The following is a 72,089-nucleotide window of genomic DNA, read 5'->3' as shown; positions in this document are numbered from 1 at the left end:
GAGTACAGGCAGAGCTGTGTTTTATCATAATTCTTCAGGGCCCTTGGATTTTCAGAATAGTAAATCGTCATTGGTTTCAAGTTAACATCACCAACTGCATTAGGCCTTAACAAAAGAGTCAGCATGTCCTATGAAGCCTTAAAGCCAGGCATCAACTCCTCTCTAGCTGGGAACATCCTGGATGGCATCTCCTTCTAGTAGAAGTCTGTTTTGTCTCCATTGCAAATCTGTTTAGTGTAGCCATCTTAATCAATTATCTTCTAGATAGCTTTCTGCAGCTTTTCCATCAGTACTTGCTGCTTTATCTTGCGCTTTTATGTTATGGAGATGACTTTTTTCCTTAAACCTCAAGAAACAAGCTCTTCTAGCTTCAGACTTTTCTTCTGCAGCTGCCTCACCTCTCTAAGTCTTCATAGAATTGAAGGGAGGCCGGGTGCGGTGGCTGTCACACCTGTAATCCTAGCACTTTGGGGGGCCGAGGTGGGCAGATCACCTGAGGTCGGGAGTTCGACACCAGTCTGACCAACGTGGAGAAACCCCGTGTCTACTAAAAATACAAAAAATTAGCCAGGCGTGGTGGTGCATGCCTGTAATCCCAGCTACTCGGGATGCTGAGGCAGGAGAATGGCTTGAACTTGGGAGGCAGAGGTTGCGATGAGCCAAGATCACACCATTGTACTCCAGCTTGGGCAAGAAGAATGAAACTCTGTCTCAAAAACAAAGAAAAAAAGTAAAAAGAGAGTTAGGCTTAGGCTTAATGGAATTTTTTTTGTTTTTTTTATCTTCTATCTAGACCAATTGAACTTTCTTCATAACAGCAGCAAGATTGTTTAGCTTTTTATCATTCATGTATTCACTGGAGTAGTACTTTCAATTTCTTTCCAGAACACTTCCTTTGCATTCACAACTCGGCTAATGTTTGTTGCATGAGGTCTAGCTACTGGCCTGTCTTGCTTACAGCATGCCTTCCTCACTAAGCTTAATTATTTCTTCCTTTTGGTTTAAAGTGACAGACATGCAACTCTTCTTTCACTTGAACATATAGAGGCTATTGTAGGGTTATTAATTGGCCACATTTTAATATTAATAAAAAGAAGCCTGAGAAAAAGAGAGAGAAAGAGAAATGGCCCATTGGTGGGGCAGTCAGAACAAACGCATTTGTCAATTGTTTGCTGTCTTATCCTGGTGTGATTTGTGGTTCCCAAAACAATGACAACAGTAGCATTAAAGATCACTGATTACAGATCACTATAACAGATTCAATAATAAAAAGCTTAAAATACTATGAGAATGACCAAAATGTGACACAGAGACGTGAAGTGAGCACGTGCTGTAGGAACAATGGTGCCAGTGAGACCTGCTTATTGCAGGGTGGCCACAAACCTTCAATATGTAAAACACATGGTCACAAAACACAATAAAGCAAAGTGCAGTGAAAGAAGATGTGTCTGTCTTTTGATAGACTCTGACAATCTCTATCGTTGAATTGGTACATTCATACCATTAGCATTCAAAGTGATTATTGATATCATTGGATTAATATCTACTATATTTGTTACTGTTTTCTATTCATTCTCCTCAGTCTCCATTCTTTTGTCTACCACTCTTTTTCTGCCTTTTGCAGTTTTCATTGATGATTTTAGATGACTACATTTTCCCTGTCTTTCTTAGCATGTACTTCTCTTTTTAAAACTTTTTTTTAACTAGTTGCCACAGAATTTGCAATATACATTTACAACCAATTCAAGTCCACTTTCAAATAACACTATCCCACTATCCCACAAATAAGAATACCTGCTTAACAAACAAAACACCCAATTCCTCAGTAACATTTACAACAAATTCAAGTCCACTTTCAAATAACACTATCCCACTATCCCACAAATAAGACTACCTGCTTAACAAAGAACACACCTAATTCCTCAATATACATTTACAACCAATTCAAGTCCACTTTCAGATAACACTATCCCACTTCACGGGTGACTACATGCTTAACAAAGAAAACACCTGATTCCTCCCTCCCATCCTTCCATTCCATTCCTTGTATTATTGTTCCTTATTTCACTTGTGTATAAGCATACATAATCTATCTGTGTGTATTTATTATTATCTACAAACTTATTGGTCAGATCAATTATGAATAAATACATGTTTTTATTGTACCACAATTCCTCCCTCCCATCCTTCCATTCCATTCCTTGTGTTAGTGTTACTCATTTCACTTGTGTATACGCATACATAATCTATCTGTGTGTATTTGTTATTGTCTATGAACTTCTTGGTCAGATCAATTAAGAATAAATACATAGGTTTTTATTGTACCACAATTCTTTAATGCTCTTTTTTAAAAAATGTTGATCCAGGTTTCAGTTATATATCTTTTGTTTCCCTCTAAAGAATTTCATTTAACATTTCTTGCAAGACAGGTCTCCTGGTAACAAGTTTCTTGAATTTTTATTTTTCTGAGGAAGGCCTTAATTCTCCTTCACTTTTGAAGGGTGGTTTCAGTGGGTACAGAAACTTAGGCTGGTGGGTTTTTTTCTGTCAACAGTTTGAATTTTTCATTTCACTGTCTTCTTGCTTTCACAGTTTCTGCAATGTTGAATGCAGTTCTTATCTTTGTGTCTCTGTAGGTAAGGTGTTTTCTGCCCCACCTCTGGTTTCTTTCAGAGTTTTCCTTTATCTTTTATTTCATATAGTTTGAAAATTATATGTCCAAGTGTAGGTTGTTGGCATTTATTCTGCCTGGTGTTCTCGGAGCTTCCTGGATCTTTGGTTTGGTGTCTGACATTAATACTGGAAGTTCTCAGACATGGTTGTTGCAGAACTTTCTTCTATTTCTTCTCCTCCTGGTATTCTCATTACTCTGTTTCACCTTTTGTAGTTGTCCCACAGTCTTGGATATCATCTTCTGTTATTTTCAGTGTTTCTTTTCTTTAGTTTTCGAAGTTTCTGATGATAAATCCTCAAGCTCAGAGATTCTTTATTCAGCTGAGTCCAGTCTACTAATAAGCCATCAGAGGTATTCTTCAGTTATTTACCACATTTTTTACCACTACATTATGTTGAAGGTTCTTACGATGTCTGTCTTTCTGATTACATTACCCATCTACACTTGAATGCTGTCTACTTCATTCATTAGGCCCTTAGCATATTCTCCAGAGGTTTAAAAAATATTCCAAAATCATATCTTTGTCTGCTTCTGAAGCTTGCTCTGTTGACACAAATTGTATTTTTTTCTTTTTTTGGATTTTAGTATGCCTTGCAATTTTTTCCCTTTATTCTCATGCATGAAGCACCCATTAAAGGTGACTGCTGTTAGTATAGCTTTAGTAATGTGGTGATGAGGTGACAGGGCAGGTGATGCTCTCTTAGTCTCTTTAGGCTACTATAACAAAATACTTTAGACTGAGTAATTCATATGCAACAGAGATTATTGCTCACAGATCTGGAGGCTGGAAAGTCCAAGACTAAAGGGGCAGGATATTTAGTGTTTGGTGAAGGTCAAACATTCAGACACTCTCAACGACTATAGTGACAGCAGCAGTCTTCAGGAATCATATGTGAGGGAAAAAACATTCAGACCACAGCAGGAGTGCTCAGGAATCCTATGTGAGGGACAAACATTCAGACCCCAGCAGTAGTGTTGTGGAATCCTATGTGAGGGAAAAACTTTCAAACCCTTGTAGCAGTGTTCTGCAATCCTATGTGAGGGACAAAAATTCAGAACCTCATAACAGTGTTCTGGAATCCTATGTGAGGAACAATCACACCACAGCAGGAATGTTCTGGAATCCTATGTGAGGGACAAACATTCAGACCACAGCAGGAGTGCTCTGTAATCCTATGTGAGGGACAAACATTTCAAAACCTCGTAGCAGTGTGCTGGAATGTTATGTCAGGGACAGACATTTAGACCCTTGCAGCAGTGTTCTAGAATCCCATCTGCGGGACAAACATTCAGACACTTGCAGCAGTGTTCTGGAATTCTATGTGAGGGACAGACATTCAAACCCCAACAGCAGTGTTCTAGAATCCTATGTGAGGGACAGACGTTCAGACTCCAGCAGCAGTGTTCTGGAATCCTATGTGAGGTACAAACATTCAGACACCAGCAGAAGTGTTCTGGAATCCTATTTGCGGGACAAACATTCAGACCCTCGTAGCACTGTTCTGGAATCTTATGTGAGGGACAACATTCAAACCACAGCAGCAGTGTTCTGGAATCCTACGTGAAGGACAAACTTTCAGACCACAGCAGGAGAGTTCTGGAATCCTATATGAAGGACAAACATTCAGACCCCAGGAGCACTGTTCTGAAATCCTATGATAAGGGCAAACATTCAGACCCCAACATGAATGTTCTGGAATCCTATGTGAGGGACAAGCATTAAGACCATAGCAGGAGTATTCTGGAATCCTATGTGAGGGACAAACATTCAGACCCTTGTAGAAGTGTTCTGGAATCCTATGTGATTAACAAACATTGAGACCACAGCAGGAGTGCTCTGGAATCCTATGTGAGGGACAAACATTCAGACCCCAGGAGGAGTGTTCTGGAATCCTATGTAAAGGACAAACATTCAGACCCTCGTAGCAGTGTTCTGGAATCCTATGTGAGGGAAAAACATTCAGACCACAGCAGGAGTGCTCGGGAATCCTATGTGAGGGACAAACATTCAGAACCTCGTAGCAGTGTTCTGGAATCCTATGTGAGGGACAAACATTCAGACCCTCCCAGCAGTCTTCTGGAATTCTATGTGAGGGACAGACATTCAAACCCCAGCAGCAGTGTTCTGGAATCCGATGTGAGGGACAAACTTTCAGACCCTCATAGCAGTGTTCTGGAATCCTATGTGAGGTACAAACATTCAGAGCCTCATAGCAGTGTTCTAGAATACTATGTGAGGGACAACCAGTCAGACCATGGCAGTTCTGAAATGCTATGTGAAGGACAAACATTCAGACCCTCGTAGCAGTGTTCTGGAATCCTATGTGAAGGACAGACATTTAGACCCTCGAAGCAGTGTTCTGCAGTCTTAAGTGAGGAACAAAAATTCAGACCCTCGTAACAGTGTTCTGGAATCCTTTTTTGAGGGACAGACATTGAGACCCCAGCAGCAGTGGTCTGGAATCCCATGTGAGGGACAAACATTCACACCCCAGCAACAGTGTTCTGTAATCGTATGTGAGGGACAAGCATTCAGACCCCAGCAGCAGTGTTCTGAAATCTTATATGAGGGACAAACATTGAGACCCTCGTAGCAGTGTTCTGGAATCCTATGTGAGACACAAACATTCGTACCACAGCAGAAGTGTTCCGGAATCTTATGTGAGGGACAACCATTCAGATCACAGCAGGAGTGTTCTGGAATCCTTTGTGAGGGACAACCATTCAGACCACAGCAGGAGTGTTCTGGAATCCTATGTGAGGGACAAATATTCAGACCCTCATAGCAGTGTTCTGGAATCCTTTGTGAGGGACAAACATTCAGACCCCAGCAGGAGGGTTCTGGAATCCTGTGTGAGGGACCAACATTCAGACCCTCGTAGCAGTGTTCTGAAATCCTATGTGAGGGACAAACATTCAGAACCCAGCTGCAGTGTTCTGCAATCCTATGTGCGGTACAAACTTTCAGACCACAGCAGGGGAGTTCTGGAATCCTATGTGAGGGACAAACTTTCAGACCCCAGGAGCAGTGTTCTGAAATCCTATGTTAAGGGCAAGCATTTATATCCCAGCGTGAATGTTCTCGAATCCTAGGTAAGGGACAAATATTCAGACCACAGCAGGAGTGTTCTCGAATCCTATATGAGGAACAAACATTCAGACCACAGAAGGAGTGTTCTGGAATACAATGTGAGGGACATTCAGACCCTCTTAGCACTGTTCTGGAGTCCTATGTGATGAACAAACTTTCAGACCACAGCAGGAGTGTTCTGGAATCCTATGTGAGGGTCAAACATTCAGACCACAGCAGGAGTGTTCTGGAATCCTATGTGAGGGTCAAACATTCAGACCCCAGCAGTAGTGTTCTGGAATCCTATGTGAGGGCAAACATTCAGACCCACGTGGCAGTGTTCTGGAATCCTATGTGAGGGACAAACATTCAGAACCTCGTAGCAGTGTCCTGAAATCTTATGTGAGGGAGAGACATTTAGACCCTCGCAGCAGTGTTCTGGTATCCCATGTGAGGGACAAACATTCAGACCCTCCCAGCTATGTTCTGGAATTCTATGTGAGGGAAAGACATTCAAACCCCAGCAGCAGTGTTCTGGAATCTGATTTGAGGGGCAGACATTCAGACCCCAGCAGCAGTGTTCCGGAATGCTATGTGAAGGACAAACATTCAGACCACGGGAGCAGTGTTCTAGAATCCTATGTGAAGGACAAACATTAAGACTCTCGTAGCAGTGTCCTGGAATCATATGTGAGGAACAACCATTCAGACACCAGCAGAAGTGTTCTGGAATCCTAGGTGTGGGAAAAACATTCCGAACCTAGTAGCAGTGTTCTGGAATCCTATGTGAGGGACAAACATTCAGACCACAGCATCAGTGTTCTGGAATCCTATATGACGGACCAACATTCAGACCCTTGCAACAGTGTTCTGGAATACTAGGTGAGGGAGAAATATTCACACCCTTGTAGCAGTGTTCTGGAATTCTATGTGACTGACAAACATTCAGACTCCAGCAGCAGTGTTCTGTAATCCTATGTGAGTGACAAACATTCAGACCCCAAGAGCAGTGTTCTGAAATCCTATGTTAAGGGAAACATTGAGACCCCAGCATGAATGTTCTGGAATCCTAGGTGAGGGACAAACATTCAGACCACGGCAGGAGTATTCTGGAATCCTATGTGAGGAACAAACATTCAGAACACAGCAGGAGTGTTCTGGAATCCTATATGAGGGATAAGCATTCAGACCCTTGTAGCAGTGTTCTGGAATCCTATGTGAGGGAGAAGCATTCAGAGCACAGCAGGAGTGCTCTGGAATCCTATGTTAGGGACAAACATTCAGAACCTCGTAACATTGTTCGGGAAACCTATGTGAGGGACAGACATTTAGACCCTCGCAGCAGTGTTCTGGAATCCCATGTGAGGGTCAAACATTCAGATCCTCACAGCAGTGTTCTGGAATTCTATGTGAGTGACAAACTTTCAGATTCCAGCAGCAGTGTTCTGTATTCCTATGTGAAGGACAAACATTCAGAATCCAGGAGCAGTGTTTTGAAATCATATGTTAAGGGCAAACATACAGACCCTAGCATCAATGTTCTAGAATCATATGTGAGGGACATACATTCAGACCCTCGCAGCAGTGTTCTGGAATCCTAGATGAGGGACAAACATTCAGACCCCAGCAGCAGGCTTCTGGAATCCTATGTGGGGGACAAACATTCAGACAATGGCAGCAGTGTTCTGGAATCCTACATGAGGGACAAACACTCAGAGCCTTGTAGCAGTGTTCTGGAATCCTATGTGAGTGAGAGTGCCTGGAGCCTACCCAACCTGACGCCCCCAAAGCCCTCACAGGGTCTGACCTCCCAGCATGCACCTGCCTCTCCCTGAACCCCAACTGCCCACCCTGCCTGTTCCCTGGCCTCCTTTATCCTGTGCAGCCCATAGACTGTGACCATCTCTGCAGCCACTCTGGCCCTTCCTTTACCTTTGTCCTGTCAGAATCTCTGAGCAGGATCTCCCAGGTCCATCCAAACACGTGCTTTGTCCACTTTTGACTAGGCCCTTGGGCATCACTGGGCTATCCCAGCTGTCCACAGGGCCTTCAATAATGCACATTGCACCTGGCCTATCCAAGCAGTGCTCAGCAGCCCACATTGACCAGGTCCCTGCTGACCAGACCCCGCACATCAGGTCCTCCCTGATGACACCCTCACTGATTAGACCCTCATGACCAGGCCCCACTAACAAGGCCCCCACTGCCAGGCACACAATGACAAGGACCCCACTGACCACGACCTTACTGACAAGGCCTCACTGACAAGGCCTCACGGACCAAGTCCTTACTGACAAGTCCTCACTGACTAGGTCATTATTGACAAGGCCTCACTGATCAGGTTCCACTGATCATGACCTCATTCCCTGGCCCCCAAGATGAGGCCCCACTGACCAGGCCTCCAGGGAACAGGTTGCCAATGATCAGGCCCCTAATAACCAGGCCTAAGGTCACCAGATGCCCCTGACTGGGACCCTAGTGAGTAGACCCCACTGAACTGGCACCAAATGCTGAGATCCCCGCTGACCAGGTCACCCTGTAGACCAGTGCTACAAAAGTCACCACTGACCAAGTCCTCTCTGACAAGGACACTACAGATTAGGTCCCGCTGACAAGGTGCCCTGACCAGGGCCCCACTGACAAGGGCCTCACTGATGAGGACACGCCCACCAGGGTCTGCTGACTAGGTCCCATGTGCCCAGTCCTCCACTGAATAGCACCCCTTGACCTGGTCACCAGTGCCCCAGCCCATGCTGACCAGGCCAGCATTAAGCCCCAGCTGACCAGGTCTCCACTGATCAAGCCCCACAACCCAGGTTTGCACTGACCAGACACCAAACAACTGGCAGCCAATAGGTCCCCACTCACCAAAACCCCCACTACTAGACCCCACTAATGAGACCCTCTCTAAGCAGACCCCTGCTGACCACGATCCCACTAAATAGTCCTCACTGACCTAGGTCCACTGACCAGGCCCACACTGATCAGGCCCCTCCTAACCACACCGGAAATCCAAGCAGCAATGACATGTTTCATATGCCAGAAGTTGGAACAAGACAGAGAGAGGAAAGAGGTTCCACAGCCTTTTAAACTACTAGATCTCATGAGAACTCACTCACTATCAGGAGGATGGCATTAAGGGCTTGGTGCTTTGCCATTTGTGAAGGATCCACTCCCACCCCTTTAAGATTAAAGCTTTTTCCACCTAGGCCCCGACTCTAACATTAGGGAGTGTACTTTCACATGAGTTTTGGAAGGAGCATAGAGAAAAACCGTATTATTCTGTCCCTGACCTCACACATCTCATGTCCTTCTCACATTGCAAAATACAGTCATGCCTTGCCAGCAGTCTCCCAAAGTCTTAACTCATTTCAGCATTAACTCAAAGATACAAAGTCCAAAGTCTCATCTGGGTCAAGGCTACATTCTCTTTTGCCTACGAGTCTCTGAAATAAAAAAGCAAGTTTACTGCGTCTAAGGTACAATGATGGTACAGGCATTGTGTAAGCTTTCCATATCCAAAAGGGAGACATTTTCCAGAAAGCTTCTTATTTTTATCTGAGGCCCCCTCAGCCTGGCCTTCACTGTCCATGTTTTTGTCAGCATTCTTGTCACAGCCATTTAACCAGTCTCTAAAATGGTCCAAAAATGTTCTCATCTGTCTGTCTTCTTTGGAGCCCTCCAAACTCTTCCAACCTCTACCCATTACCCAGTTCCGAAGTTGCTTCCACATTTTCAGGTATCTTTATAGCAATGCTCCAGTCCTCATTTGCCATTTTTGGTAAGATTTATTTTGAAAAAGAGGTTTAATTGGCTTATGGTTCTGCAGAGTGGACAGGAAGCTTAGTGCTTCTGCTTCTGGGGGGCCTCAGAAATCTTTCAATCATTGTGCAAGATAATGAAAGAGTGAATTGTCTCACATGGCAAGAGGAAATCACGGACAGTAGGGAGTGATATAGAGTTTTCAGTGGCCAGATCTCACGAGAATTCACTCATGATTGTGAGGACAGTACCAAGGGGATAGTGCTGAACCACTCATGAGAAATTTGCCTTCATGATTCAATCACCTTATACCAGGATCCACCTCCAACATTAGGAAGCATAACTCAACATGAGATTTGGTGGGGACACATATTCGAATTGCCTCATCAGTCTTTGAGTATAAAGACATCCATAGCAGGCTTTATCCAGCCAGCTTCTTTGGGATTCTTTCTAGGGTTTCAGGTCTATAGCATATCCACTAAAATATTCCTACTTCAAAAGGCAATAAAGTAAGTGGTATTATCATTCTTCAAAAAGTTATAATGGTAGTATAGGCATTCATAGTATGATTTAGTTCATTTGCTACTGTTTCTATTCTATCACCATATTAACACTTTCCTACACAATTCTATATTCAGCTGGGTTTCAGTTGAGCACAAAGTCATCCTTGTACTACCACTGATAGCTGGCACTAGCTCTTTGATACTGTTATCATTCTGCTGTAGAAAGTACCCGTGAACAGGAAAAAGTCCACAATAGAATAGCTAGTCATTCAACACTATCAAATTTTAGGTGACTTTTTGAAAAAATAGTATCTCTTGTTGCAAGAAATGGTCCATTTGTGATTTCAAGTCTCTCGCTTGAGTGAATTGGATGGAAGTGGTGAATTTCAGCCAAAGTGGCCAAAGAAATCCTGTTCCTGTGATAATGACGCCATCAGCCTCTGCACCTCTGTCTTCCCTTCTGCCACATGTTGCCTGTTCTCCGTGACTTTGGTAAGAGCTTCCTTGTGTATGAGGATGATGTCCAGGATGTTGGTCTGGTGTCCCTGAGACAGCACTAACAGGTCCATAGCTGGGTCCAGGTCCTTCCTGGACTCATTGGCAAGGAGCTTACTGATGTTCTTGAAGGCATCTCTGGTGAAGTGGATGGCCTAGTCAAGTTCCAAGGCCTGGCTGAGGCTGAAGAAAAACTGGCCACCTTCTGATGCTCTTTCTAAAAGCCTGTCACTGTCATCTGCTTGCTTGTCAACTCATTGGCTGTGAGGATGAGCTGAGTGGCCTGTGTCCATCTTCTTGGGGAAGCATTTGAAGCCATCAGTCTTGCTCTCCCACCCCTAAAGGTTGATGGTCACCACCTGGGGGTGTGCTGAGGGTCAGAAAGAAGCCAGCACTCACTATCTCATCCTTCTCAGCCTTCCTCTTGCACTCTGTCCGGGCTGTCCCTTCAGTGTTGGTGGGATACGTCAGAAAGCGATGGAAGATGTGGCACTGTGTCCACACCCAGAAGCTGGTCATGTGGTTGGCTCATCCACCAGAATGGATGCTCTGGGTGCTCTTTAAGCCAGCTAGGCCTTGCCTGGCATGCACAGGCCCCAGGTTCCGACATGTTGCTCCGAGTGAGCTTGTCCTGCCTTGGGCCAAATTCTGTCAGGCCAGGGCCACAAAAGGCCGAGTCCCACGGGTGGTAATCCTGGCTGCTTTCTGCACTTCCATATGAAGACCTCCTGAAGCTGGCCTGTGGTCTACCTCTTTGCAACCAAGAAGCCCACAGTGCCATATGAACCCTTAGGCATGGACTGGAGCCCCTGAGGAAGCACACACCCTGCTCCTGAGCCTGCTGCCCATTTTCTCTGGGTGGCTCCATTTGTGTCACAGATGTTGCACAGACTTGTGCATGCCAGGCAAGGCCAAGCTGGCTCAAAAAGCAACCGGCCACCTCTGCAAGGTTGTGCCAGGAGCCGGTGGACCGGCCACCAACCTCACTTGCTGCCGGTCAGGTTACATCAGTTCTTCTACCCTAGAGGTAGGGCCCCAGTGTCATATGCTTTTCCTCAGGCCTCTGCTCTATCAGTCATCGGGCGGCAACCACTCAGGCTGTGGGAACCTGGCCATCCCTCCTTCCTTGAGTAGCTGAGGTTGCTGGCTTGTCTGCCTGCTACAGGTGCAGCCTTGCAGATGTGGCTAGTTGCTCTGAGCCAGCTTGGCCTTGCCTGGCATGCATAGGCCCCAGGTACTGACACTCTGCTCCGAGTCAGCTTGTCCTGCCTTGGGTCAAATTCTAAGTCTGGCCAGGGCCACAGAAGGCCCAGTCCCCTGGGTGCTAATCTTGGCTGCTTTCTGCACTTGAACATAAAGTCCTCCTCAAGAAAGCCTGTGGTCTGCCTGTTGGCGACCAAGAAACCTACAGTGCCATACGAGCCCTGAGGCATGGACTGGAGCCACAAAGGCAGTGCACGCCCCGTTCCTGAGCCTGCTGATCATTTCCTCTATATGGCTCCATTTGTAGCACACTTGTTGCAGCGAGGCTTGTGTATGCCAGGCAAGGCCAAGCTGGCTCAAAGAGCAAGCAGCCACCTCTGCAAGGGTGTGCCAGGAGCAGATGGACCAGCTGCCAACCTCACTCACTGCCAGATGTGGTATATCAGTTCTTCTACCCTAAAGGTGGGGCCAAGAGGCAGACCACAGGCCATCTTGAGGAGGACTTTATGTTCAAGTGCAGAAAGCAGGCAGGATTACCACCCTGGGGACTCACCCTTCTGTGGCCCACAGTGCCATATGAGCCCTGAGGCATGGACTGGTGCCATCTGCTTTATACAAAAATTAACTTAAGATGGATTAAAGAGTTAAATATGCCACCTGCTTTTCCTCAGGCCTCTGCTCCATCAGCCATCAGGAGGCAGCCACTCAGGCTGTGGAAACCTGGCCATCCTGGCTTCCTTCAGTGGGTGAGGTTGGTGGCTGGTCCACCTGCTCCAGGCACACCCTTGCAGAGGTGGCTGCTTGCTCTTTGAGCCAGCTTGGCCTTGCCTCGCATGCACAGGCCCCACCTACTGACACACTGCTCTGAGTGACCTTGTCCTGCCTTGGGCTAAATTCTGTCAGGCCAGGGCCACAGAAGGCCGAGTCCCCTGGGTGGTAATCCTGGCTGCTTTCTGCACTTGTACATAAAGTCTTCCTCAAGATGGCCTGTGGTCTGCCTCTTGGCAACAAAGAAGTCTGCAGTGCCATAGGAGCCCTGAGGCATGCACTGGAGCCCCAAAGGCAGTGCACACCCTGCTCCTGAGCCTCCTGCTCCTTTCCTATATATGGCTCCATTTGTAGCACCGTTGTTGCACCGAGGCTTGTGCATGCCAGGCAAGCCCAAGCTGGCTCAAAGAGCAACCAGCCACCTCTGCAAGGGTGTGCGAGGAACAGGTGGGCCAATCACCAACCTCACATGCTGCCAGTCACAGCACATCAGTTCTTCTGCCCTAGAGTTAGGGCCCCAGTGCCATCTGCTTTTCCTCAGGACTCTGCTCCATCAGCCATCAGGTGGCAGCTACTCATGCTGTTGGAACCTGGCCATCTGGGCTTCCTTGAGTGGGTGAGGTTGCTGGCTTGTCTGCCTGCTTAAAGGTACTATGGGGATAGAACACTGAAATAATAATAATGCATTTTTCAAACAAATTAATTCCTTGATTTTCAAACAAATTAAAGACAAAGGAAACTCATGATTCAAATGAATACATATGGCTCATTTTATTCAATATTTATGCTTACAGAATATATGCAAATAAGACATTTCCATGATTAATATTAGTATTTAAGACTGATAAACTTTTGAGTGGGCAGTTAAAGCTTATCTTCTACATTTTCTAACTTCAGAAATGCTTTTGTTTGAAAGTTGGGTGACAAAGTTTCAAGGAGATTAAGTCCCAATATTCCTATTTTAAATCTCTCAGCTTGTGCAGGCAGGGCAGGTAAACATGAAGTTTTTAAGGATAGAAGGGTCCTGAGAGATAGCAGAATATGTCTGCTACATAACAGGCACTCAGGTTATGTTTGATGAATAAATGGAATGAAAGAATGGATAAATACAGTTGGGGAGTTCAATATTTTTAAATAAACTCCTATAAAGCAATATTTTTGCAATAGTAATATTTATATGTTATTTTTATTTAAGAATACAATTAAAATGAAATGATTAATCTATCATTGTTTGCATAAATTGAATGAATACATAAGAAAAACATATGTACATAATAAAATATATAGATAATAAAATCTGGAAACAGATAAAAATATTCCCTTTTTACTTCTGAAGAGGCTAAAAGTTCAAAGAAGATAACAATACACTCAATAATGATAAAAAATAGAAAGTGAGAAATTATTTTTAATATTGTAAGATTCATATTCCTGTCTTCCCAAGGATTATTCCTTTATTAATAAACTTTACTAGAAGTTTTGTACATGCTCACTGCAGCAATCACAGATAAGAAAAAGGAAAAGAACTTTACTTAAAATACATATGCTCAGAAATTACAAATTTTATATTTTGTACATATTTTTTGATAAAACAAGACCATAGTATATTTGTATGTATAACTTAATTGATTTTTTTCTCACTAGCTATAACAAAATACATCTTCGCACATCAATATACTTCTGTATCTATTGCCACCTTCAATGGTCACATATTATTCCATCCTGTGGATGCAACTGAAGTTTATTTATAGGATCCATTCTTTGGGTTCTTTTTAAAATAAGTGAGGTGAAAAATAAAGTGCATGTATCTTTATTTCCTAAGGGTGTTTTAGTATAATGGAATTGATGGGTAAAGGGCATACATATTTTTTAATTGTTGTACTTACCACCGAATTATCTATTTGAAAAGTAATCAGCAACTTAAACTTTAAGCAGGAGTATAAAACATCCTCACAAATATTGTGGATAGAAAACTGTTTCATTCCTCTTTTAATTTAAATTCTTATACCAGAAATGCGAAGGCCTTTTTCCTATGTACACAAGTAACTTGCAGATCTGGAAAAGTGTACTTTGCCCAATTTTAGAGTGTTTGATGATTTGATTTGAAAGAATTCCCTGTCAAATGAAAATGTACTTTACATCTAATGTGTATATATAACTGATATATATGACATATTATATCTGGTATATATGTATACGTATCAGTAATATATATATATATATATATATATATATATATATATATAACTTATGATATATAATAAACAACATAGGCCGGGCGCGGTGGCTCACGCCTGTAATCCCAGCACTTTGGGAGGCAGAGGCGGGCAGATCACTTGAGGTCAGGAGTTTGAGACCTGCCTGGTCAACGTGGTGAAACCCCCTCTCTACTAAATATACAAAAATTAGCCAGGCACGCTGGCACCTGCCTGTAATCCAAGCTACTTGGGAGGCTGAGGTAGGAGAATTGCTTGAACCCGGCAGGCAGAGGTTGCAGTGAGCCAAGATTGTGCCATTGGACACCAGCCTGGGCAAAGAAGCAAGACTCCAACTCAAAAACAAAAACAAACGAATATAATGAATTCCCTATAAAATGAAAACATACTTTTCATCTGAGAATACATATATATATATTTATATATATATAAAATATAGTAAATATTTTTCAAGTAAGCTCTCTTATCTGAGAACTTTTTGCCTACTGAAATAACTCACGGTATTTTTGATAGGGGAACGAGTTCTCTCATTAGGCACCTCCTATAATGTATATAAACCATGTTTTCAACGTGTACGTTAAAAATAACAACACTGTGTACGCTTAACTTTGTGAGTTAAATCACTCAAATTCTCCAACTGCTCCAGCCATGGAATTATGAGGGATGGAAAACAGCCGAGAGTCCGTTTGGCTCCGCCGCTCTGAGGGTGCCCGGAGCCCTGAAAGGCCCCATCCCAGGGGCTGCGGGGAAGCCGGGCCTGGGGACCCCCTCCTACCCCGGGCTGAGCCCCCGCTACCTGTGCTGCTTGTCCAGGGCGTCCAGGTCTCCGCTCCTGTGCGCCAGGCAGCGCTCCACCCCCGCGGCGTCGCCCTTGACAGCTGCCCTGTGGATCTTCTGCAGTTCGGAGTCCCGGATTCGGTATCCGGAACCCGTGTAGACATGTTCTATGGAGCCGTGGGCCGTCTGGCCCCTGCGGCTCCCGAAGCCGAATAACTTCATAGTGGTGACTTCTCAGACCCCCAACCTCCGGCTCTTGAGCGGGGGCAGCTCCCTGTCACCTTTTCACCCACCCCATCCCCCGACCCCGGCCGACCCAGCCCCAAATCCCCTATCCAACCCCAAATCCCTGAACCAACCCCAAATCCTCGATCAACCCCCAATCCGCGATCCCAAATCTGTGATCTACTCCACAGTCCGTGATCCAGCTGGGTCCACCACAGCCTTCAGCAGCGACACTCGCAGCCTCCGACCTCTCAGACCGAGTGAGCCTCGCAAAGCCGTTGGGCGCGCGCCTGCACCGCGGTTGCTGCCCGGCTCCTGGAAGCCGCTCCCCGGCAGCGTGCGCCGGCAGGTGGGGCTGCAGCTCTGGGCGGGCGCCGATGGGCTCGCAGGTCCTCTTGGGATCGCCCGGGCGGCCCCAGGATCGCAGGAGCGCCGCCAGCCCGGCCTGAGAAGGAGGGCCTGTCTGGCCTTGCAGCCCGCCCCACTCCTCCTCGGAAGGGAGATAGGGTGCTGGCAAGGGCACTCCGCGGCCACCTGGGTGGCTTCGCAGATGGCCCGGCTTCACGCTGAGGCTCTGGCCCTGGAGTCTGTGTGGCTAGTGTCAGGTAGCTGGAGAGGCATGGAGGGAGAGTCAGGGGCTGCTCCTTCCCCCACCAGCCCTCACTGCTGCCAGTGCCCCACGCGCAGTTTGCAGCGGCAGATCTGGCACTGGCGTGGGACAGCGGAGCTTCCCTTGGATGGCCTCAGGGTCGCAGAGCGCACAGCCCACCTGGCCTCAAGTTCCGCTCCTCTTGGGCATCTCTCTGGATCCTGGGCCCGGGAGCTGGGCACTCTGTATCCACATGGATGAAACTGAGCGGCTGCTGGCGGGGCCCATCGCTGATTTTGCCGCCTGGGGGTCTGGCCTCAAGATCCACGCTACTGGGGGGCGGGCCTGGTCTGGGGTGTCCAGTCACTTACTGCCGGTGCACCACGTCTGGACTGCAGCTGCGGCTCCGATGCCGGCGTCAGCTGGCGGGCCTGGTACCTGATGTCCTCAGGGTCAAGTGCATCGCCCGCCCACTTGAGGGGTTGCTGTGACTTGGCCTCCTCCAAGAACTCAGGGGCCACCAGGGCTGGCTCTTCGTGGTAACTGGGATGGTATTGAGCAGCAGGTTTTCACCCTGGTGCCACTGCTGTGCGGACTGCCTGACTTGGGCGCCCAGACACTGGCCTCAGGGTCCGCGTGGCAGGTGTGTGTGCGGGTAGGGTGAGTGGCACGGAGGGTCAGGGGTTGCTCCGTCATCTCTGCCTGTGTGCAACTTGCAGTTTTGCAGTTTTCTGCAGCAGCTGAGGCGCTGGCGTGGGAAGGCGGAGCTCCCCTGGAAGGCGTCAGGTTTGCAGGCACAGAGCACAGCCCAGGCCTGAGGGTCCGCTCAGGGGCCATGGTGGTTGAGTTCTCCGTGGAAACTGGGATGGGGTGAACGGCCAGTTCCCGTCCTTTGGCCGCCTGGCCAACTACCAGACTTAGCCGTTGCCGCCCAAGCATCTGTCTCTGGGGTTGCCACTACTTGGGTAGAAGTGAGGGTCGGGGTGGGGCATGGAGCATCACCAGTTGCCAGGCCAGCACTGTCTTTGCAACATATTCAGATGGCGGCGGGCAGCTCGGGCACCAGCATGGGCTGGCGAGGCTCCCCTGGATGGCCCTCAGATCGCTCACAGCATTGTCCCAGGGCTTCCTCGGCCTGTGCCAGGTGAGCAAGGTAGGGGGGAGCTTCCAAGGCTTCTATCCCAACTCTACCTATTTCTAGCTATTTTCTCTTGAGTTATTTTGTGTCTATCTCAGTTTTATTTGCAAAAATAGTATATGCAAAATACATCGAGTGAATGTACCTCAGGCATATAGAAGATCTGGCAGAAACACGTTTTCTCATGCCCATTTCCATTCAATATTTGAACACAGAGGCTTCCATGGTTTTGATTCTTTCCACAAAAGGATAGTTTTGTCTGTTTTCACCATTTACATAAGTGAAACTATAAATTATATAATTTTTATGTTCATTCACTAAACATGCTTGTGACATCATTTTGTTCCTATTGATTATTCATTAACTTTATTTTGTAATACTCAATTTTATGACTATACCACAGGTTTGAGGCCTTTGCTTGTTTTGTTTATAATCCACTCCACTATTGATAGACACAAAAGCAGTTTCTGATTTGAGGCTATCATGAATAAACCTGCTACGAACAAATCAGATATACACATTTTTCTGTAATAATATTTTCACTTTTCTTGAGTTTAAGTACATAAGAGTGGATTTTCTGGGTTATAAAATAAGTATACATTTGGCATTGTATGAAATAGGGAGACATTTTCCTAAGTGGTTGTGCCATCTTAAACTACAATGAAAATGTTTGAGAGAATCAGTTCCACTTTCTAACCAATACTTGATGCTGTCAGTTGTTTTAGTGTTATCCATTCTTATGGGATATAACTGCTGAGTAGCTGTCTGCCTTCCCAATAACACGGAAAATTGAGGGCCCAGAGGACAGTTTTATTTTCATATTTGACATCTTCTATTATTTTTTATAGAAGGGTGATTTGGGTAGTAAAATTGTCTTTCAATTTTCTAGGTTGTCTCTGAATCTTACTGGGGTTCCTTCTCCTAAACCACATTCAGAAATTTTCACGACCAACTTCTTTTTATCTTTGTCATACCAGGCCAATGAGGGACTACATTCCTGAGACTTTTTAAGTACTTTTTGTGTGTATGATGGTCTAATAATCATAGCCTTAAAACTTTCTGGCTGGGCATGGTGGCTCATGGCTGTAATACCAGCACTTCGAGAGGCCAAGGCGGGTGGATCACCTGATGTCAGGAGTTCGAGACGAGCCTGATCAACGTGGAGAAACCCCAACTCTACTAAAAATAAAAAATTAGCTGCGCATGGTGGCACATGCCTGTAATCCCAGCTACTTGGGAGGCAGGAGCTACTTGGGCTGAGGCAGGAGAATCGCTTGAACCCAGGAAGGGTTGTAGTTAGCCGAGATCACACCATTGCACTCCAGCCTGGGCAACAAGAGTGAAATTCGTTCTCAAAAAAACAAAAAAAGAAAGAAAGAAAGAATCTCAGACTTCTGGGAGACACTGAATTTGTGAATGTGCACAGCATGTGTACAGCATGTCACAATAACTTTTTTTTTTTGAGACCAAGTCTCACTCTGCTGCCCAAGCTGGAGTGCAGTGGTCCATCTCAGCTCACTGCAAATTCTGTCTCCTGGATTCAAGCAATTCTCCTGTCTTAGCCTCCCGAGTAGCTGGGATTACAGGTGCTGCAACCATGCCTGGCTAATTTTTGTATTTTTAGTAGAGACAGAGTTTCACATATTGGCCAGGCTGGTCTCGAACTCTTCACCTCAGATGATCCACCTGCCTCAGCCAATGGGTGGAGTGTTAACTCAAAATGCGCACATTGAATACTGAGGAAAATGTATAGCCATCATCACCAGCAGCTGAGATGCCAGTTGAGATACCAGGAATACCCCAGCATGTAACTCCTCTTTTAATTCACACACACACACACACACACACACACACACACACACACACTCATGGTAACCAGTTCAGGATGCACACAGAAACAGTCACAGTCTTTTTTGGGAACACACTCCCCTGTGACACTTAGATCCTAATGCTGACTCCAATTCCCCCCTGGGACCTCCCCTCTCCTTGCAGAATGCTGGGCTTTCCCTTAGAAAACCCCATGTCATTTCCTTCAATGGAACATGAATCAGCTTCACCCACAGTGTCTGCAGGTCTCTGTCCATAGCAAACGTTTTTATTACCTTAAAATATAGATTTTTACCTTAACTAGCCAAGACCTAGGACCCTTTTTCCAGGCTCTTTTAGATGAAGTAATAAATGCAAATATTAGAGATGTGTATATGTGTATAAATATAAGGAGAAAAGATGTTGCCTAGTTGTACAAATTAGCTTTAATAAAACTCCTGATTTAAATTATTTAATTGTGAGAAGGGCGATTCTAACTCAACACACCAACGAAATAAAAGCCTTATCCCTCTGCTCCGCCAAAATATCCCATTTAGGGCCTGTGTGTGTGTGTACACACACGTGTGCACTCATCCCCACCTGACCGTATCAAATTATTATTTAAACTAGATATTTTTACTTCGTTGCATAGTAGTAATGGTTTCTGGAATGAAAAAATAAAAAACAGGAGAATAAAACTGTTTAAATGTATCTCCGGGTGAACGCTGTGGCCACTGCACGGACCCCGCCGATGGCGCCCAGTACCTGCGTCTCAGGAAGAGGTTCTGGCGGGTCCTCCGCCTGAGGCCGCGCCCCTGGTACCTGTCCCGCGTCCACGTGAACGCGGAGCGCAGCATTCACCATCCCCTCCCTGAAACAGAGGTCCCCGAAGTGCTCCACAGGCAGGGCCGAGCTGGGCAAGGGGGAGCCCAGCCCCTGCACGGGCCGCCCTGAGCGGCGGAGACGCAGGAAGAGCTCGCCGGCTCCACCAGCCCCTACCCCAGATGCGGGACCTCAGACCAGCGAGGACCTGGAGCCCCCGCCCCACGGTTGCCAGGAGGCGGACAGGGGCAGCTCCTGGGGGGCTACCGCCCCGAGGCCATTCCGCCAGAACTTGAGCGACCTGGGAAGGCGCAGTGCCCTGCCCTTGAAGAGGAACCTGTGTCCTGGAGGCAGCAGCCTGGGAGCTCCTCCTCCGAGGACACGGCAGAGGCGAGTGACTCTGGCGGCGCAGGGCTGGCTTTCCCGTCCACGGAGGAGAGCTGTGGGGCTGGGTGAGCTGGACCAGGAAGCACGGCTGGCTGCTCTCGGCCTCCGATGGGGAGTGGACAGCTTAGGGGGTTGCCGCCGTGCCAGCCGGCCTGCTGGCCACTCTGGGCTTCATCACAGCCTCACCTGCCTGCGCAGGCACCTAGCACTGCAGGCTGGAGCTTCTGGCCATGCTGGTCAACTTCCCCAACGAGCCTCTGCTGCCTGGGAACAGCAAGGCCAGAGCTACACCACCCTGCACTTGGCAGCCATGTACCTTGGAGATGGTGAAGCTGCTAGTGGGGACATAGGACGCCGATGTGGATATCAGGGACTACATTGGGAAAAGGGCCTCCCAGCATGTGAGTCAGAGCATCACAGAAGAGATTGAGACCCTGATGGGAGTCCTGGACAAGGACGATGGGGAGAGCACCGCCAGCAGCGGGGGTGGGTACTGGAAGATTTAAAAGCTGCCCCCTCCATCTCACCACCTACAAACTCTGACACGTCCTGGAAGATGGGTGGACCCTCTCCACCATCACCACTTGGCTGAAGGTGGTCCAGACGTGAAGCCAAGGATTCCAGGGCGCACAGCCTCGGGCAGGACTAATGGACTTAAAAAACACAGGCTCAACAAAATCCACTTCACAACCCAGATGGTTCACATCACACCCTCTTTCAGGGACCCAGAGCAACCACTGGAAGAGAAGGAGTAGGAACACTCTCTTAAAGGCCACTTATCCTATTCCTTCAAATTAAGACCAAAGTCCAATGTATTTAGGTAAAAAATAATTTCTTTTAGAAAATGCTAAGGTTTGTCTTCTGAAATTTAATAACAGAAACAAAAAAAGAACATTAGACGTCAGGAAGTGAGACCAGAAAAGACAAACTAAACTATCCTTACTAGGTTGGAATGGATGGGGTGGAGTTCCCATCAGGCTAGCATTCCGGGGAAAGTGTTTTTTTTGTTTGTTTGTTTCTTTGTTTTTGTTGTTTTTTTTTTTTTTTTTTTTTTTTTTTGGCGGTGGGGGGAAGGAGTCTCGCTCTGTCACCCAGGCTGGAATGCAGTGGCGCCATCTCCGCTCACTGCAAGCTCCTCCCCTCGGGTTTATGCCATTCTCCAGCCCCAGCCTCCCAGTAGCTGGGACTACAGGCGTCCGACACCACACACGGCTAATTTTTTTGTATTTTTAGTAGAGACAGGGTGTCACCGTGTTCTCCAGGATGGTCTCTATTCCTGACCTCGTGATCCGCCCGCCTCGGCCTGCCAAAGTGCTGGGATTAGAGGCATGAGCCACTGCGCCTGGCCGGATTTCTTTTTAAGAGATTCATCATACTTTGACCTGTGCCCCATTTCCCTCCTCCACCTGTCTGACCTGGCGTTCCTATTTCCGGAGACCAGAAGTGGGGGGAAGAGAAGGGATGACTGTTTCTTTGCTTTCACCATTCCTGCATGCCATGCAAAGGAAGGAACATTGCGCTTTTAATTATCTGCTTTATTAAGTGGTTACTCTTTCAAGGACAAAAAAAATGCAAATTTGTACAAAACTGGTAGTATTTGTAAGTGCAAGTACTACATGCTGTCTTGTTCTTTTACCAATTGCATTTGCATTTTAAGGTACTACTGGTACAGCCACGGTGGAGAACAGTTTGGAGGTTCCTCTAAACACTGAAAATAGAGGTGCCACATGATCCAGCAATCCCACTGTTGGATATATACCCCCAAAATAAGAAATGAGTATATCGAAGAAATTATCTGCACTCCCATGTTGGTTGCACCACTGTTGACAATAGCTAAGATTTGGAAGCAACCTAAGTGTCCATCAACAGATTAATGTATTAAAGAAAATGTGGTAGATACACAGAGTGGAGTATTATTCAGCCCTAAAAAAGAATGAGATTCAATCATTTGCAACAAGATGGAAGGAACTGGATATCATTATGTTAAGGGAAATAAGCCAAGCATGGAAAGGCAGACATTGCATGTTCTCACTTATTTGTGGGATCTAAAAATCAAAACAATTAAGTTCATGGACATACTAAGTACTAGGGGGCTGGTGGGGGACACAGGGCACGGGTAATGGGTACAAAAACAGGCAGAAGGAATGAATAAGACATACTGTTTGATAGCACAAGAGGGGGACTCTAGTCAATAATTGTACATTTTAAAATAACTAAAAGAATCTAATTGGATTGTAACACAAAAGATACATGCTTAAAGGGATGGATACCCACTCTCCATGATGTGATTAGTTCATGTTGCATTGCCTGTATCAAAATATCTCATGAACCCCATAAATATATATGCCTATTATATACTCATAAAAATGCTTGAAAATAAAAATAAAGGAACTACTGAAGGTCAGGTCAGAGTGGAAATGCAAAAATACTAATTAGAGAAGAATGTGAATACAACAGGAAACCTGTTGGTATTCTATTTATATTGTAAGCAGCAGTTCAATTGTTTTGTAAAAGCAATTTCAATTTTAATCACTGAACTAAAGAAATGGGCAACGCTGACTTCCGTAATATAGGTTCTACCTAACCATCTCTAACACCGCTGTCAAGGAGGACCAGTGTTAAGGCACATTACTAACAACCACACAAATTTTTAAAAGAAAAGAACACTCTAAGCAGCCTATGGTACTTTGAAATGAAATATTGCCTCTCATTCTCACTTGTGTTGCCATTCCAAAAGTTTGAATTTGCTGAGGTTTATATTCTGGGTATTACATAACCATTGGTTCTATTTGGCATAACCTTATTAAATGGTGCTCAGAGCTGAATTACCTACAGAAACTTTCTGGTTTAATTAGCATAAATTGTTATAAATATTAGTGAGCCCATACTTGTGGGATATAATTAAACCAACTTAATGATTCTCACATAAGGTGTCAATTTATTTTACTAATGCATTCATAATCGATGCTTTGTAGCAACATTTTTCAAATGTTTAAAATGCTAAATCTTCTCAATTTTCCAATCTTTTCTTGAGTCTATTAGATACCTATAGTGTAGTTACTGAATAGCTGGGAAACAAATACACCTAGTTAGAAATGGCACTGCTTTATAAAAGGCACTAGAGAAAAGACGAGACTATTTCTATATTTAAATGCTGCTGGCAAGTGAATTCCTTTGTATATAAATGAAAGATACCATTCATTAAAATGAAAGACTTGTTTCAAGTGTGATTCTTACATTTCATTCATTTATGATAGAGTAAATGGCTTTATAATTACTTTAAAATTTAACTCACTAGTACATTAAATCTGTTCATTGCAAGATTAGAATCAACTGTGAGGGGAACTAATTTAAACAAGCCCTTCCTTAGTCTTATTGAGTCTCATATTTGCTGAAACTACCTACAGCTTGCAGGATAAGGGAGTTCACGGACCATAGGGTGAGTGAACCCATGCACAGATTGCAAACTGCCCAGTGTTACAACATTCAGGATTTTTAGACCTTTAATTTTCCAAGTCATAGAAATTTGTTACAGGTTCATCACATCTTTGTCTAAATGGCAACTGAATTTCTTTAAAGATATGTTTTAAAAAAAAGGCATAAAGCTATGAATTATTATCCATTTGCGTGCCTCTATTTTTGCTTTAGAATTATGGAAGTGGACCCTGTGAATTTGGGAAACACTGTTATGTATACACATAGGTGAAAAACAATCTAACATTGTGTAAATAAAAATACTTTTTTTAAGTTGAAAAACATCCATTTGTTCTAAATCTATATGTATTTTCTGTATCTAGTACAGAATAAGCTGTAACTTCTCATTGAGTAATCTTAGGTTTTACAGATATGTAAAGCTGAAGCAACTCTAAAGAGTAGACACTTCAGAACAGGAAGGGTCTGGTCAATGTTGAGAGTAGACACTTTCACTGAAGGTTCTGGTGAAATGTGGGTAACTAATTGCTTGAAATCTATAATTTGCTATATAGTTAACTATTAAGTTAAAATGTCATTTACCATGCTTTTTACACTAAAAGCTTTAACTTTTCTGAGAAAATAATATTTTAAATGTTCAATTATTACTTCTGAGGAAAGCTACTTCTAGCATTCTTTGTCATGATGTGCTTGTGTGCAGTAAGCAGAGCATTTTCAGCCACTTACCTCTACATTCTTCCTGTTTTTCAATTTCTGATTTAGATTATAAAAGGCAAATGGTTAATTTAATTTGATACTCAGAGTTGTGTTTACCTTTAATGGACAAATATGTGTCAGATACTTTGATGTTTATTGATATGACACCGTGTGGTTAAACAACGCAAGTATGTCCATGTGTTTCTTATAGGGTACACTTGATACTAGTGGTGTTTATGCAGTTCACTTATGTAACTTGAAAATCTGGTACTATTGCATTCAGGACTGAAATCTTGGAGTTTAGGTGTCTTGTCTCTCATTTTGAAAATAAGTGAAAGTTGAGAATGTAAAATCTATAAAGTTCATTTTTTTAACTAGGAAAAAAACACAAATTAATGACAGACACCAAATTACAAATCCAAAAAGCTCAGAGAACACCAAGCAGGATGAATATTTTAAAAATATACCTAGGAATATCATATTCAAACTGTAGAAAACCTGTAACAAAGATAAAAGATTAAAATAAGGCAGAGGAAGAAACACAGTGTCTACAGAGAAACAGACATAAGAATTACATTGGACTCCTGTTTAGAATCCATGCAAGTAAGAAGTGTTGAAAAAATTAGATTACAGTGGGTATTTATTATCCAAGTATTCATTATCTAAAACTGCAAAGCAAAAATAATTGTAACAAGAACACATTCACTAGCAATCTGAGCACTCATGATATTAGTGTCTGTTCTGGAGAGAATTATGTCCCCCCAGAATTCCTAACCTGAAGCCCTATCTCCCAGTGTGACTGTATTTGGAGAAGGAGCTTTTAAGAAGGTAAAGGTTAAATACGGGCAAAAGGGTAAGGCCCTAATCTGTTAGGACTGGGGTCATCATCCAAAAAGGTAGAGACACAAGAGATATCTCTCTCTCTCTTCTCTCTCTCTCTCTGCCCCCCTCCTTCTCTCTCCCTCCGTCTCTCCCTCTCTCTCTCCCTCTCTCTCTCCCTCCCTCCTTCTCTCTCCCTCCCTCTCTCCCTCTCTCTCTCCCTCTCTCTCTCCCTCTCCCCACATACATTTGTTAAATTGAGGTTTTTTGTTAGAACATCTATAGTGGCATTTTAATATAGTGTTACTCTACTTAAAACACACACACACACACACACACACACATTTTTGATAAATTCTTTTTTGAGGATAATGCCGGGCATGGTGGCTCACACCTGTAATCTCAGCACTTGGCGGGATTATCATCTGAGGTGGGTGGATCATCTGAGGTCAGGGGTTCAAGACCAGCCTGGCCAACATGGTGAAACCCGTCTCTATTAAAAATACAAAAAATTAGCTGAGTGTGGTGGCAGGCACCTGTAATTCCATTTACTCAGAATGCTGAAGCAGGAGAGTCCCTTGAACCCAGGAGGCGGAGGTTGTGGTGAGCCGAGATTGCACCATTGCACTCCAGCCTGGGCAGCAAGAGCAAAAATCCGTCTCAAGAAAAATACAATAAAATAAAAATAAAAAAACACAAAACTGGGATGTATCCCTGTCTTTTAGGCAGATATACTTTACCATTACTAAAATTGAGCTTCAGAAACATTAAGCATGCTACACAAACTTAGCTGGAAATGAATACTGAAATGGAAGTTTGAATTCAAGATGATTTCTTTTCAATCCCATGCTAATGCCGTTAACTCCTATAGACCCTTCTCAGGGGCAGCCAGAGAGACACTAGCCCACTGATGGACGGACAGACGTGGGCAGGGTCCGTGTCACTAAACCACCCACCACTGCCACAGCTGCCTACAACAGACACATCAGATGACACTGCAGGCAAATAAATGATTTTCACTGAGGACTTACTGGTTTTAATAATAGGTCCTGGTGTAGAGAAGTCCCTCAACCTATTATGCAATGAGTTTTGAGAAGCGGGTAAGCTGTATGTTTTGTGGTTTTGTTTCATAAATGCATCTACAGGAAGACCAATATTGACTGAATGAAGCTTTCATTTAAAGGGCTAAAATATGCTTTGTGTTTTTATATGTGGATACTACTTTAAACCTAATGACTATTTATTGTATCATAGCTTGTGATGTATTCTGCTCATGGCTTTTAAGGTAAATTGTGCCATGATCCACTGCCATTCTAATTGCTTTAACAAGTCATTACCACACTACTGTTACATCTTAATTATGCATACAGACAAGTAGACTTATTTTACATATGTGAACTAACTAGTTGTCAAAGCAAATGCAGATTGTATTCTGCAAGTAAAATCTTTTTCTCTCTGAAATTTCTAGCGATGTTCTTTAAGTGAAATTCATATTCAAACTGAAGATTTTAGTTACAAGAACTGAGTGCAGATTAAAGTATTTTTGTGATTCAAACATAGTCAAGAGTACAACTGTGATATTTCATGGAAGTTATGCAATAAAATGTCTCTAACCTGCGAACAAATCTATCAAGCAGACGGCAGAGTACTGAATTTGAAACCAGAAATACTGGGTTTTTATATAAATGCTTCATAGATTCGTTTTATGATAAAGGGCACATAACTCTCCTAAACCTCACACCACCTCTTGAATAGGGATAATAAGTCCACATCAATGCTGATGCCTTAGCTATTATTAAACTCTTACAGTATGATGTAAAGTGAAAGTACAATGTAAGATCATTCCTAGGCCAACTTTGACCAGTTTTATACAGAAACATGTGCCAACTTTTCTGTTTGCAAGGATAATATCAAAGAAAACACCAGAAAGTTATATCTTTGATGCATTTTTTCAAAATCATACACATAATACACAAACCAAAGACAAATGATAAATATTATGTCAGAAAATATAAAGTCTTCCCCTTTCTTCTTTTGCCAAGAAAGTCCAATATTTTCACCATTTTTATGCACACAATCAACTTTATTTAAGCTGGAAGTTAATGTCTCATTGTTTTCATTGTTCTAAATAAACACCTTTTCCCTTGACTATTGTTCTAAAAATTTTGAAGTTGTGTGAAAAATTTTGTTCTGATTTTTCACATTTGTGCTAATCATATGTGAAAAGGAATACAGATGGTATTTAATTATGAACATGAAAAGATGTTAAATGTCATTAGTCATTAGAAATTTGCAAATTAAGACCACAATGACTAACACATATATACCAGAATAGCTAAAATAAAAATAAAACATCAAATGCTGGGGAGCATGAGTAAAAACTGGAGCTTTCACACATGACTGGTTGGAATGTAAAATCGTACAGCTATGCCAAAAAGGAGTATAGTAGTTTCTTAAGAAACTAAAGGAACCTGAGTCCCCAGGCCTGCAGTCTGGGCCAAGGTCACTGGCCCTGGATCAATCAGGATGGGGTTCAGGGGCCTTCCTGGGGCCATCCACTGTCCAAGTTGCCCTTTGGTGGTCTCGTCTGCCCCTCAGCCCTGAGCACGTCCATCTGTCCCTCCAATCCTCCCTGTCACGGGACATCTGTCACAGAGCCATGCGCTATCTCCTGCTTTCTGGAGATGCCAACTGCCTGGGGTGCTCTTAGCCGTGCCCTCCCCATCTCTGGGTCCTGACCAAGGTGCTCTAATGGACACCCCCAACCCAGGTCTCAGAGAGCTGACAGCACCCTGGGTCCCTGAAGCTGAGATCCAGCAAGACACACGTGGCCTGAGAGTCCCACTCTCTGGCTGGCAGAACCCAGAGGTGGGAGCACACTGGAGTGTCCTTCAGGGTGTCTTCACCCCATGAGAGGGCTGGGGGCTTTGGGAGTTTGCAGCTGGCAGGAGTCAGGGCCCAGTCCCCTAACTCTGATGCGTCCTTGGTCAGATCCTGTGCCTCAGCCTGCAGGGCCTATTGTGGTCACCAGGTGAATGTGTTCCCTTAGTCTGGGAGCCCCAAGTAGGCAGCACCCCCTGCCAATGACTTCAGGGCACCTGGAAGTGGAGGCTGAGAGGTCTGCCACTTCGCAGAGCTGGGCTCTGGCCCAGAGGCCTTCTCCTTGGCTTAAGTGGTCTCTCGGGCTCCTGGGGCTGCAGATCAGGGACAGAAACAGGCAGCTCTGCTCTGCTATGCCTACAGAGAGGTGCCCAGTGAATGCAGGTTCCAGACAAAAGGTGGAGCCTGGCATCCTGCCCTGCGTGGGCTCCAGCCTGCTGCCATCTGGGGAAACTGAGTCATGGCGAGGCTCAAGGATGTTTCTCAGACCACACCAGTCCCTGAAGGTCCCCTGACCTCCCAATCTTGACGGACAGTGAGAAGAGGTTCCCAGGCCACCTGCAATAGGTTCTGGCTCGGCCTGGGTTGGGGTAAGTCTCCCGGCTGCTGTCCTCAAAGCCCCATCAGGAGGCTGTGTCAGGCCAGGCACACCGTGGTGACAGCAGCATGGACTGAGGGTTCTGGCCGCGGGAGAGGTCAGGACCGGGGGAGGTCAGGTCCAGGAGGAGGGCACTGGCCGGCACATGGTGGTGCTGGAGAGACCTGGGCGGGGTGGTGGGAATGGCCCAGGAGGAGCCCCGGCTCCTGTGGCTGGAGTGAGGGTGCGGGCTGTGGTGGGAGAGGAGGTGAAGGTGGAAGGAACAGGGGCCCAGTGGCCTGTGCTGTAGGAAAGGCATGGACTTCCTAGCGAGGACTTTCTGGTGCGGGGTTCTCAGGGAAGAGGAGGCTGGAGGGGCTGGGGTCCCCAGGAGTGCATGCACCAGGCAGGCGGAGGGGAGGCCGAGCCAGGAGCCACAGGCTTCTCACCGCCAGACCAAAGCCGCCCTCCGCTGGCTGCGTGGGGAATCGCGCCTAGGCTGGGGCTCCCCTCGCCCCAGGTTTGGGGGAGGCCGATGTGTCCTGGGGCGCTTACTGCCCATCCAGTCTCCGCCAGGCAGCATGGCCCTGGGTGGCTTTCAGGGCAGCCTCCGCAGCACAGAGCCTGCCTCCGCCCTGTGGGGCAGATTTGGGCATCTGACTCTGGACACTTACCCAGAGGCTGAATTCAACTCCCCAGGGAAAAGCACACTCAGACTCCCTCCCTCCCCACTGTGCCCAGCCTGAGGGGACCCTGGCTGGGACTTGGGAGGAGAAGGCCAGAGGCCAGGGCCTGGCTCTCAGGCACTAGGTCCAGGAGAAAATGGAGCGGAGTCCCTGCAGGAACTGCCTCAGACTGCCCCTGAGGGGGCCTGGCCTGGGACCCTCCCTGTGCTACCAGGCTGCTGTTGGGGCCAGGAGGGCAGGGAGAGCAGCCACCTGTACGGCATCAAGTAACACTATCACTCAGCACACCCAACACCCACACAACAACCACAGCCCTCTGCCCTGAGGGGGCAGGTGGGCAGAGCCTCCTCTGTCTTGTTCACCCTGAGCGCGGAGCTCCGCACAGGACAGGATCAGAGAGCAAACCAGGAACAAATGGATGAATCAACGAAGGGGCCAGGGCAGTAGGTCCCCACCCACACCCTGAACCCTAAGGGTGGGACACAGAGGCTGGAGACGGGCTGGCCCTGGGATCCTCTAAGTGACAGGAACCCTTGGCCACTGTTGATTGCCCCGAGGTGGGGCTGGGGCTGCCTGGCCCTTTAAGAGGGCAATTCTGCCCACCGCCCTGAATGACCCCTCCCCTAGCCACTGGAGAAGAGATCCCGTTTCTTGGCAACAGGAAGCTCTTGGTTTACTGCGTCACCCAAGCGACTGGGAGCCGCGTCCTGCTCTGGGACTGAGCCGTTGGAGCCGACCGATGACTGCACTGGGCTGACCGCAGCAAGCTGACCACACACACTCCTCACTCCCCTGGTCCTGGTGGGCGGCAGACACCATGGTGCAGACGGATGTGCTCCTACCAGAGCCGGCCCCGCAGAAAGTGCCGCCCTGCGAGCTGCCCTGCAAAGAGTATGACGTGGCCCGCAACACGGGCGCCTACACGTCCTCCGGCCTGGCCACCGCCGGCTGGAGGTGTGGTTCCAGAACTGCTATGCTCGCTACCACCAGGCCTTCGCCGACTGCAACCAGCAGAGCGGGAGCTGCAGGGGCATGAGAGCCATCAGCTGGCCGCAGAGACCCATGCGCTGACGCAGCCGACACAGCAAGACTCCACGTGCAGAGTGGGCGAGCGACTGCAGGACACGCACAGCTGGAAGTCGGAGCTGCAGCGCGAGGTGGAGGCGCTGGCTGCGGAGACCGACCTGCTGCTGGCCCAGAAGAAACGGCTGGAGCGCGCCCTGGATGCCATGGAGGTGCCCTTCTCCATCGCCACTGACAACATGCAGTGCAGCCAGCGCCACCAGCACGCCAACCTCGTGCGTGACCATGTGGAGACGGAGCTGCTGAAGGTGCCAGCAGCCTTGGGTGGCCAGGACTTGTGGGCACAGAGAGGAGGAGCCCCCGGCAGTTCATGTGGACAAGCCACGTGCTGCTGCAAGCACACGGGAGACCAGCCCTCTGTGCGTGAGACCCCTGAGTCCCGAAATCTGGCCCCTTAGTGACAGGAGGCAGTTTTGCCCCAGAAGGCCCCTGACTTCCAAGCAGCTGTTTCTCCTGTCGTCCTCCAATCCCTTTGAGTCCTGGCATAGTCATCCTGACCCTGGGCTCCCCAGAGATGCTCCCTGGTTGGGACAGTTGCTCCCGAGGTGGAAACCCAGGTCTGGGCCAGCACTGCGGGTGTGGACAGGTAGGGTGGGATAGGCTGGGATCTACTGCTCCCATTCATCCTATACAGAGCCGGGGACACGAAGATCTGCACCCACAGGTCCCCTTCTCCATGTCACCTGTAACTTCCCAATCCAGCCCAGCTTGTCTATGGGGCAACCCCATAGGGTGAGAGAGTAACTCAGTCCTGGCCCTGATGCTGGCTCTGGAGAATTCCCTGAGCTCTCAGAGCCTGGGGCCTCCATGAGAACCACTAAAGGCCTGTAGACATTTGTGAAAGATGTGGGGTGGAGGAAGCTGGTCTCCTGCCATACCCCCAAACTCAGGCAAGAACCCTTGAGTCCCTCCCTCCCCTCATGCCTTCCCTCCTCCCTCCCTTCCCCTTCTGCAGGCCTATGCCCCTGCACCCTCTCAGTGCCTCAAGAACTGCTGCAGCTCCCACAAACCCTCTGCCTGCAACAAGGGTGCCTGCGAAGTGACGGAGACACTGACAGTGCAGGAAGAGGAAAACCCAGGGACAGAGGGGTGCAGGACTCGGGCCCTGGCACACAAGGAGGTAGCTGGTGGTCCAGGCAAAGACCCCAATCACAGGGAAAAAAGGCTTGTTCCTACACACAGAAAATTAAACTGGCCAGGCAGTAAGAAGAAACACAGGGTCTTCCTCCTGTTCTTGGTGTGAGGATGGTCTTTCCCAACACAGAACCCTGAGGGGCAGCCTGGGCGGGCATCTGGGCCCCCAGAGTTAGGGTCCTCAGGGGCTGTCCAGAGGCCAGGGGCAGGCCAACGTTCCTGGGTGCAGTGAGTGAGCCGCAGTGATGACTCTTGAGGCCTGGGGCGTGGGAACTGCCGCTGAGGGACCTTCCCAGCAGCCCATAGAAGGCCCTGGAGGAAAACACCCCACTTACAATGCACCAAGGAGAATGCCCAAAAGCCCAGGATAAACCCAGAGAGAGAGCAGAACTTGCACAGTCAGAGCTCAGGCCCGGCATTCAACTCCTTCTGGTTGCTCAGGTGTAGACCAAGGCCTGCAGCAGCTGGGCCTCCTGGGATCCTCACCAAGGACCGGCTCTGGTGCTCAGGGCGTCTCCTCCCTCAGGAAGCTGAGCTCATCCGGAACATTCAGGAGGTGCTGAAGAGAGCCATCGTGCAAGCAGTGAGCCAGATCTGGTGGGTCGAGGGCTGCCCAAGGGATGACTCCTGACCCCACCCACGGCTGGTCCTGGGGCAAGGCATTGAACGACAGGACCCTGAAGCTCAGAGCCGGCAGGGGCTGTCCCAGGTCACAGTGGGAGCACAGGGCTGGGTGGGGGAGGTTCCGGCCCAGCCTGAGTTTGAGTGGCCAAAGCCCAGTGCCACAACTGATCTGCAGCCCCCCAGCATGGGCGGCAGCTCTTGGTCACTGCTGAGCACGAGGACAGCCGGCCCAGAGCTCCCTCCTGAAGCGGGCATGAAGGCCTAGCCTGCAGCATGGAGGGTCCCCGGCGGGGCCCTCCCTGGCCACACACCAATGCCCTGCCCCACCCCGCCCCAGACTGAACCGGGAGCACACGGAGATCTGCAAGATGCACTGGTCGGACAAGGTGGAGGCCTACAACCTCGACAAGACCTGCGGGCGCCACCACAGCCAGAGCACCGAGGTGTAGACTCATCTGGCACTCCACCACCTTCCAAGAGAGGGGGGGCCAGCTCTGCCCCCGCGCTTGCCCTGGCTGTGGTCTCGCCTCCCTCTGCCTGGGGGCCCCAGCGGGGCTCCTTCCCCCAGCCTGGCCCAGAGGCCCTCGCCCCCGAGGGCACTTGGGCAACTGTCTGCCCCTGGCATGAGTAAGCGAGCAAGACCTCCTCAAGTGCCCAGCGCGTGCACAGCCTGGTTGCCCATAGACAGGACAGGGTGGGGTGGGGTCAGCCCCAGGCGCCGGCAGGATTGCATTTCCACCCAAGGCCAGCAGAGGGAGCGCGACCACCGCCCACTTGAGCGCGGCAAACTCCTGGGTGCGAGAAGCGGACGCGGGCGCTGGGTACTAGGGAAGGGAGGCTGCGGGGGACGGAGGTGCTGCAGAGGGGGCCTCGGGGGCAGCGGTGCTGGGAACGGGGTTGCGGGGGCAGGAGGGGACTAAGTGCCCGGGGTGGGTAGGGTGTGGGAGGACTCAGGGGAGTTGTGGGCGGGGGGCACTCGGAGGCAGGCAGCTTGGGGGACTGGGCTTCGTGGGTCTGCACGGGGTGCATTGGAGTCCATGCAGTTCCTCCAGGAGCATGGGGCACAGACAGGGAATGGGGGCGTGGCAGGGCCCCCAGCATTTGGCAGAGCCTCCCGACCCTCCCCTGGCTGTCTCCCACCCCGCAGCGCCTCCACCCCGGAGACCTGGACCAAGTTCACGCAGGACAATCTGCGCCGCGCCCAGCGCGAGCGCCTGGACTCGGCCAACCTGTGGGTGCTGGTGGACTGCAGCCTTCGCAAAACCTCCGAGGACCTGGGACTCCAGTGTGAGGCCGTGAACCTGGCCTTCGGGCGCCGCTGTGAGGAGCTGGAGGACGCGCGGCACAAGCTGCAGCACCACCTGCACAAAATGGGGCACCCTCAACCCCGAAGATGGCTCCCGCTCCTGCAAACCACTGTGCCCCCTCTCATCACCTGACCTGGGCCCTCAACACCTTTCTCCTCTGTCCCACTTATCCCAAAGGACCCCAGAAGCAAGTGTCACCTCTCCGTAAACCTATGTAAAACCAGGTGACACTGGGTATGATCGCAGGGTGTTGGAACACCCATGACTAAGCAGGAGGAGCTGTGGGGATGATGGAGGCAGGAGGTGGTCTGGGGAGCATTGACCGCCCGGGAGGTCCCCAAGAGCCCTGGCCTGGCAGGCAGGGCTCTGAATCTAGGGCCTCAGCGTGGCCTTTACCACCATTGAGTCCCAAGTCCTTGAGCAGGATTTGGGTACTGGTGACCACCAAGGATGGGGGTTCTTGGATCAGAGCTCAGACAAAACAGGCAGCATGACTCTCCAGAGCGCACTGGGGGCCCCCGACTCTCTCATGTCTTCACCCCCAGCCCTCAGGGACTCTCCTGTGTGTCCCAGCTACTCTCCAGGAATGCCCAGATTTCAGCGGGAGTCAGTTCCAGGCAACCAGGTATCACCACCAAACTCATCAGTTTCGCTGAGTTACTCCCCTGTCTCTCTCATGTCTTCACCCCCAGCCCCCTGGGACTCTCCTGTCTGTCCCAGCTACTCTCCCACCACGCCCAGATTTCAGCAGGAGTCAGCCTCCCACACTCCGGAATCACCTACAGAGTCACAGACTTCACTGAGGTCCTCCCTGGTCTCTCTCAGGTCTTTGCCCTCAGCCCACAGGGACTCTTGTGTCTCTTTCAGCTACTCTCAAAACTTCTCTAGATTCCAGCTGGAGTCAGTTCCAGGCACCCACGATACACCACCGAACTCACGAGTTTCACTGACTTACTCCCCAGTCTCCCTCATGTTCTCACCCCCAGCCCTCAGGGACTCTTCTGTCTCTCTCAGCTACTCTCCAACCATCTCCAGATTTCACCTGGAGTCAGCTTCCCGCACCCAGGAATCACCTACAAACTCACGGAACTTACTGCAACCCCCTCCCCCATTTCTTTCACCTCTTCACCCCCTGCCTTCAGGGACTCTCCAGGGTCTCCCAGCTTCTCTCCAGCCTTCCCCAGATTTCTGCCACAGTCAGGCCCAGGCACCCAGGACAACCCTGGACAGTCACAGGCCTCACGAGACTATCCCCCAATGACCTGTACCTACACAGGGATGGCTCCCACGCATCCCTCAGTGACCCCAAACCCATCTTCACTTACACTCAGACACTCCCAGGGCCGGACAGCTACTCCCCGTTATTGTCCTTCAGTTCGAAGCCCTGGCCAATCTACTAGCCCACATGACGCAGTTACCTGGCCATTTCTCCACGGTTCCCGTGAGGGCCCCACACCAAGCCGCACAAGAGCCCCTCCTGCATTCCGTCCTCACACGCAGGCCTGTCCATCTACTTGCTACTGTCACACTCTTGCCAGCAGAAGAGGCCCCTGTAATGGCCGATATCACCACCCAGTCTATCCTCACCCCACAGCTGTGCAGCTGGACCCTCCTGCTGGCCCACGTGGCTGCCACAGCCCATGCTGGCACGACGCTCCAGCAGGTCGGTGTCCCAGCGGGCCACACTACCGGTGACACGGCTAGCATGACCCTCCTTCCTGGCAGTGACACTGTTGATGTGAACCCCAGTTTCACATCTGTCATTTCCAAATAGGACCATTTTCCCTTTTCGCTCTCCCTTCCATTCACAGGGCTTTTCCTTCTCTCTGTTTCTGCCTCCGTTTCAGATATTTACTCACATTTTTCTCTCTCACTACGTCTGCCGTGGTCTCCAAGAGAGTGTGCCACATAAGATTCCCCCATTAAAAGTCATGAATTGAGTGGCTTTTAGAATACCTGTGGTTGTGAACATTCAATTATAATTCGCAATCCATTGTAGAACGTCTTATCACCCCCGACCAGAGAAAAACCCTGTAGACATTAGTCACTCCTCCTTCTGCCTCAAACTCTCTCCCTGACCCTCAGCCCTAGGTAGCAACTACCTAGTGCGATCAATCCCATATGCATAGATTTCCATATTGTGGACATTTCCTATAAACGGAATTGCACAATAGGTGAGCTGTTATGACTGACATAACACGTAGCATAATATTTTCAAGATTCATCCACATTGTAGGCTTACCCACAGGGGGAAACAAGTTTTTTGGGGGGATTTTAGTAACACCGGGTGTTTTCTCCTTCCTTTCCTCCTTCTCTCCTTCCTTCCTTCCTTCCTACCTTCTCTCTTTCCTTCCTTCCTTCCTTCCCCCTATTTCTCTCTTACTCCTTCTGCCCTCTCTCTTTCATATGCCTTAGGTGCATCCCACATTCTGCATTTTTTGGGGGAAATCCTCGACAGGTGCAGGAAAATTGTGTTATTGTAACTATTTACCGCTATCTCTCTTTCACGGCTCTCCATCAGTTGTGAACATCTATTGGTTTATCCCAAGTCACTAAGCATATGTTTATTAGGTACACCTGTTTTTCCTTATACAGCTGTTTCTGGAGTCTAGGGTTGCATACTCATAAACCCACTGTAACTCAGAAACGCATCTAATAGTCCAATAAACCCATCATAACGTTGAAAAATCATAAATCAAACCATCATAAGTCACGGTTTGTTCGTGGATATGGGCGTCATCAATTCCATTGTATTCAGTAATGCTGTACACCATTAACAATGGCAGACTGATTGGGAGTGGATATTGATAGCATTATAAAAGTCAGTTATTAGAGGGATACTTCTTTAACCTGACTGAAAAACTGATCTAATGGCTTTAGTCGAGTGCATGATTATGTGAGATGTTTGAGACAGAGTAGTACATTTGTGCATGAAATTTTATGGCTTTTTTTTCAATTAGTAGGAACCATTGTGTGTGGAAAAGTGAGAAAATTGCTTTCTGCTGTAGAGTCTGGCATTCATTGTAGATTTAAGCTTATTTTTCAGTGAACAAATCTTATTCAATAAAATACTACTCTTTATACTAAAAAACAAAAAGAGTGGTGATGTGTGGTCATTAACCTCAGCAAACGAATCCAGGGAAAGAAAACCAAACGCCACATTCTCACTTATAATGGGAGCTGAAAAAGGAGATCACATGGACACAGGAAGGGGAACAGCACACAATGAGGCCTTTCGGGAGGCAAAGCGTTAAGAAAAACAGCTACTGCATGCTGGGCTTAATACCTAGGTGATGGGTTGACAGGTGCAGCAAACCACCATGGCACACGTTTACCTTAGTAACAAATCTGCACATCCTGCACATATACCCCAGAACTTAGAAACGAAACGAAACAAAAGAAAACGAAAAAGCAATAGCAAAACGCTAAAGGCAAACTAAAGTTTCAAACTCAGAACGTGACAGACCAATGTTTGGTTCAAATCATGGTTCTCAACCCAGGTGCCATAAGGTCAGGATAAAGAATTTGATTACATATTGTAAATAAGACATGCAGCAAATGACCAGAAAGATTATTCTCAACATATGTGTGTCTTCTAATTCAATGGTGACGCTACCTACCGGGACATAGCATTAGATTCCAAAGGGCCGGGTCCCGCCACACAGGCCTCCCACACTAATAACAATGGGAAGCCCTACGTGGTTTTACCTGTGCTTCTCAGCAACTGGCTATAAATCAGGTTGCCACCACTCCCAGATTTAGTTGCATTCATTTGCTGGAAGAGCTCACAGCACGCAGGGAAGCACTTACAGTTGCCGTTGTATTTTAGCGGACATTGCAAAAAGTTCAGAAATTAATGTGGGGCCCGGCATGTGGGGAGGGGCGCACTACCTTCCAGGAAGTGTTATCCAGAAGCTCTCTGATCCCAGTCCTTTCGGGTTTTTATGGAGACCTCATTCTATAGGCATGATGGGTTAAACCATAGGCTATTGGTGATCAACTCCACCTGAGGCTCTCAACCCTCCCTGGAAATTGGGGTTGAGGCTTTGCCATTCTCAGTCTGACTAAAAGAATTTACCCAAACGGAATTTTGAAACAGATGAGCATAACTGGAATCTTAATTAGATGATTGGATTATCTGGAGCCACACCTTGATATTCCTAACCCGAGCACCCTCATCCAACGAATGCTCCACCCAACTGGCTCCCAAGTCTCTACGTGGTTCCAGAGCAAAAGAATGTTTATACAACGCATATCTCCACCTTTTCTTCAAAGTCTTTTCGCTTACACGGAAAGACTTCTTAAACTGCCATGCATCAGGGTCAGGGGGAGGTCTTGTTACAACGCAGATCTGTGGATCTCCGGGTTTTGATTGTGGCAAGGATGCTGCTGGTGTCAAAACCACAACGTGGGAACCACAGAACCACTAGTTGGTTTTCAGTGTTTCAGTGCATACAATTCCTAACATATCTGGCCAAGAAAACTTGTAAGTTCTTAGATTGTCCCAAAGGTGGCGCATGAAATCAAAGCAGGAGAACAGTTTCCCACGAGGTGTAGCCTGGGAAAGTTGGGGGTGACTGATGGAAAGGAGGAGTGAAGCTCCGCCCTTTCCGCTGCTAGGCTGCGCCCGAGGCTATTTAAACCCACCCTGGCTGGCCTGTACTCAGATCTTCGCGGAGCGGATCAGCGGCCGGAGCGTTTGGCGGACTCTGCGTGGACTTGGAGCTCACAGCGTCTTGCGACTTGGAAGCGGATTCAGAGGACAGGACAGAACACTTGGGCAAGTGAATCTCTGTCTGTCTGTCTGTCTGTCTGTCTCTCTGTCTCATTGGTTGGTTGATTTCCATTTTCTTAAGGGGCACATACCTCACACCGCACACACACGCACACACACACACACACACGCACACACACTCCTTCTTTCTGCGAGTTAGAAAATTAGTAGGGGCCCCTGGGAGCTGCAGGTTTCCTAATCATGTCTGCACCTAAGAACAGTAGGGTCTTGTCTGGCTCTTCTTATGAACGGTCCCCCAGCCCGGACTCCCCAAGGTCCATGCGAGCTTCACCCAGCTTCTCCCTCTCCCCTATCAGAAACTCAGGCTTAAGGGGAAGCTCCTCACCAGGGATCCGGAGCTACCATTCACCAGCCCCTAGGGCTTCACCACACTCACCTCTGTCATCACCAGAATCCCACAAGCTCCCATTTCCCTGTCCTCACCGTGATGGGCAATCAATGAAGCCATTGGGCTCTCCCGTGTCCTCCTCTGAGGATTCCTCAGAGTCCCCACGTTCATCAATAATATACCACATGTTCTTACTGCCATCACCCAGCAGCTCACCCCCAGCTCTCGGGGGGTCTCCTGTGCCTCCCAGCTACTCTCCAAACAACCCCAGATTTCAGCTGGAGTCAGCCCCCCACACCCAGGAATCACCTACAAACTCAGGAGCCTCACGGTGCTCCACCCCTGTGTCTTTCATCTCTTCACCCCCAGGCCTCAGGGACTCTCCTGTGGCTCCCAGTTACTCTCCAGCCATCCCCAGGTTCCTGCGGGAGTCAGTCCCATGCACCCAGGAGTCCCCCAGAGACTCACACGTCTCGGGAGAATATGAGCGGTCCCCCAGCCCTGACTCCTCAAGATTCATGCCTGCCTCACCCAGCTTCTCCCTCTCCCCTCCCAGAAACTCAGACCCAAGGGGCAGCTCCTCACCAGGGATGTGGAAGTACTCTACATCACCCCGCAGGGCTTCACCACTCTCACATCCATCATCAACAGAACTCCACAACTTTACGTTTCCCTTTCCTAACCAAGCAGGACAGTCACTCATGTCATTGTGTTCTCCCGTGTCCTCCTCTGGAGATTCTCCACAGTCACCTCATTCATCAATAATATACCATATGTTCTTACTGCCATCATCCAGCAGCTCACCCCCAGCCACCCATGACTCGCCTGTCTGTCCCAGCTACTCTCCAACTACGCCCAGATTTCAGCGGCAGTCTCTACCCCACACCCCAGAAACACCTACAAACTCACAGACCTCAGTGGGATCCTCGCCAGTCTCTCTCACGTCTTCACCCCCAGCCCTTACGGACCCTCCAGTCTGTCCCAGCTACTCTCCAACCACGCCCACATTTCAGCGCGGGTCAGTTCCAGGAACCCAGGGATCACCACCAAGCCCACCACTTTCACTGAGTTACTCCCCAGTCTCCAGCACGTCTTTATCTCCAACCCTCAGGGACTCGCCTGTCTGTCCCAGCTACTCTCCAAACACGCCCACACTTCAGCGGGAGTCGTTGCAGGCACCCAGAAATCACCACCAAACTCACCAATTTCACTGCGTTACTCCCCAGTCTCTCTCATGTCTTCACCATCCCTCAGGGACTCTCCCGTCTGTCCCAGCTACTCTCCAACCACGCCCACATTTCAGCTGGAGTCAGTTCCAGGCACCCCGGACTCACCACCATGCTCACCAATTTCACTCAGTTACTCCTCAGTCTCTAGCACGTCTTTATCTCCAACCCTCAGGGACTCTCCTGTGTGTCCCAGCTACTCTCCAACCACGCCCACACTTCAGCGGGAGTCAGTTCCAGGCACCCAGGAATCACCATCAAACTCACCAATTTCACTGCGTTACTCCCCAGTCTCTCTCATGTCTTCACCATCCCTCAGGGACTCTCCCGTCTGTCCCAGCTACTCTCCAACCACGCCCACATTTCAGCTGGGGTCAGTTCCAGGCACCCCGGAGTCACCACCAAACTCACCAGTTTCACTGAGGTACTCCCCGGTCTCTCTCATGTCTTCACCCCCAGCCCTCAGGGACTCTCCTGTGTGTCCCAGCTACTCTCCATCCATGCCCAGATTTCAGCGGGAGTCCGTTCCAGGCACCCAGGTATCACCACCAAACTCAGCAGTTTCGCTGAGTTACTCCCCAGTCTCTCTCATGTCTTCACCCCCAGCCCCCTGGGACTCTCCTGTCTGTCCCAGCTACTCTCCCACCACGCCCAGATTTCAGCGGGAGTCAGCCTCCCACACTCCGGAATCACCTACAGACTCACAGACTTCACTGAGGTCCTCCCTGATCTCTCTCAGGTCTTTGCCCTCAGCCCACAGGGACTCTTGTGTCTCTTTCAGCTACTCTCAAAACTTCTCTAGATTCCAGCTGGAGTCAGTTCCAGGCACCCACGATACACCACCGAACTCACGAATTTCACTGACTTACTCCCCAGTCTCCCTCATGTTCTCACCCCCAGCCCTCAGGGACTCTTCTGTCTCTCTCTGCTACTCTCCAACCATCTCCAGATTGCACCTGGAGTCAGCTTCCCGCACCCAGGAATCATCTACAAACTCACGGACCTTACTGCCACCCTCCCCCATTTCTTTCACCTCTTCACCCCCTGCCTTAAGGGACTCTCCTGGGCCTCCCAGCTTCTCTCCAGCCTTCCCCAGATTTCTGCCACAGTCAGCCCCAGGCACCCAGGGCAACCATAGACACTCACAGGCCTCACGAGACTATCTCCCTATGACCTGTACCTACACAGGGATGGCTCTCACGCATCCCTCAGTGACCCCAAACCCATCTCCACTTACACTCAGACACTCCCAGGGCCTGACAGCTACTCCCCGTTATTGTCCTTCAGTTCGAAGCCCTGGCCAATCTACTAGCCCACATGACGCAGTTACCTGGCCATTTCTCCACGGTTCCCGTGAGGGCCCCACGCCCAGCCGCACAAGAGCCCCTCCTGCATTCCGTCCTCACACGCAGGCCTGTCCATCTACTTGCTACTGTCACACTCTTGCCAGCAGAAGAGGCCCCTGTAATGGCCGATATCACCACCCAGTCTATCCTCACCCCACAGCTGTGCAGCGGGTCCCTCCTGCTGGCCCACGTGGCTGCCAGAGCCCATGCTGGCACGACGCTCCAGCAGGTCGGCGTCCCTGCGGGCCACACTACCGGTGACATGGCTAGCATGACCCTCCTTCCTGGCAGTGACACTGTTGATGTGAACCCGTTTCACATCTGTCATTTCTAAATAGGACCATTTTCCCTTTTCGCTCTCCCTTCCTTTCACAGGGCTTTTCGTTCTCTCTGTTTCTGCCTCCGTTTCAGATATTTACTCACCTTTTTCTCTCTCACTAGGTCTGCCGTGGTCTCCATGAGAGTGCGCCACTTAAGATTCCCCCATTAAAAGTCATGAATTGAGTGGCTTTTAGTATACCTGTGGTTGTGCACATTCAATTATAATTCGCAATCCATTGTAGAACGTCTTATCACCCCCGACCAGAGAAAAACCCTGTAGACATTAGTCACTCCTCATTCTGTCTCAAACCCTCTCCCTGACCCTCAGCCCTAGGTAGCAACTACCTAGTGCCATCAATCCCATACGCATAGATTTCCATATTGTAGACATTTCCTATAAACGGAATTGCACAATAGGTGAGCTGTTATGACTGACATAACACGTAGCACAATATTTTCAAGATTCATCCACATTGTAGTCTTACCCACAGGGGGAAACCATTTTTTTGGGGGGTTTTAGTAACACCGGGTGTTTTCTCCTTCCTTTCGTCCTTCTTTCCTTCCTTCCTTCCTTCCTTCCTTCCTTCCTTCCTTCCTTCCTACCTTCCTTCTTTCCTTCCTTCCTTCCTTCCTTCCTTCCTCCTACTTCTCTCTTACTCCTTCTGCCCTCTCTCTTTCATATGCCTTAGGTGCATCCCACATTCTGCATTTTTTTGGGGAAATCCACGACAGGTGCAGGAAAATTGTGTTATTGTAACTATTTACCGCTATCTCTCTTTCACGGCTCTCCATCAGTTGTGCACATCTATTGGTTTATCCCAAGTCACTAAGCATATGTTTATTAGGTACACCTGTTTTTCCTTATACAGCTGTTTCTGGAGTCTAGGGTCGCATGCTCATAAACCCAGTGTAACTCAGAAACGCATCTAATAGTCCAATAAACCCATCATAACTTTGAAAAATCATAAATCAAACCATCATAAGTCACGGTTTGTCCGTGGATATGGGCGTCATCAATTCCATTGTATTCAGTCATGCTGTACACCATTAACCACGGCAGACTGACTGGGAGTGGATATTGATACCATTATAAAAGTCAGTTATTAGAGGGATACTTCTTTAACCTGACTGAAGAACTGATCTAATGGCTTTAGTCGAGTGCATGATTATGTGAGATGTTTTGAGACAGAGTAGTACATTTGTGAATGAAATTTTCTGGCTTTTTTTCACATAGTAGGAACCATTGTGTGTGGAAAAGTGAGAAAATTGCTTTCTGCTGTAGAGTCTGGCATTCATTGTAGATTTAAGCTTATTTTTCTGGGAGCAAATCTTATTCAATAAAATACTACTCTTTATACTAAAAAAACAAAAACAGTGGTGATGTGTGGTCATTATCCTCAGCAAACTAATCCAGGGAAAGAAAACCAAACGCCACATTCTCACTTATAATGGGAGCTGAAAAAGGAGATCACATGGACACAGGAAGGGGAACAACACACACTGGGGCCTTTCGGGGGGCAGAGCGTTAAGAAGAACAGCTACTGCATGCTGGGCTTAATGCCTAGGTGATGGGTTGACAGGTGCAGCAAACCACCATGACACACGTTTACCTAATAACAAATCTGCACATCCTGCACATATACCCCAGAACTTGGAAACGAAACGAAACAAAAGAAAACGAAAAAGCAATAGCAAAACGCTAAAGGCAAACTAAAGTTTCAAACTCAGAACGTGACAGACCAATGTTTGGTTCAAATCATGGTTCTCAACCCAGGTGCCATAAGGTCAGGATAAAGAATTTGATTACATATTGTAAATAAGACATGCAGCAAATGACCAGAAAGATTATTCTCAACATATGTGTGTCTTCTAATTCAATGGTGACGCTACCTACCGGGACATAGCATTAGATTCCAAAGGCCCGGGTCCCGCCACACAGGCCTCCCACACTAATAACAATGGGAAGCCCTACGTGGTTTTACCTGTGCTTCTCAGCAACTGGCTATAAATCAGGTTGCCACCACTCCCAGATTTAGTTGCATTCATTTGCTGGAAGAGCTCACAGCACGCAGGGAAGCACTTACAGTTGCCGTTGTATTTTAGCGGACATTGCAAAAAGTTCAGAAATTAATGTGGGGCCCGGCATGTGGGGAGGGGCGCACTACCTTCCAGGAAGTGTTATCCAGAAGCTCTCTGATCCCAGTCCTTTCGGGTTTTTATGGAGACCTCATTCTATAGGCATGATGGGTTAAACCATAGGCTATTGGTGATCAACTCCACCTGAGGCTCTCAACCCTCCCTGGAAATTGGGGTTGAGGCTTTGCCATTCTCAGTCTGACTAAAAGAATTTACCCAAACGGAATTTTGAAACAGATGAGCATAACTGGAATCTTAATTAGATGATTGGATTATCTGGAGCCACACCTTGATATTCCTAACCCGAGCACCCTCATCCAACGAATGCTCCACCCAACTGGCTCCCAAGTCTCTACGTGGTTCCAGAGCAAAAGAATGTTTATACAACGCATATCTCCACCTTTTCTTCAAAGTCTTTTCGCTTACACGGAAAGACTTCTTAAACTGCCATGCATCAGGGTCAGGGGGAGGTCTTGTTACAACGCAGATCTGTGGATCTCCGGGTTTTGATTGTGGCAAGGATGCTGCTGGTGTCAAAACCACAACGTGGGAACCACAGAACCACTAGTTGGTTTTCAGTGTTTCAGTGCATACAATTCCTAACATATCTGGCCAAGAAAACTTGTAAGTTCTTAGATTGTCCCAAAGGTGGCGCATGAAATCAAAGCAGGAGAACAGTTTCCCACGAGGTGTAGCCTGGGAAAGTTGGGGGTGACTGATGGAAAGGAGGAGTGAAGCTCCGCCCTTTCCGCTGCTAGGCTGCGCCCGAGGCTATTTAAACCCACCCTGGCTGGCCTGTACTCAGATCTTCGCGGAGCGGATCAGCGGCCGGAGCGTTTGGCGGTCTGCGTGGACTTGGAGCTCACAGCGTCTTGCGACTCGGAAGCGGATTCAGAGGACAGGACAGAACACTTGGGCAAGTGAATCTCTGTCTGTCTGTCTGTCTGTCTGTCTGTCTCATTGGTTGGTTGATTTCCATTTTCTTAAGGGGCACATACCTCACACCGCACACACACCCACACACACACACGCACACACACTTCTTCTTTCTGCGAGTTAGAAAATTAGTAGGGGCCCCTGGGAGCTGCAGGTTTCCTAATCATGTCTGCACCTAAGAACAGTAGGGTCTTGTCTGGCTCTTCTTATGAACGGTCCCCCAGCCCGGACTCCCCAAGGTCCATGCGAGCTTCACCCAGCTTCTCCCTCTCCCCTATCAGAAACTCAGGCTTAAGGGGAAGCTCCTCACCAGGGATCCGGAGCTACCATTCACCATCCCCTAGGGCTTCACCACACTCACCTCTGTCATCACCAGAATCCCACAAGCTCCCATTTCCCTGTCCTCACCGTGATGGGCAATCAATGAAGCCATTGGGCTCTCCCGTGTCCTCCTCTGAGGATTCCTCAGAGTCCCCACGTTCATCAATAATCTACCACATGTTCTTACTGCCATCACCCAGCAGCTCACCCCCAGCTCTCGGGGGGTCTCCTGTGTCTCCCAGCTACTCTCCAAACAACCCCAGATTTCAGCTGGAGTCAGCCCCCCACACCCAGGAATCACCTACAAACTCACGAGCCTCACGGTGCTCCACCCCTGTGTCTTTCATCTCTTCACCCCCAGGCCTCAGGGACTCTCCTGTGGCTCCCAGTTACTCTCCAGCCATCCCCAGGTTCCTGCGGGAGTCAGCCCCATGCACCCAGGAGTCCCCCAGAGACTCACACGTCTCGGGAGAATATGAGCGGTCCCCCAGCCCTGACTCCTCAAGATTCATGCCTGCCTCACCCAGCTTCTCCCTCTCCCCTCCCAGAAACTCAGACCCAAGGGGCAGCTCCTCACCAGGGATGTGGAAGTACTCTACATCACCCCGCAGGGCTTCACCACTCTCACATCCATCATCAACAGAACTCCACAACTTTACGTTTCCCTTTCCTAACCAAGCAGGACAGTCACTCATGTCATTGTGTTCTCCCGTGTCCTCCTCTGGAGATTCTCCACAGTCACCTCATTCATCAATAATATACCATATGTTCTTACTGCCATCATCCAGCAGCTCACCCCCAGCCACCCATGACTCGCCTGTTTGTCCCAGCTACTCTCCAACTACGCCCAGATTTCAGCGGCAGTCTCTACCCCACACCCCAGAAACACCTACAAACTCACAGACCTCAGTGGGATCCTCGCCAGTCTCTCTCACGTCTTCACCCCCAGCCCTTACGGACCCTCCAGTCTGTCCCAGCTACTCTCCAACCACGCCCACATTTCAGCGCGGGTCAGTTCCAGGAACCCAGGGATCACCACCAAGCCCACCACTTTCACTGAGTTACTCCCCAGTCTCCAGCACGTCTTTATCTCCAACCCTCAGGGACTCGCCTGTCTGTCCCAGCTACTCTCCAAACACGCCCACACTTCAGCGGGAGTTCGTTGCAGGCACCCAGAAATCACCACCAAACTCACCAATTTCACTGCGTTACTCCCCAGTCTCTCTCATGTCTTCACCATCCCTCAGGGACTCTCCCGTCTGTCCCAGCTACTCTCCAACCACGCCCACATTTCAGCTGGAGTCAGTTCCAGGCACCCCGGACTCACCACCAAACTCACTAATTTCACTCAGTTACTCCTCAGTCTCTAGCACGTCTTTATCTCCAACCCTCAGGGACTCTCCTGTCTGTCCCAGCTACTCTCCAACCACGCCCACACTTCAGCGGGAGTCAGCTCCAGGCACCCAGGAATCACCATCAAACTCACCAATTTCACTGCGTTACTCCCCAGTCTCTCTCATGTCTTCACCATCCCTCAGGGACTCTCCCGTCTGTCCCAGCTACTCTCCAACCACGCCCACATTTCAGCTGGGGTCAGTTCCAGGCACCCCGGAGTCACCACCAAACTCACCAGTTTCACTGAGGTACTCCCCGGTCTCTCTCATGTCTTCACCCCCAGCCCTCAGGGACTCTCCTGTGTGTCCCAGCTACTCTCCATCCATGCCCAGATTTCAGCGGGAGTCCGTTCCAGGCACCCAGGTATCACCACCAAACTCAGCAGTTTCGCTGAGTTACTCCCCAGTCTCTCTCATGTCTTCACCCCCAGCCCCCTGGGACTCTCCTGTCTGTCCCAGCTACTCTCCCACCACGCCCAGATTTCAGCGGGAGTCAGCCTCCCACACTCCGGAATCACCTACAGACTCACAGACTTCACTGAGGTCCTCCCTGGTCTCTCTCAGGTCTTTGCCCTCAGCCCACAGGGACTCTTGTGTCTCTTTCAGCTACTCTCAAAACTTCTCTAGATTCCAGCTGGAGTCAGTTCCAGGCACCCACGATACACCACCGAACTCACGAATTTCACTGACTTACTCCCCAGTCTCCCTCATGTTCTCACCCCCAGCCCTCAGGGACTCTTCTGTCTCTCTCTGCTACTCTCCAACCATCTCCAGATTGCACCTGGAGTCAGCTTCCCGCACCCAGGAATCATCTACAAACTCACGGACCTTACTGCCACCCTCCCCCATTTCTTTCACCTCTTCACCCCCTGCCTTAAGGGACTCTCCTGGGCCTCCCAGCTTCTCTCCAGCCTTCCCCAGATTTCTGCCACAGTCAGCCCCAGGCACCCAGGGCAACCATAGACACTCACAGGCCTCACGAGACTATCTCCCTATGACCTGTACCTACACAGGGATGGCTCTCACGCATCCCTCAGTGACCCCAAACCCATCTCCACTTACACTCAGACACTCCCAGGGCCTGACAGCTACTCCCCGTTATTGTCCTTCAGTTCGAAGCCCTGGCCAATCTACTAGCCCACATGACGCAGTTACCTGGCCATTTCTCCACGGTTCCCGTGAGGGCCCCACGCCCAGCCGCACAAGAGCCCCTCCTGCATTCCGTCCTCACACGCAGGCCTGTCCATCTACTTGCTACTGTCACACTCTTGCCAGCAGAAGAGGCCCCTGTAATGGCCGATATCACCACCCAGTCTATCCTCACCCCACAGCTGTGCAGCGGGTCCCTCCTGCTGGCCCACGTGGCTGCCAGAGCCCATGCTGGCACGACGCTCCAGCAGGTCGGCGTCCCTGCGGGCCACACTACCGGTGACATGGCTAGCATGACCCTCCTTCCTGGCAGTGACACTGTTGATGTGAACCCGTTTCACATCTGTCATTTCTAAATAGGACCATTTTCCCTTTTCGCTCTCCCTTCCTTTCACAGGGCTTTTCGTTCTCTCTGTTTCTGCCTCCGTTTCAGATATTTACTCACCTTTTTCTCTCTCACTAGGTCTGCCGTGGTCTCCATGAGAGTGCGCCACTTAAGATTCCCCCATTAAAAGTCATGAATTGAGTGGCTTTTAGTATACCTGTGGTTGTGCACATTCAATTATAATTCGCAATCCATTGTAGAACGTCTTATCACCCCCGACCAGAGAAAAACCCTGTAGACATTAGTCACTCCTCATTCTGTCTCAAACCCTCTCCCTGACCCTCAGCCCTAGGTAGCAACTACCTAGTGCCATCAATCCCATACGCATAGATTTCCATATTGTAGACATTTCCTATAAACGGAATTGCACAATAGGTGAGCTGTTATGACTGACATAACACGTAGCACAATATTTTCAAGATTCATCCACATTGTAGTCTTACCCACAGGGGGAAACCATTTTTTTGGGGGGTTTTAGTAACACCGGGTGTTTTCTCCTTCCTTTCGTCCTTCTTTCCTTCCTTCCTTCCTTCCTTCCTTCCTTCCTTCCTTCCTTCCTTCTTTCCTACCTTCCTTCTTTCCTTCCTTCCTTCCTTCCTTCCTTCCTCCTACTTCTCTCTTACTCCTTCTGCCCTCTCTCTTTCATATGCCTTAGGTGCATCCCACATTCTGCATTTTTTTGGGGAAATCCACGACAGGTGCAGGAAAATTGTGTTATTGTAACTATTTACCGCTATCTCTCTTTCACGGCTCTCCATCAGTTGTGCACATCTATTGGTTTATCCCAAGTCACTAAGCATATGTTTATTAGGTACACCTGTTTTTCCTTATACAGCTGTTTCTGGAGTCTAGGGTCGCATGCTCATAAACCCAGTGTAACTCAGAAACGCATCTAATAGTCCAATAAACCCATCATAACGTTGAAAAATCATAAATCAAACCATCATAAGTCACGGTTTGTCCGTGGATATGGGCGTCATCAATTCCATTGTATTCAGTCATGCTGTACACCATTAACCACGGCAGACTGACTGGGAGTGGATATTGATACCATTATAAAAGTCAGTTATTAGAGGGATACTTCTTTAACCTGACTGAAGAACTGATCTAATGGCTTTAGTCGAGTGCATGATTATGTGAGATGTTTTGAGACAGAGTAGTACATTTGTGAATGAAATTTTCTGGCTTTTTTTCACATAGTAGGAACCATTGTGTGTGGAAAAGTGAGAAAATTGCTTTCTGCTGTAGAGTCTGGCATTCATTGTAGATTTAAGCTTATTTTTCTGGGAGCAAATCTTATTCAATAAAATACTACTCTTTATACTAAAAAAACAAAAACAGTGGTGATGTGTGGTCATTATCCTCAGCAAACTAATCCAGGGAAAGAAAACCAAACGCCACATTCTCACTTATAATGGGAGCTGAAAAAGGAGATCACATGGACACAGGAAGGGGAACAACACACACTGGGGCCTTTCGGGGGGCAGAGCGTTAAGAAGAACAGCTACTGCATGCTGGGCTTAATGCCTAGGTGATGGGTTGACAGGTGCAGCAAACCACCATGACACACGTTTACCTAATAACAAATCTGCACATCCTGCACATATACCCCAGAACTTGGAAACGAAACGAAACAAAAGAAAACGAAAAAGCAATAGCAAAACGCTAAAGGCAAACTAAAGTTTCAAACTCAGAACGTGACAGACCAATGTTTGGTTCAAATCATGGTTCTCAACCCAGGTGCCATAAGGTCAGGATAAAGAATTTGATTACATATTGTAAATAAGACATGCAGCAAATGACCAGAAAGATTATTCTCAACATATGTGTGTCTTCTAATTCAATGGTGACGCTACCTACCGGGACATAGCATTAGATTCCAAAGGCCCGGGTCCCGCCACACAGGCCTCCCACACTAATAACAATGGGAAGCCCTACGTGGTTTTACCTGTGCTTCTCAGCAACTGGCTATAAATCAGGTTGCCACCACTCCCAGATTTAGTTGCATTCATTTGCTGGAAGAGCTCACAGCACGCAGGGAAGCACTTACAGTTGCCGTTGTATTTTAGCGGACATTGCAAAAAGTTCAGAAATTAATGTGGGGCCCGGCATGTGGGGAGGGGCGCACTACCTTCCAGGAAGTGTTATCCAGAAGCTCTCTGATCCCAGTCCTTTCGGGTTTTTATGGAGACCTCATTCTATAGGCATGATGGGTTAAACCATAGGCTATTGGTGATCAACTCCACCTGAGGCTCTCAACCCTCCCTGGAAATTGGGGTTGAGGCTTTGCCATTCTCAGTCTGACTAAAAGAATTTACCCAAACGGAATTTTGAAACAGATGAGCATAACTGGAATCTTAATTAGATGATTGGATTATCTGGAGCCACACCTTGATATTCCTAACCCGAGCACCCTCATCCAACGAATGCTCCACCCAACTGGCTCCCAAGTCTCTACGTGGTTCCAGAGCAAAAGAATGTTTATACAACGCATATCTCCACCTTTTCTTCAAAGTCTTTTCGCTTACACGGAAAGACTTCTTAAACTGCCATGCATCAGGGTCAGGGGGAGGTCTTGTTACAACGCAGATCTGTGGATCTCCGGGTTTTGATTGTGGCAAGGATGCTGCTGGTGTCAAAACCACAACGTGGGAACCACAGAACCACTAGTTGGTTTTCAGTGTTTCAGTGCATACAATTCCTAACATATCTGGCCAAGAAAACTTGTAAGTTCTTAGATTGTCCCAAAGGTGGCGCATGAAATCAAAGCAGGAGAACAGTTTCCCACGAGGTGTAGCCTGGGAAAGTTGGGGGTGACTGATGGAAAGGAGGAGTGAAGCTCCGCCCTTTCCGCTGCTAGGCTGCGCCCGAGGCTATTTAAACCCACCCTGGCTGGCCTGTACTCAGATCTTCGCGGAGCGGATCAGCGGCCGGAGCGTTTGGCGGACTCTGCGTGGACTTGGAGCTCACAGCGTCTTGCGACTTGGAAGCGGATTCAGAGGACAGGACAGAACACTTGGGCAAGTGAATCTCTGTCTGTCTGTCTGTCTGTCTGTCTGTCTCATTGGTTGGTTGATTTCCATTTTCTTAAGGGGCACATACCTCACACCGCACACACACACACACACACACACACGCACACACACGCAAACACACTCCTTCTTTCTGCGAGTTAGAAAATTAGTAGGGGCCCCTGGGAGCTGCAGGTTTCCTAATCATGTCTGCACCTAAGAACAGTAGGGTCTTGTCTGGCTCTTCTTATGAACGGTCCCCCAGCCCGGACTCCCCAAGGTCCATGCGAGCTTCACCCAGCTTCTCCCTCTCCCCTATCAGAAACTCAGGCTTAAGGGGAAGCTCCTCACCAGGGATCCGGAGCTACCATTCACCATCCCCTAGGGCTTCACCACACTCACCTCTGTCATCACCAGAATCCCACAAGCTCCCATTTCCCTGTCCTCACCGTGATGGGCAATCAATGAAGCCATTGGGCTCTCCCGTGTCCTCCTCTGAGGATTCCTCAGAGTCCCCACGTTCATCAATAATCTACCACATGTTCTTACTGCCATCACCCAGCAGCTCACCCCCAGCTCTCGGGGGGTCTCCTGTGTCTCCCAGCTACTCTCCAAACAACCCCAGATTTCAGCTGGAGTCAGCCCCCCACACCCAGGAATCACCTACAAACTCACGAGCCTCACGGTGCTCCACCCCTGTGTCTTTCATCTCTTCACCCCCAGGCCTCAGGGACTCTCCTGTGGCTCCCAGTTACTCTCCAGCCATCCCCAGGTTCCTGCGGGAGTCAGCCCCATGCACCCAGGAGTCCCCCAGAGACTCACACGTCTCGGGAGAATATGAGCGGTCCCCCAGCCCTGACTCCTCAAGATTCATGCCTGCCTCACCCAGCTTCTCCCTCTCCCCTCCCAGAAACTCAGACCCAAGGGGCAGCTCCTCACCAGGGATGTGGAAGTACTCTACATCACCCCGCAGGGCTTCACCACTCTCACATCCATCATCAACAGAACTCCACAACTTTACGTTTCCCTTTCCTAACCAAGCAGGACAGTCACTCATGTCATTGTGTTCTCCCGTGTCCTCCTCTGGAGATTCTCCACAGTCACCTCATTCATCAATAATATACCATATGTTCTTACTGCCATCATCCAGCAGCTCACCCCCAGCCACCCATGACTCGCCTGTCTGTCCCAGCTACTCTCCAACTACGCCCAGATTTCAGCGGCAGTCTCTACCCCACACCCCAGAAACACCTACAAACTCACAGACCTCAGTGGGATCCTCGCCAGTCTCTCTTACGTCTTCACCCCCAGCCCTTACGGACCCTCCAGTCTGTCCCAGCTACTCTCCAACCACGCCCACATTTCAGCGCGGGTCAGTTCCAGGAACCCAGGGATCACCACCAAGCCCACCACTTTCACTGAGTTACTCCCCAGTCTCCAGCACGTCTTTATCTCCAACCCTCAGGGACTCGCCTGTCTGTCCCAGCTACTCTCCAAACACGCCCACACTTCAGCGGGAGTTCGTTGCAGGCACCCAGAAATCACCACCAAACTCACCAATTTCACTGCGTTACTCCCCAGTCTCTCTCATGTCTTCACCATCCCTCAGGGACTCTCCCGTCTGTCCCAGCTACTCTCCAACCACGCCCACATTTCAGCTGGAGTCAGTTCCAGTCACCCCGGACTCACCACCAAACTCACCAATTTCACTCAGTTACTCCTCAGTCTCTAGCACGTCTTTATCTCCAACCCTCAGGGACTCTCCTGTGTGTCCCAGCTACTCTCCAACCACGCCCACACTTCAGCGGGAGTCAGCTCCAGGCACCCAGGAATCACCATCAAACTCACCAATTTCACTGCGTTACTCCCCAGTCTCTCTCATGTCTTCACCATCCCTCAGGGACTCTCCCGTCTGTCCCAGCTACTCTCCAACCACGCCCACATTTCAGCTGGGGTCAGTTCCAGGCACCCCGGAGTCACCACCAAACTCACCAGTTTCACTGAGGTACTCCCCGGTCTCTCTCATGTCTTCACCCCCAGCCCTCAGGGACTCTCCTGTGTGTCCCAGCTACTCTCCATCCATGCCCAGATTTCAGCGGGAGTCCGTTCCAGGCACCCAGGTATCACCACCAAACTCAGCAGTTTCGCTGAGTTACTCCCCAGTCTCTCTCATGTCTTCACCCCCAGCCCCCTGGGACTCTCCTGTCTGTCCCAGCTACTCTCCCACCACGCCCAGATTTCAGCGGGAGTCAGCCTCCCACACTCCGGAATCACCTACAGACTCACAGACTTCACTGAGGTCCTCCCTGGTCTCTCTCAGGTCTTTGCCCTCAGCCCACAGGGACTCTTGTGTCTCTTTCAGCTACTCTCAAAACTTCTCTAGATTCCAGCTGGAGTCAGTTCCAGGCACCCACGATACACCACCGAACTCACGAATTTCACTGACTTACTCCCCAGTCTCCCTCATGTTCTCACCCCCAGCCCTCAGGGACTCTTCTGTCTCTCTCAGCTACTCTCCAACCATCTCCAGATTGCACCTGGAGTCAGCTTCCCGCACCCAGGAATCATCTACAAACTCACGGACCTTACTGCCACCCTCCCCCATTTCTTTCACCTCTTCACCCCCTGCCTTAAGGGACTCTCCTGGGCCTCCCAGCTTCTCTCCAGCCTTCCCCAGATTTCTGCCACAGTCAGCCCCAGGAACCCAGGGCAACCATAGACACTCACAGGCCTCACGAGACTATCTCCCTATGACCTGTACCTACACAGGGATGGCTCTCACGCATCCCTCAGTGACCCCAAACCCATCTCCACTTACACTCAGACACTCCCAGGGCCTGACAGCTACTCCCCGTTATTGTCCTTCAGTTCGAAGCCCTGGCCAATCTACTAGCCCACATGACGCAGTTACCTGGCCATTTCTCCACGGTTCCCGTGAGGGCCCCATGCCCAGCCGCACAAGAGCCCCTCCTGCATTCCGTCCTCACACGCAGGCCTGTCCATCTACTTGCTACTGTCACACTCTTGCCAGCAGAAGAGGCCCCTGTAATGGCCGATATCACCACCCAGTCTATCCTCACCCCACAGCTGTGCAGCGGGTCCCTCCTGCTGGCCCACGTGGCTGCCAGAGCCCATGCTGGCACGACGCTCCAGCAGGTCGGCGTCCCTGCGGGCCACACTACCGGTGACGTGGCTAGCATGACCCTCCTTCCTGGCAGTGACACTGTTGATGTGAACCCCAGTTTCACATCTGTCATTTCTAAATAGGACCATTTTCCCTTTTCGCTCTCCCTTCCTTTCACAGGGCTTTTCGTTCTCTCTGTTTCTGCCTCCGTTTCAGATATTTACTCACCTTTTTCTCTCTCACTATGTCTGCCGTGGTCTCCATGAGAGTGCGCCACTTAAGATTCCCCCATTAAAAGTCATGAATTGAGTGGCTTTTAGTATACCTGTGGTTGTGCACATTCAATTATAATTCGCAATCCATTGTAGAACGTCTTATCACCCCCGACCAGAGAAAAACCCTGTAGACATTAGTCACTCCTCATTCTGTCTCAAACCCTCTCCCTGACCCTCAGCCCTAGGTAGCAACTACCTAGTGCCATCAATCCCATATGCATAGATTTCCATATTGTGGACATTTCCTATAAACGGAATTGCACAATAGGTGAGCTGTTATGACTGACATAACACGTAGCACAATATTTTCAAGATTCATCCACATTGTAGTCTTACCCACAGGGGGAAACCATTTTATTGGGGGGTTTTAGTAACACCGGGTGTTTTCTCCTTCCTTTCGTCCTTCTTTCCTTCCTTCCTTCCTTCCTCCCTTCCTTCCTTCCTATTTTCCTGCCTTCCTTCCTTCCTTCCTTCCTTCCTTCCTTCCTTCCTTCCTCCTACTTCTCTCTTACTCCTTCTGCCCTCTCTCTTTCATATACCTTAGGTGCATCCCACATTCTGCATTTTTTTGGGGAAATCCACGACAGGTGCAGGAAAATTGTGTTATTGTAACTATTTACCGCTATCTCTCTTTCACGGCTCTCCATCAGTTGTGCACATCTATTGGTTTATCCCAAGTCACTAAGCATATGTTTATTAGGTACACCTGTTTTTCCTTATACAGCTGTTTCTGGAGTCTAGGGTCGCATGCTCATAAACCCAGTGTAACTCAGAAGCGCATCTAATAGTCCAATAAACCCATCATAACGTTGAAAAATCATAAATCAAACCATCATAAGTCACGGTTTGTCCGTGGATATGGGCGTCATCAATTCCATTGTTTTCAGTCATGCTGTACACCATTAACCACGGCAGACTGACTGGGAGTGGATATTGATACCATTATAAAAGTCAGTTATTAGAGGGATACTTCTTTAACCTGACTGAAGAACTGATCTAATGGCTTTAGTCGAGTGCATGATTATGTGAGATGTTTTGAGACAGAGTAGTACATTTGTGAATGAAATTTTCTGGCTTTTTTTCACTTAGTAGAAACCATTGTGTGTGGAAAAGTGAGAAAATTGCTTTCTGCTGTAGAGTCTGGCATTCATTGTAGATTTAAGCTTATTTTTCTGGGAGCAAATCTTATTCAATAAAATAATACTCTTTATACTAAAAAAACAAAAACAGTGGTGATGTGTGGTCGTTATCCTCAGCAAACTAATCCAGGGAAAGAAAACCAAACGCCAAATTCTCACTTATAATGGGAGCTGAAAAAGGAGATCACATGGACACAGGAAGGGGAACAACACACACTGGGGCCTTTCGGGGGGCAGAGCGTTAAGAAGAACAGCTAGTGCATGCTGGGCTTAATGCCTAGGTGATGGGTTGACAGGTGCAGCAAACCACCATGGCACACGTTTACCTTAGTAACAAATCTGCACATCCTGCACATATACCCCAGAACTTAGAAACGAAACGAAACAAAAGAAAACGAAAAAGCAATAGCAAAACGCTAAAGGCAAACTAAAGTTTCAAACTCAGAACGTGACAGACCAATGTTTGGTTCAAATCATGGTTCTCAACCCAGGTGCCATAAGGTCAGGATAAAGAATTTGATTACATATTGTAAATAAGACATGCAGCAAATGACCAGAAAGATTATTCTCAACATATGTGTGTCTTCTAATTCAATGGTGACGCTACCTACCGGGACATAGCATTAGATTCCAAAGGGCCGGGTCCCGCCACACAGGCCTCCCACACTAATAACAATGGGAAGCCCTACGTGGTTTTACCTGTGCTTCTCAGCAACTGGCTATAAATCAGGTTGCCACCACTCCCAGACTTAGTTGCATTCATTTGCTGGAAGAGCTCACAGCACGCAGGGAAGCACTTACAGTTGCCGTTGTATTTTAGCGGACATTGCAAAAAGTTCAGAAATTAATGTGGGGCCCGGCATGTGGGGAGGGGCGCACTACCTTCCAGGAAGTGTTATCCAGAAGCTCTCTGATCCCAGTCCTTTTGGGTTTTATGGAGACCTCATTCTATAGGCATGATGGGTTAAACCATAGGCTATTGGTGATCAACTCCACCTGAGGCTCTCAACCCTCCCTGGAAATTGGGGTTGAGGCTTTGCCATTCTCAGTCTGACTAAAAGAATTTACCCAAACGTAATTTTGAAACAGATGAGCATAACTGGAATCTTAATTAGATGATTGGATTATCTGGAGCCACACCTTGATATTCCTAACCCGAGCACCCTCATCCAACGAATGCTCCACCCAACTGGCTCCCAAGTCTCTACGTGGTTCCAGAGCAAAAGAATGTTTATACAACGCATATCTCCACCTTTTCTTCAAAGTCTTTTCGCTTACACGGAAAGACTTCTTAAACTGCCATGCATCAGGGTCAGGGGGAGGTCTTGTTACAACGCAGATCTGTGGATCTCCGGGTTTTGATTGTGGCAAGGATGCTGCTGGTGTCAAAACCACAACGTGGGAACCACAGAACCACTAGTTGGTTTTCAGTGTTTCAGTGCATACAATTCCTAACATATCTGGCCAAGAAAACTTGTAAGTTCTTAGATTGTCCCAAAGGTGGCGCATGAAATCAAAGCAGGAGAACAGTTTCCCACGAGGTGTAGCCTGGGAAAGTTAGGGGTGACTGATGCAAAGGAGGAGTGAAGCTCCGCCCTTTCCGCTGCTAGGCTGCGCCCGAGGCTATTTAAACCCATCCTGGCTGGCCTGTACTCAGATCTTCGCGGAGCGGATCAGCGGCCGGAGCGTTTGGCGGACTCTGCGTGGACTTGGAGCTCACAGCGTCTTGCGACTTGGAAGCGGATTCAGAGGACAGGACAGAACACTTGGGCAAGTGAATCTCTGTCTGTCTGTCTGTCTGTCTGTCTGTCTGTCTCTCTGTCTCATTGGTTGGTTGATTTCCATTTTCTTAAGGGGCACATACCTCACACCGCACACACACGCACACACACACACACACACGCACACACACGCAAACACACTCCTTCTTTCTGCGAGTTAGAAAATTAGTAGGGGCCCCTGGGAGCTGCAGGTTTCCTAATCATGTCTGCACCTAAGAACAGTAGGGTCTTGTCTGGCTCTTCTTATGAACGTTCCCCCAGCCCGGACTCATCAAGGTCCATGCGAGCTTCACCCAGCTTCTCCATCTCCCCTATCAGAAACTCAGGCTTAAGGGGAAGCTCCTCACCAGGGATCTGGAGTTACCATTCACCAGCCCCTAGGGCTTCAAAACACTCACCTCTGTCATCACCAGAATCCCACAAGCTCCCATTTCCCTGTCCTCACCGTGATGGGCAATCAATGAAGCCATTGGGCTCTCCCGTGTCCTCCTCTGAGGATTCCTCAGAGTCCCCACGTTCATCAATAATATACCACATGTTCTTACTGCCATCACCCAGCAGCTCACCCCCAGCTCTCGGGGGGTCTCCTGTGTCTCCCAGCTACTCTCCAAACAACCCCAGATTTCAGCTGGAGTCAGCCCCCCACACCCAGGAATCACCTACAAACTCACGAGCCTCACGGTGCTCCACCCCTGTGTCTTTCATCTCTTCACCCCCAGGCCTCAGGGACTCTCCTGTGGCTCCCAGTTACTCTCCAGCCATCCCCAGGTTCCTGCGGGAGTCAGCCCCATGCACCCAGGAGTCCCCCAGAGACTCACACGTCTCGGGAGAATATGAGCGGTCCCCCAGCCCTGACTCCTCAAGATTCATGCCTGCCTCACCCAGCTTCTCCCTCTCCCCTCCCAGAAACTCAGACCCAAGGGGCAGCTCCTCACCAGGGATGTGGAAGTACTCTACATCACCCCGCAGGGCTTCACCACTCTCACATCCATCATCAACAGAACTCCACAACTTTACGTTTCCCTTTCCTAACCAAGCAGGACAGTCACTCATGTCATTGTGTTCTCCCGTGTCCTCCTCTGGAGATTCTCCACAGTCACCTCATTCATCAATAATATACCATATGTTCTTACTGCCATCATCCAGCAGCTCACCCCCAGCCACCCATGACTCGCCTGTCTGTCCCAGCTACTCTACAACTACGCCCAGATTTCAGCGGCAGTCTCTACCCCACACCCCAGAAACACCTACAAACTCACAGACCTCAGTGGGATCCTCGCCAGTCTCTCTCACGTCTTCACCCCCAGCCCTTACGGACCCTCCAGTCTGTCCCAGCTACTCTCCAACCACGCCCACATTTCAGCGCGGGTCAGTTCCAGGAACCCAGGGATCACCACCAAGCCCACCACTTTCACTGAGTTACTCCCCAGTCTCCAGCACGTCTTTATCTCCAACCCTCAGGGACTCGCCTGTCTGTCCCAGCTACTCTCCAAACACGCCCACACTTCAGCGGGAGTTCGTTGCAGGCACCCAGAAATCACCACCAAACTCACCAATTTCACTGCGTTACTCCCCAGTCTCTCTCATGTCTTCACCATCCCTCAGGGACTCTCCCGTCTGTCCCAGCTACTCTCCAACCACGCCCACATTTCAGCTGGAGTCAGTTCCAGGCACCCCGGACTCACCACCAAACTCACCAATTTCACTCAGTTACTCCTCAGTCTCTAGCACGTCTTTATCTCCAACCCTCAGGGACTCTCCTGTGTGTCCCAGCTACTCTCCAACCACGCCCACACTTCAGCGGGAGTCAGTTCCAGGCACCCAGGAATCACCATCAAACTCACCAATTTCACTGCGTTACTCCCCAGTCTCTCTCATGTCTTCACCATCCCTCAGGGACTCTCCCGTCTGTCCCAGCTACTCTCCAACCACGCCCACATTTCAGCTGGGGTCAGTTCCAGGCACCCCGGAGTCACCACCAAACTCACCAGTTTCACTGAGGTACTCCCCGGTCTCTCTCATGTCTTCACCCCCAGCCCTCAGGGACTCTCCTGTGTGTCCCAGCTACGCTCCATCCATGCCCAGATTTCAGCGGGAGTCCGTTCCAGGCACCCAGGTATCACCACCAAACTCAGCAGTTTCGCTGAGTTACTCCCCAGTCTCTCTCATGTCTTCACCCCCAGCCCCCTGGGACTCTCCTGTCTGTCCCAGCTACTCTCCCACCACGCCCAGATTTCAGCGGGAGTCAGCCTCCCACACTCCGGAATCACCTACAGACTCACAGACTTCACTGAGGTCCTCCCTGGTCTCTCTCAGGTCTTTGCCCTCAGCCCACAGGGACTCTTGTGTCTCTTTCAGCTACTCTCAAAACTTCTCTAGATTCCAGCTGGAGTCAGTTCCAGGCACCCACGATACACCACCGAACTCACGAATTTCACTGACTTACTCCCCAGTCTCCCTCATGTTCTCACCCCCAGCCCTCAGGGACACTTCTGTCTCTCTCAGCTACTCTCCAACCATCTCCAGATTGCACCTGGAGTCAGCTTCCCGCACCCAGGAATCATCTACAAACTCACGGACCTTACTGCCACCCTCCCCCATTTCTTTCACCTCTTCACCCCCTGCCTTAAGGGACTCTCCTGGGCCTCCCAGCTTCTCTCCAGCCTTCCCCAGATTTCTGCCACAGTCAGCCCCAGGCACCCAGGGCAACCATAGACACTCACAGGCCTCACGAGACTATCTCCCTATGACCTGTACCTACACAGGGATGGCTCTCACGCATCCCTCAGTGACCCCAAACCCATCTCCACTTACACTCAGACACTCCCAGGGCCTGACAGCTACTCCCCGTTATTGTCCTTCAGTTCGAAGCCCTGGCCAATCTACTAGCCCACATGACGCAGTTACCTGGCCATTTCTCCACGGTTCCCGTGAGGGCCCCACGCCCAGCCGCACAAGAGCCCCTCCTGCATTCCGTCCTCACACGCAGGCCTGTCCATCTACTTGCTACTGTCACACTCTTGCCAGCAGAAGAGGCCCCTGTAATGGCCGATATCACCACCCAGTCTATCCTCACCCCACAGCTGTGCAGCGGGTCCCTCCTGCTGGCCCACGTGGCTGCCAGAGCCCATGCTGGCACGACGCTCCAGCAGGTCGGCGTCCCTGAGGGCCACACTGCCGGTGACGTGGCTAGCATGACCCTCCTTCCTGGCAGTGACACTGTTGATGTGAACCCCAGTTTCACATCTGTCATTTCTAAATAGGACCATTTTCCCTTTTCGCTCTCCCTTCCTTTCACAGGGCTTTTCGTTCTCTCTGTTTCTGCCTCCGTTTCAGATATTTACTCACCTTTTTCTCTCTCACTATGTCTGCCGTGGTCTCCATGAGAGTGCGCCACTTAAGATTCCCCATTAAAAGTCATGAATTGAGTGGCTTTTAGTATACCTGTGGTTGTGCACATTCAATTATAATTCGCAATCCATTGTAGAACGTCTTATCACCCCCGACCAGAGAAAAACCCTGTAGACATTAGTAACTCCTCATTCTGTCGCAAACCCTCGCCCTGACCCTCAGCCCTAGGTAGCAACTACCTAGTGCGATCAATCCCATATGCATAGATTTCCATATTGTAGACATTTCCTATAAACGGAATTGCACAGTAGGTGAGCTGTTATGACTGACATAACACGTAGCACAATATTTTCAAGATTCATCCACATTGTAGGCTTACCCACAGGGGGAAACCATTTTTTTGGGGGGTTTTAGTAACACCGGGTGTTTTCTCCTTCCTTTCGTCCTTCTTTCCTTCCTTCCTTCCTTCCTTCCTTCCTTCCTTCTTTCCTACCTTCCTTCTTTCCTTCCTTCCTTCCTTCCTTCCTTCCTTCCTTCCTTCCTTCCTTCCTCCTACTTCTCTCTTACTCCTTCTGCCCTCTCTCTTTCATATGTCTTAGGTGATTCCCACATTCTGCATTTTTTTGGGGAAATCCACGACAGGTGCAGGAAAATTGTGTTATTGTAACTATTTACCGCTATCTCTCTTTCACGGCTCTCCATCAGTTGTGCACATCTATTGGTTTATCCCAAGTCACTAAGCATATGTTTATTAGGTACACCTGTTTTTCCTTATACAGCTGTTTCTGGAGTCTAGGGTCGCATGCTCATAAACCCAGTGTAACTCAGAAACGCATCTAATAGTCCAATAAACCCATCATAACGTTGAAAAATCATAAATCAAACCATCATAAGTCACGGTTTGTCCGTGGATATGGGCGTCATCAATTCCATTGTATTCAGTCATGCTGTACACCATTAACCACGGCAGACTGACTGGGAGTGGATATTGATACCATTATAAAAGTCAGTTATTAGAGGGATACTTCTTTAACCTGACTGAAGAACTGATCTAATGGCTTTAGTCGAGTGCATGATTATGTGAGATGTTTTGAGACAGAGTAGTACATTTGTGAATGAAATTTTCTGGCTTTTTTTCACTTAGTAGAAACCATTGTGTGTGGAAAAGTGAGAAAATTGCTTTCTGCTGTAGAGTCTGGCATTCATTGTAGATTTAAGCTTATTTTTCTGGGAGCAAATCTTATTCAATAAAATACTACTCTTTATACTAAAAAAACAAAAACAGTGGTGATGTGTGGTCATTATCCTCAGCAAACTAATCCAGGGAAAGAAAACCAAACGCCACATTCTCACTTATAATGGGAGCTGAAAAAGGAGATCACATGGACACAGGAAGGGGAACAACACACACTGGGGCCTTTCGGGGGGCAGAGCGTTAAGAAGAACAGCTACTGCATGCTGGGCTTAATGCCTAGGTGATGGGTTGACAGGTGCAGCAAACCACCATGGCACACGTTTACCTTAGTAACAAATCTGCACATCCTGCACATATACCCCAGAACTTAGAAACGAAACGAAACAAAAGAAAACGAAAAAGCAATAGCAAAACGCTAAAGGCAAACTAAAGTTTCAAACTCAGAACGTGACAGACCAATGTTTGGTTCAAATCATGGTTCTCAACCCAGGTGCCATAAGGTCAGGATAAAGAATTTGATTACATATTGTAAATAAGACATGCAGCAAATGACCAGAAAGATTATTCTCAACATATGTGTGTCTTCTAATTCAATGGTGACGCTACCTACCGGGACATAGCATTAGATTCCAAAGGGCCAGGTCCCGCCACACAGGCCTCCCACACTAATAACAATGGGAAGCCCTACGTGGTTTTACCTGTGCTTCTCAGCAACTGGCTATAAATCAGGTTGCCACCACTCCCAGATTTAGTTGCATTCATTTGCTGGAAGAGCTCACAGCACGCAGGGAAGCACTTACAGTTGCCGTTGTATTTTAGCGGACATTGCAAAAAGTTCAGAAATTAATGTGGGGCCGGGCATGTGGGGAGGGGCGCACTACCTTCCAGGAAGTGTTATCCAGAAGCTCTCTGATCCCAGTCCTTTCGGGTTTTTATGGAGACCTCATTCTATAGGCATGATGGGTTAAACCATAGGTTATTGGTGATCAACTCCACCTGAGGCTCTCAACCCTCCCTGGAAATTGGGGTTGAGGCTTTGCCATTCTCAGTCTGACTAAAAGAATTTACCCAAACGGAATTTTGAAACAGATGAGCATAACTGGAATCTTAATTAGATGATTGGATTATCTGGAGCCACACCTTGATATTCCTAACCCGAGCACCCTCATCCAACGAATGCTCCACCCAACTGGCTCCCAAGTCTCTACGTGGTTCCAGAGCAAAAGAATGTTTATACAACGCATATCTCCACCTTTTCTTCAAAGTCTTTTCGCTTACACGGAAAGACTTCTTAAACTGCCATGCATCAGGGTCAGGGGGAGGTCTTGTTACAACGCAGATCTGTGGATCTCCGGGTTTTGATTGTGGCAAGGATGCTGCTGGTGTCAAAACCACAACGTGGGAACCACAGAACCACTAGTTGGTTTTCAGTGTTTCAGTGCATACAATTCCTAACATATCTGGCCAAGAAAACTTGTAAGTTCTTAGATTGTCCCAAAGGTGGCGCATGAAATCAAAGCAGGAGAACAGTTTCCCACGAGGTGTAGCCTGGGAAAGTTGGGGGTGACTGATGGAAAGGAGGAGTGAAGCTCCGCCCTTTCCGCTGCTAGGCTGCGCCCGAGGCTATTTAAACCCACCCTGGCTGGCCTGTACTCAGATCTTCGCGGAGCGGATCAGCGGCCGGAGCGTTTGGCGGTCTGCGTGGACTTGGAGCTCACAGCGTCTTGCGACTTGGAAGCGGATTCAGAGGACAGGACAGAACACTTGGGCAAGTGAATCTCTGTCTGTCTGTCTGTCTGTCTGTCTGTCTCATTGGTTGGTTGATTTCCATTTTCTTAAGGGGCACATACCTCACAACGCACACACACACACACACACACACACGCACACACACGCACACACACTCCTTCTTTCTGCGAGTTAGAGAATTAGTAGGGGCCCCTGGGAGCTGGAGGTTTCCTAATCATGTCTGCACCTAAGAACAGTAGGGTCTTGTCTGGCTCTTCTTATGAACGGTCCCCCAGCCCGGACTCCCCAAGGTCCATGCGAGCTTCACCCAGCTTCTCCCTCTCCCCTATCAGAAACTCAGGCTTAAGGGGAAGCTCCTCACCAGGGATCCGGAGCTACCATTCACCATCCCCTAGGGCTTCACCACACTCACCTCTGTCATCACCAGAATCCCACAAGCTCCCATTTCCCTGTCCTCACCGTGATGGGCAATCAATGAAGCCATTGGGCTCTCCCGTGTCCTCCTCTGAGGATTCCTCAGAGTCCCCACGTTCATCAATAATCTACCACATGTTCTTACTGCCATCACCCAGCAGCTCACCCCCAGCTCTCGGGGGGTCTCCTGTGTCTCCCAGCTACTCTCCAAACAACCCCAGATTTCAGCTGGAGTCAGCCCCCCACACCCAGGAATCACCTACAAACTCACGAGCCTCACGGTGCTCCACCCCTGTGTCTTTCATCTCTTCACCCCCAGGCCTCAGGGACTCTCCTGTGGCTCCCAGTTACTCTCCAGCCATCCCCAGGTTCCTGCGGGAGTCAGCCCCATGCACCCAGGAGTCCCCCAGAGACTCACACGTCTCGGGAGAATATGAGCGGTCCCCCAGCCCTGACTCCTCAAGATTCATGCCTGCCTCACCCAGCTTCTCCCTCTCCCCTCCCAGAAACTCAGACCCAAGGGGCAGCTCCTCACCAGGGATGTGGAAGTACTCTACATCACCCCGCAGGGCTTCACCACTCTCACATCCATCATCAACAGAACTCCACAACTTTACGTTTCCCTTTCCTAACCAAGCAGGACAGTCACTCATGTCATTGTGTTCTCCCGTGTCCTCCTCTGGAGATTCTCCACAGTCACCTCATTCATCAATAATATACCATATGTTCTTACTGCCATCATCCAGCAGCTCACCCCCAGCCACCCATGACTCGCCTGTTTGTCCCAGCTACTCTCCAACTACGCCCAGATTTCAGCGGCAGTCTCTACCCCACACCCCAGAAACACCTACAAACTCACAGACCTCAGTGGGATCCTCGCCAGTCTCTCTCACGTCTTCACCCCCAGCCCTTACGGACCCTCCAGTCTGTCCCAGCTACTCTCCAACCACGCCCACATTTCAGCGCGGGTCAGTTCCAGGAACCCAGGGATCACCACCAAGCCCACCACTTTCACTGAGTTACTCCCCAGTCTCCAGCACGTCTTTATCTCCAACCCTCAGGGACTCGCCTGTCTGTCCCAGCTACTCTCCAAACACGCCCACACTTCAGCGGGAGTTCGTTGCAGGCACCCAGAAATCACCACCAAACTCACCAATTTCACTGCGTTACTCCCCAGTCTCTCTCATGTCTTCACCATCCCTCAGGGACTCTCCCGTCTGTCCCAGCTACTCTCCAACCACGCCCACATTTCAGCTGGAGTCAGTTCCAGACACCCCGGACTCACCACCAAACTCACTAATTTCACTCAGTTACTCCTCAGTCTCTAGCACGTCTTTATCTCCAACCCTCAGGGACTCTCCTGTGTGTCCCAGCTACTCTCCAACCACGCCCACACTTCAGCGGGAGTCAGCTCCAGGCACCCAGGAATCACCATCAAACTCACCAATTTCACTGCGTTACTCCCCAGTCTCTCTCATGTCTTCACCATCCCTCAGGGACTCTCCCGTCTGTCCCAGCTACTCTCCAACCACGCCCACATTTCAGCTGGGGTCAGTTCCAGGCACCCCGGAGTCACCACCAAACTCACCAGTTTCACTGAGGTACTCCCCGGTCTCTCTCATGTCTTCACCCCCAGCCCTCAGGGACTCTCCTGTGTGTCCCAGCTACTCTCCATCCATGCCCAGATTTCAGCGGGAGTCCGTTCCAGGCACCCAGGTATCACCACCAAACTCAGCAGTTTCGCTGAGTTACTCCCCAGTCTCTCTCATGTCTTCACCCCCAGCCCCCTGGGACTCTCCTGTCTGTCCCAGCTACTCTCCCACCACGCCCAGATTTCAGCGGGAGTCAGCCTCCCACACTCCGGAATCACCTACAGACTCACAGACTTCACTGAGGTCCTCCCTGGTCTCTCTCAGGTCTTTGCCCTCAGCCCACAGGGACTCTTGTGTCTCTTTCAGCTACTCTCAAAACTTCTCTAGATTCCAGCTGGAGTCAGTTCCAGGCACCCACGATACACCACCGAACTCACGAATTTCACTGACTTACTCCCCAGTCTCCCTCATGTTCTCACCCCCAGCCCTCAGGGACTCTTCTGTCTCTCTCAGCTACTCTCCAACCATCTCCAGATTGCACCTGGAGTCAGCTTCCCGCACCCAGGAATCATCTACAAACTCACGGACCTTACTGCCACCCTCCCCCATTTCTTTCACCTCTTCACCCCCTGCCTTAAGGGACTCTCCTGGGCCTCCCAGCTTCTCTCCAGCCTTCCCCAGATTTCTGCCACAGTCAGCCCCAGGCACCCAGGGCAACCATAGACACTCACAGGCCTCACGAGACTATCTCCCTATGACCTGTACCTACACAGGGATGGCTCTCACGCATCCCTCAGTGACCCCAAACCCATCTCCACTTACACTCAGACACTCCCAGGGCCTGACAGCTACTCCCCGTTATTGTCCTTCAGTTCGAAGCCCTGGCCAATCTACTAGCCCACATGACGCAGTTACCTGGCCATTTCTCCACGGTTCCCGTGAGGGCCCCATGCCCAGCCGCACAAGAGCCCCTCCTGCATTCCGTCCTCACACGCAGGCCTGTCCATCTACTTGCTACTGTCACACTCTTGCCAGCAGAAGAGGCCCCTGTAATGGCCGATATCACCACCCAGTCTATCCTCACCCCACAGCTGTGCAGCGGGTCCCTCCTGCTGGCCCACGTGGCTGCCAGAGCCCATGCTGGCACGACGCTCCAGCAGGTCGGCGTCCCTGCGGGCCACACTACCGGTGACGTGGCTAGCATGACCCTCCTTCCTGGCAGTGACACTGTTGATGTGAACCCCAGTTTCACATCTGTCATTTCTAAATAGGACCATTTTCCCTTTTCGCTCTCCCTTCCTTTCACAGGGCTTTTCGTTCTCTCTGTTTCTGCCTCCGTTTCAGATATTTACTCACCTTTTTCTCTCTCACTATGTCTGCCGTGGTCTCCATGAGAGTGCGCCACTTAAGATTCCCCCATTAAAAGTCATGAATTGAGTGGCTTTTAGTATACCTGTGGTTGTGCACATTCAATTATAATTCGCAATCCATTGTAGAACGTCTTATCACCCCCGACCAGAGAAAAACCCTGTAGACATTAGTCACTCCTCATTCTGTCTCAAACCCTCTCCCTGACCCTCAGCCCTAGGTAGCAACTACCTAGTGCCATCAATCCCATATGCATAGATTTCCATATTGTGGACATTTCCTATAAACGGAATTGCACAATAGGTGAGCTGTTATGACTGACATAACACGTAGCACAATATTTTCAAGATTCATCCACATTGTAGTCTTACCCACAGGGGGAAACCATTTTATTGGGGGGTTTTAGTAACACCGGGTGTTTTCTCCTTCCTTTCGTCCTTCTTTCCTTCCTTCCTTCCTTCCTCCCTTCCTTCCTTCCTATTTTCCTGCCTTCCTTCCTTCCTTCCTTCCTTCCTTCCTTCCTCCTACTTCTCTCTTACTCCTTCTGCCCTCTCTCTTTCATATACCTTAGGTGCATCCCACATTCTGCATTTTTTTGGGGAAATCCACGACAGGTGCAGGAAAATTGTGTTATTGTAACTATTTACCGCTATCTCTCTTTCACGGCTCTCCATCAGTTGTGCACATCTATTGGTTTATCCCAAGTCACTAAGCATATGTTTATTAGGTACACCTGTTTTTCCTTATACAGCTGTTTCTGGAGTCTAGGGTCGCATGCTCATAAACCCAGTGTAACTCAGAAGCGCATCTAATAGTCCAATAAACCCATCATAACGTTGAAAAATCATAAATCAAACCATCATAAGTCACGGTTTGTCCGTGGATATGGGCGTCATCAATTCCATTGTTTTCAGTCATGCTGTACACCATTAACCACGGCAGACTGACTGGGAGTGGATATTGATACCATTATAAAAGTCAGTTATTAGAGGGATACTTCTTTAACCTGACTGAAGAACTGATCTAATGGCTTTAGTCGAGTGCATGATTATGTGAGATGTTTTGAGACAGAGTAGTACATTTGTGAATGAAATTTTCTGGCTTTTTTTCACTTAGTAGAAACCATTGTGTGTGGAAAAGTGAGAAAATTGCTTTCTGCTGTAGAGTCTGGCATTCATTGTAGATTTAAGCTTATTTTTCTGGGAGCAAATCTTATTCAATAAAATAATACTCTTTATACTAAAAAAACAAAAACAGTGGTGATGTGTGGTCGTTATCCTCAGCAAACTAATCCAGGGAAAGAAAACCAAACGCCACATTCTCACTTATAATGGGAGCTGAAAAAGGAGATCACATGGACACAGGAAGGGGAACAACACACACTGGGGCCTTTCGGGGGGCAGAGCGTTAAGAAGAACAGCTAGTGCATGCTGGGCTTAATGCCTAGGTGATGGGTTGACAGGTGCAGCAAACCACCATGGCACACGTTTACCTTAGTAACAAATCTGCACATCCTGCACATATACCCCAGAACTTAGAAACGAAACGAAACAAAAGAAAACGAAAAAGCAATAGCAAAACGCTAAAGGCAAACTAAAGTTTCAAACTCAGAACGTGACAGACCAATGTTTGGTTCAAATCATGGTTCTCAACCCAGGTGCCATAAGGTCAGGATAAAGAATTTGATTACATATTGTAAATAAGACATGCAGCAAATGACCAGAAAGATTATTCTCAACATATGTGTGTCTTCTAATTCAATGGTGACGCTACCTACCGGGACATAGCATTAGATTCCAAAGGGCCGGGTCCCGCCACACAGGCCTCCCACACTAATAACAATGGGAAGCCCTACGTGGTTTTACCTGTGCTTCTCAGCAACTGGCTATAAATCAGGTTGCCACCACTCCCAGACTTAGTTGCATTCATTTGCTGGAAGAGCTCACAGCACGCAGGGAAGCACTTACAGTTGCCGTTGTATTTTAGCGGACATTGCAAAAAGTTCAGAAATTAATGTGGGGCCCGGCATGTGGGGAGGGGCGCACTACCTTCCAGGAAGTGTTATCCAGAAGCTCTCTGATCCCAGTCCTTTCGGGTTTTTATGGAGACCTCATTCTATAGGCATGATGGGTTAAACCATAGGCTATTGGTGATCAACTCCACCTGAGGCTCTCAACCCTCCCTGGAAATTGGGGTTGAGGCTTTGCCATTCTCAGTCTGACTAAAAGAATTTACCCAAACGTAATTTTGAAACAGATGAGCATAACTGGAATCTTAATTAGATGATTGGATTATCTGGAGCCACACCTTGATATTCCTAACCCGAGCACCCTCATCCAACGAATGCTCCACCCAACTGGCTCCCAAGTCTCTACGTGGTTCCAGAGCAAAAGAATGTTTATACAACGCATATCTCCACCTTTTCTTCAAAGTCTTTTCGCTTACACGGAAAGACTTCTTAAACTGCCATGCATCAGGGTCAGGGGGAGGTCTTGTTACAACGCAGATCTGTGGATCTCCGGGTTTTGATTGTGGCAAGGATGCTGCTGGTGTCAAAACCACAACGTGGGAACCACAGAACCACTAGTTGGTTTTCAGTGTTTCAGTGCATACAATTCCTAACATATCTGGCCAAGAAAACTTGTAAGTTCTTAGATTGTCCCAAAGGTGGCGCATGAAATCAAAGCAGGAGAACAGTTTCCCACGAGGTGTAGCCTGGGAAAGTTGGGGGTGACTGATGGAAAGGAGGAGTGAAGCTCCGCCCTTTCCGCTGCTAGGCTGCGCCCGAGGCTATTTAAACCCACCCTGGCTGGCCTGTACTCAGATCTTCGCGGAGCGGATCAGCGGCCGGAGCGTTTGGCGGACTCTGCGTGGACTTGGAGCTCACAGCGTCTTGCGACTTGGAAGCGGATTCAGAGGACAGGACAGAACACTTGGGCAAGTGAATCTCTGTCTGTCTGTCTGTCTGTCTGTCTCTCTGTCTCATTGGTTGGTTGATTTCCATTTTCTTAAGGGGCACATACCTCACACCGCACACACACCCACACACACACACACACACGCACACACACTCCTTCTTTCTGCGAGTTAGAAAATTAGTAGGGGCCCCTGGGAGCTGCAGGTTTCCTAATCATGTCTGCACCTAAGAACAGTAGGGTCTTGTCTGGCTCTTCTTATGAACGGTCCCCCAGCCCGGACTCCCCAAGGTCCATGCGAGCTTCACCCAGCTTCTCCCTCTCCCCTATCAGAAACTCAGGCTTAAGGGGAAGCTCCTCACCAGGGATCCGGAGCTACCATTCACCATCCCCTAGGGCTTCACCACACTCACCTCTGTCATCACCAGAATCCCACAAGCTCCCATTTCCCTGTCCTCACCGTGATCTGCAATCAATGAAGCCATTGGGCTCTCCCGTGTCCTCCTCTGAGGATTCCTCAGAGTCCCCACGTTCATCAATAATCTACCACATGTTCTTACTGCCATCACCCAGCAGCTCACCCCCAGCTCTCGGGGGGTCTCCTGTGTCTCCCAGCTACTCTCCAAACAACCCCAGATTTCAGCTGGAGTCAGCCCCCCACACCCAGGAATCACCTACAAACTCACGAGCCTCACGGTGCTCCACCCCTGTGTCTTTCATCTCTTCACCCCCAGGCCTCAGGGACTCTCCTGTGGCTCCCAGTTACTCTCCAGCCATCCCCAGGTTCCTGCGGGAGTCAGCCCCATGCACCCAGGAGTCCCCCAGAGACTCACACGTCTCGGGAGAATATGAGCGGTCCCCCAGCCCTGACTCCTCAAGATTCATGCCTGCCTCACCCAGCTTCTCCCTCTCCCCTCCCAGAAACTCAGACCCAAGGGGCAGCTCCTCACCAGGGATGTGGAAGTACTCTACATCACCCCGCAGGGCTTCACCACTCTCACATCCATCATCAACAGAACTCCACAACTTTACGTTTCCCTTTCCTAACCAAGCAGGACAGTCACTCATGTCATTGTGTTCTCCCGTGTCCTCCTCTGGAGATTCTCCACAGTCACCTCATTCATCAATAATATACCATATGTTCTTACTGCCATCATCCAGCAGCTCACCCCCAGCCACCCATGACTCGCCTGTTTGTCCCAGCTACTCTCCAACTACGCCCAGATTTCAGCGGCAGTCTCTACCCCACACCCCAGAAACACCTACAAACTCACAGACCTCAGTGGGATCCTCGCCAGTCTCTCTCACGTCTTCACCCCCAGCCCTTACGGACCCTCCAGTCTGTCCCAGCTACTCTCCAACCACGCCCACATTTCAGCGCGGGTCAGTTCCAGGAACCCAGGGATCACCACCAAGCCCACCACTTTCACTGAGTTACTCCCCAGTCTCCAGCACGTCTTTATCTCCAACCCTCAGGGACTCGCCTGTCTGTCCCAGCTACTCTCCAAACACGCCCACACTTCAGCGGGAGTTCGTTGCAGGCACCCAGAAATCACCACCAAACTCACCAATTTCACTGCGTTACTCCCCAGTCTCTCTCATGTCTTCACCATCCCTCAGGGACTCTCCCGTCTGTCCCAGCTACTCTCCAACCACGCCCACATTTCAGCTGGAGTCAGTTCCAGGCACCCCGGACTCACCACCAAACTCACTAATTTCACTCAGTTACTCCTCAGTCTCTAGCACGTCTTTATCTCCAACCCTCAGGGACTCTCCTGTGTGTCCCAGCTACTCTCCAACCACGCCCACACTTCAGCGGGAGTCAGCTCCAGGCACCCAGGAATCACCATCAAACTCACCAATTTCACTGCGTTACTCCCCAGTCTCTCTCATGTCTTCACCATCCCTCAGGGACTCTCCCGTCTGTCCCAGCTACTCTCCAACCACGCCCACATTTCAGCTGGGGTCAGTTCCAGGCACCCCGGAGTCACCACCAAACTCACCAGTTTCACTGAGGTACTCCCCGGTCTCTCTCATGTCTTCACCCCCAGCCCTCAGGGACTCTCCTGTGTGTCCCAGCTACTCTCCATCCATGCCCAGATTTCAGCGGGAGTCCGTTCCAGGCACCCAGGTATCACCACCAAACTCAGCAGTTTCGCTGAGTTACT

The 72,089-nt window shown here is 49.1% G+C and overlaps 1 protein-coding gene and 2 pseudogenes across 1 annotated transcript; all 3 read left to right on the top strand.

The window, feature by feature from the left end:
* Positions 1–17,319: 17,319 nt before the first annotated feature.
* On the top strand, positions 17,320–20,965 carry LOC129136889 (ankyrin repeat domain-containing protein SOWAHC-like). Its single transcript, XM_063792650.1, has 2 exons — positions 17,320–17,423; positions 20,073–20,965. The coding sequence occupies exons 1-2, from the start codon at positions 17,320–17,322 to the stop codon at positions 20,860–20,862; spliced, it is 894 nt and encodes a 297-aa protein (XP_063648720.1). The 3' UTR covers positions 20,863–20,965.
* A 9,315-nt stretch (positions 20,966–30,280) lies between these two features.
* LOC134808206 (tektin-4-like) lies at positions 30,281–31,859 on the top strand (annotated as a pseudogene).
* Positions 31,860–32,676: 817 nt separating this feature from the next.
* On the top strand, positions 32,677–33,898 carry LOC134808239 (uncharacterized; annotated as a pseudogene).
* The last annotated feature ends 38,191 nt before the right edge of the window (positions 33,899–72,089 follow it).

The sequence above is a fragment of the Pan troglodytes genome, chromosome 14 (genome assembly GCF_028858775.2).
Source record: "Pan troglodytes isolate AG18354 chromosome 14, NHGRI_mPanTro3-v2.0_pri, whole genome shotgun sequence".
In the NCBI taxonomy this organism is placed as follows: Eukaryota; Metazoa; Chordata; class Mammalia; order Primates; family Hominidae; genus Pan; species Pan troglodytes.
This window is presented reverse-complemented; position numbering and strand designations above follow the sequence as displayed.

Excerpts from the sequence above, each read along its gene's own strand:
- LOC129136889 (XM_063792650.1), top strand. The coding sequence starts at position 17,320 with ATGGCGGCGGGCAGCTCGGGCACCAGCATGGGCTGGCGAGGCTCCCCT. Across the intron at positions 17,424-20,072 it reads GCTTCCTCGGCCTGTGCCAG|CGCAGCATTCACCATCCCCT; the intron begins GTGAGCAAGGTA and ends GTGAACGCGGAG.